This window comes from Caretta caretta, chromosome 6 (assembly GCF_965140235.1).
Source record: "Caretta caretta isolate rCarCar2 chromosome 6, rCarCar1.hap1, whole genome shotgun sequence".
Lineage (NCBI taxonomy): Eukaryota > Metazoa > Chordata > Testudines > Cheloniidae > Caretta > Caretta caretta.
The window spans coordinates 29,947,452-30,019,540 of record NC_134211.1 but is presented as its reverse complement, the minus strand read 5'-3'; positions in this window follow the sequence as shown (position 1 = coordinate 30,019,540).

Sequence of the window (72,089 nt, the reverse complement as noted above, 5' to 3'; positions counted from 1 at the left end):
TGCTTCTTCTCATCTCTACTCTCTCTGGAGAGGGCTGCAGAAGAAAGAAGGCAGAGAACTGTGCTCTGACAATTCCTCTTTACCAGCAGCTGCCAGGGCTACCTGAGCTACTGGCCGGACAGCTTGGAACTAGAACTGGTTAGAAAATATGTAGGTTGGTGGAGGGTTTTGTTTTGTTTTTTGAGGGGTTGGGTGCATGTGTGGAAAATGTTTTCTTTTCGTTGAACAATGAAAAACAATTTTGATGGAAAATGTTGGACCAGCTCTACTTGAAACCTTATACACAGTTTCTCCTGCTGAGTGCACTTCATACTCTCCTGCCTGATGAGTCCTTATTATACCAGCAGTCTCTTTGTTTGTTTGTTTATTAATTTGCAAAAGAGGGGAAGCTGCACTTCCACATGCTTCCCTTTACTTTAGTTTCTGCTCAGCAAACCTAATTTGCTGAGTTGTTGTCTAGTCACAGACCTCTGTAAAATGACTAGCTCAACCCTTCTTCCTTGCTGGGCTGATGTCAAAGTACAAACCTGCTTGAGGTCATTCAGGATTGCTGGGCTGATTAAGATGGAAGTTTCTAAAGTTACTGTCTCAGAATCTTGCTCTGATGTAAAAGTCATAGGGATCTAAGTTCCCTGGCTCAGCATTTTTAGATTGATGTTCTGATATCAAGAGACAGGCTACTCTAAACTTACTGGTTCTAGTTTGCTGTTACCTTCTCTGTCTCACTACGATGATGCCAAGGCACACGCTTTTGTGAACTCATTGGATTAGCAGCCCTAATATTACTGGCTGATGTGAAAGTCTTTGTGAAGTTATTGGCTTAGTCTCTCTCCTTGTGAAATTCACTGTTTACTGCATAAAGCAAGACTAATGGGGCCTTACCTAGAGAAATAAACTGGTATGGTGACAGAATTTGCTCCCTCATCCCATGGACAGTTAGTGGTAATGCAACATAGCCCCGTGGGCGATGTGTATACTACCATCTTCCCAAATATTTCCCATCACAGCACTACAGCTGATTCAGCTCCACTAGAGGTAGGAATGGTAGGAAGAAGAAATGTGACAAGGCTCCTCTGTTTTAATCGACATGTCTTTTTTTTTACAGCCTGCTTTGATGACATTGTGCTTTAACATGGTCACGACTGCCAGCCACCTGTCTACACAAATGAACCTACCATAGTTACCATCAGTGGAGGGTCACCAGTGAATTTTTGAAAAACATTAGTGTGGACAAGGCCTCTGTGGCTACATTTAACCCTACTGACTGGAATAGGAGCAGCTGCTTTTCTGTGTTATCTATGGAGAGATTTCAGAGAAATCATAGATTGTGTGATCCCACCCCCAAAACTCTCTTCTTCGCCAGCCTAACCAGAGTTGTCCTGGAGACCTAACTGTTGCAGTCAGGGAAAGCAGAGGCCTCGCTGCATGTCCCAATGCTGGACTGATATGGTAACTGTCCTGTGTTGATCTCCTCTACCAGAATGAATTTCACCTTTTCTGAGTATCTGATTCCCAGTAGCATCATGACCCTCCCTCTATTGTAATTTACACCATGTGACTTCTGGAATGAAGTTTCACAATAAATCTGCACATTTCAACCTCTTAAAAGAGGTTGGTACCCAGCCAGATATAGCAAATCATACTTCTAAGTTTTATGAAAGGTTCATGGTCTAAAAATGTTTCAGACAGACTAATTTAATCTCCACCCACAGAACTGAAAAATCAGATGAGTTTTCCTTGCATTTCAGATTGTGCAATGAAAGGACAATACAGATCCACCCTAGGATTCAGAGTTAGAAAATGTTAAAACTAAAGCAGATAACATCCTCCTCTCTGGTATGTGTTTATTATAGGCTTTCACTGCCCAAGCTATATTGTATTTTTCAATATCAATAGGGAAGAATTCAAAAGGGAATTTTCCACAACAAATAGGCTTCCCCAAAGAAAAGGATAACGCATTGTGGAGAGTTGAACTTACTCCTGCTGGTGTTTTAATTAATATTGCCACCTGGATCTATCAACAGCAAGTCAGTCTGGTTCACACCAAGAGATAAAAACAATCTGCACCTTGTCAGTCCTGGAGCTCTGGGAGCAGTCACAGGTCTGCAGCCCCTGGTAATTACTCACCTGGGTCTTCACGCTGCCTTCATTTCCATTTTGATTGTTGACATTGCACACCACTGCCTCATTTGCGTAAAAAGGTGGGGGAAAAGTGAACAAAGTGTGTCAGGCCTGGTAATTACACCACTGTCACCTCTCACTCTGTCAGCTATGGGACCCTATCAGCAAAATGATAGTCGTCAGTCTCATGTTAACTGTTTCATTAAAAGACGGTGATTATGTTAAGATGAGTGAATGAGTTGGCACTAAGAATCAACACCTTCTGAGCAGCTGTGAAAACATTGAGAATGCATTTATGTACAAAGTGACTAAGTGGAATGAGAAGAAAAACCACAGGTTGGACACATTTTAAAAAAATAAGAGGAAAAAAATAATGAATTAGTGGGGTGTGTGTGTGTACAAATGCCAGAAAAGAAAATAATTCTGCACTTTCCTAGGGAATACACATACTGCCTAGTCAAATGGGATGAAAATAAGAAATTATTAATTCACTCAAGTGAAAAGAATTCCGTTGTTGCATGTACATGGATTCCCATTTGCAGTATGTTTCACATTTTTAAAAGTATTTGTATTATTATTTGGTAAGCACTGACTGTGTTTGCTATTGGACAAGAGACAGAGAAAGCCATTGTCTGTGCTGCAAGGAATTTCTGTTCTCAGTAAAGCATTGTAAAGCTCAGAAGAATGTTCTATGTTAAAGCATCTGTGTATTCTATTTTACACTTTATATTAAGGGTCTAGTTATTAGTAGTTTATAAGGGATTAATAAGTGATTGATATATGGCATGAGCATATTACTGACAAGCTTAGTAGTGGTACAGAAGGGTAATGCTCATCAGTAGAAGGTGTTATCAATGTATAGTTAAAGCACTGCATTGATCTGTTAGCCTCTGTAACCATCTATAACAATTGAGTCACAATTTATTGAAACTATTAATCATTTATTAACCCTTTACAACATTATTTATGAAAGTACCCTTAATATACGAGGTGCCCTTTATATCTTTAATGTAATGGATCTAAGGCTTTGTCTACACTACCGGGGTAAGTCAACCTAAGAGATGCTGTCCCGTCAACTTACCTTACTCCTCTCGTTCTGGTGGATTACCCAAGTAGACTGGAGAGTGCTCTGTGGTTGATTTAGCAGGTCTTCACTAGACCTGCTAAATCGACCCCCGCTGCATTCATCGCAGCAGCGTGGATCCCCGGTAAGTGTAGACATGGCCTGAGAGAAAGCATTCATGCATCTTGCAGAAGAAGTTGTGGTGAAACAACTTTCAGAGTTTGTGGATGATTCAGACTTTCTTAACACTTGTCAATAATGGTTTTCAGCCGAATGGAAAGAGATTTCAAGGCAGCACCAAAAGAGTTCTCTTGCAATGGAAAAAGTTAAGTTGCGCATGCTAAAGATTATTGCCTGCATTTGATAGAGTTATTCATGAAGTGTTATTAACTTGCCTCTGGACCCCAGTAGGAGTAGAAGTGATTTCAGATCAGTAACTTTGGGGCTATTGCTTTTCTGTCTTTCATTGTGTAGGACTCCATTTTGTCACTTCTCTTATTCAGCATGAATATGGGGTGGTTGGGAGGGGTAGTGAGGAGGCCATGGGTTATGGTGTTTCCAATATACTGTATGGCATTTTCATCTGAACCAAGTGTATAGTTGAGCAACTATCAGTGTTGTTTCAGAGTAGCAGCCGTGTTAGTCTGTATTCGCAAAAAGAAAAGGAGTACTAGTGGCACCATAGAGACTAACCAATGGATGAGGGCAAATGGGTGGAAGGCAGTTCAAGCTAAGTACAACTAAGACAATGAAGGCAGGTGTGAGAAGCAACAAGAAAATATTATCAAGATTGAGGGGATGTGTCTACCAGTGGCCACTGGAACTCACAATCTGGGTGACTTGTTAAACTCCCAATTGCTGTTAGATGATCTAATAGAAGCAGGTTTCAGAGTAACAGCCGTGTTAGTCTGTATTCGAAAAAAGAAAAGGAGTACTTGTGGCACCTTAGAGACTGACCAATTTATTTGAGCATAAGCTTTCATGAGCTACAGCTCACTTCATCGGCTGCATACTGTGGAAAGTGTAGAAGATCTTTTTATACACACAAAGCATGAAAAAATATCTCCTCCCACCCCACTCTCCTGCTGGTAATAGGTTATCTAAAGTGATCACTCTCCTTACAATGTGTATGATAATCAAGTTGGGCCATTTCCAGCACAAATCCAGGGTTTAACAAGAACGTCTGGGGGGGGGGGGTAGGAAAAAACAAGGGGAAATAGGTTACCTTGCATAATGACTTAGCCACTCCCAGTCTCTATTCAAGCCTAAGTTAATTGTATCCAATTTGCAAATGAATTCCAATTCAACAGTTTCTCGCTGGAGTCTGGATTTGAAGTTTTTTTGTTATAATATAGCAACTTTCATGTCTGTAATCGCGTGACCAGAGAGATTGAAGTGTTCTCCGTCTGGTTTATGAATGTTATAATTCTTGACATCTGATTTGTGTCCATTTATTCTTTTACGTAGAGACTGTCCAGTTTGACCAATGTACATGGCAGAGGGGCATTGCTGGCACATGATGGCATATATCACATTGGTGGATGTGCAGGTGAACGAGCTCTGGTAGTGTGGCCGATGTTATTAGGCCCTGTGATGGTGTCCCCTGAATAGATATGTGGGCACAGCTGGCAACGGGCTTTGTTGCAAGGATAGGTTCCTGGGTTAGTGGTTCTGTTGTGTGGTATGTGGTTGCTGGTGAGTATTTGCTTCAGGTTGGGGGGCTGTCTGTAGGCAAGGACTGGCCTGTCTCCCAAGATTTGTGAGAGTGTTGGGTCATCCTTCAGGATAGGTTGTAGATCCTTAATAATGCATTGGAGGGGTTTTAGCTGGGGGCTGAAGGTGACGGCTAGTGGCGTTCTGTTATTTTCTTTGTTAGGCCTGTGCCCCTCTGCCATGTACATTGGTCAAACTGGACAGTCTCTACGTAAAAGAATAAATGGACACAAATCAGATGTCAAGAATTATAACATTTATAAACCAGTCAGAGAACACTTCAATCTCTCTAGTCACGCGATTACAGACATGAAAGTTGCTATATTATGACAAAAAAACTTCAAATCCAGACTCCAGCGAGAAACTGTTGAATTGGAATTCATTTGCAAATTGGATACAATTAACTTAGGCTTGAATAGAGACTGGGAGTGGCTAAGTCATTATGCAAGGTAACCTATTTCCCCTTGTTTTTTCCTACCCCCCCCACCCCCTCAGACATTCTTGTTAAACCCTGGATTTGTGCTGGAAATGGCCCACCTTGATTATCATACACATTGTAAGGAGAGTGGTCACTTTAGATAAGCTATTACCAGCAGGAGAGTGGGTTTGTGTGTGGGGGGTGGGGGGTGGGGGGGCTGGGTGAGAAAACCTGGATTTGTGCTGGAAATGGCCCAAGTTGATTATCATAAACATTGTAAGGAGAAAGAAAAGGAGTACTTGTGGCACCTTAGAGACTAACCAATTTATTTGAGCATAAGCTTTCGTGAGCTACATCCGATGAAGTGAGCTGTAGCTCTAGTCTCTAAGGTTAGTCTCTAAGGTGCCACAAGTACTCTTCTTCTTTTTGTGAATACAGACTAACACGGCTGTTACTCTGACACCTGTCATTGTAAGGAGAGTGATCACTTTAGATAAGCTATTAACAGCAGGAAAGTGGATTGGGAGGACGTATTTTTTCATGCTTTGTGTGTATAAAAAGATCTTCTACACTTTCCACAGTATGCATCCGATGAAGTGAGCTGTAGCTCACGAAAGCTCATGCTCAAATAAATTGGTTAGTCTCTAAGGTGCCACAAGTGCTCCTTTTCTTTTTGCTAATAGAAGCAATGACCAAGGTGACTTTTTCCATTTCTTTCTGGTCAGGAAGTTTTTACTTTTCTGATTTCAGACCTTGCTACTCTCCTCAGTAGTCCTGTCACCTTGAGATTAAGTTACTTCAGTGTGCTTTTATGCCTTAAACCTACCTGGAAACTGAAGTGATGCGCAGTGCGCTTGCTTGCTAAGTGAAGCATGTCTTTGTGAGCATAGTATAGTGCTCTTAGATTTGTTCTTAGCTGCCTGTTGGCTTATGATGAGGCTTCAGGTATTGTTTTTGATTTATAAAGCCAAAACAGCTTTGGACCCCCCTAAAAGAGATACCTCATTTCTCCCTGAGCCATACTTCTGCATTAGAGATCAACAACAGAGGAGCTCAAGTTAGAATTCTCCCAGTTTATAAGAGAGGAAGCTTCTGGCTGAGCATTCTGTGTGAAGGGCCTTCATTTTTGGAACTTTCTCCCAGCTTGCTCTGGATTAGTACAAATTTCCTGACCTTCGGGGCTTGCTGCCAAATCCATGTATTTAAGTGGATATTTGAGAGTGGTACCAGTATATGAGTGGTGATGGACTGAGATCCGATGGAAAGGGGTGGCTGTGTGATTTTGGGGGGTTTTGTGAGGTAAAGGACTTCTGTGGAGCCTCAGATGAGGAAGGTTTTGTTTCTTACATTATTGCTCACTGGCTGTTTGGTGTGGTGGGGAGATGGGCCACTCCTGGTGCTGGTTTTGTTGCTTTTATAGATTGCATTGCATGCTTCAAAATGCCCTGTATGAGGAAGCATCCACGTTTCTTCAAATCTTTTTGCCCATCGTTAATTATTATGATGATAACTGAACCAGGAAATTAATATGAGATTATTGGTTTATCCATGAAATGTTTTCTTTCCACTCGGTGCCAAAGTAAATAGCTGTGTTGTTACCCTGTCCTTACATGCTGTCAGACCAGGAACTCAGAAAAAAACACCATACATGGTATTTAAACAAAACCTTTCAGGAAAACATGGTTAATACCAAAAAAATAAAGAGCAGCTAGAAGGCACTCCGTCCTAAAATCCAATGTGAACCCTCAAAATAGCATTTTTTTTTTAAACTAAATAGTCTACCAACAGATAATGGGTATTTTTACTGTCAGCCAGGGGAAGAGATAGGTAGCAGGTATTTCCTCTCCATACATTGCCTCAACCCAGTTTCTGTTGCAAATGAATAATATGATTCTATATGTATTCATTTTAAAAGCTGTAATGTAAATATAATAACAGACCCAGTACAAAGGGATACTATATTTGCAGTAGCGTGGATGGGATACCGCTTATGCTAGCTCAACTTTCTGTTAACTTTTCTATTTTTAACTTTCATCACCTTCAGCCATAAAGATACAGTTTAGTTTTTACAGCATATGAAACATGTGCTAGGAACTTAGGACTTACTGTTCCCCCTACTCTTTAGTCTCACCTCAAGTTTTTATGTGATCAAAATGAAATGGATTCTGGTTTAATGTTATAATTGTTGTAAAACTGTTCCAGTTATATAGGAATGAAATCACTTCAACACAGTACTGAGGAAATCACTTTAAAAACAGAAAAATGACTTCTTATTTAATTTTGGTTTAACTCCATTTAAAGTTAATGACTATTTTCTCTTGTTTTGCCAGTCCCATTCTTGTTGCATTAGCAACAACATAACTGCTGCTTCAAGGATAGAAACATTTTATGTGAAAACCAGATAATGGCAGTAAAAGAATGACCCAATTTGAACCCACTAAATCATGAATTGTACTGTACCACAAAATGTTGGCTGTCCTTTGAACCAGCTTAAGACTGTGCAGAAACAGATGGAAATACAACTGTCTTCATGATAGATCAAAACTCATTATTAAACAAAAACAAACCTACAAAAACAGGCAGAAGATTGTTCTCATCTGGGGTTTGCTAATTACCATTCTCTGAAGGAAAATGTCCCACCTATCATAGTCCAGGAAATTAAAGACAGATTGTTATTGTTGTTGTTTGATCAATATTATGGTAGAGCCCAGAAACCCCCATTGAGATTACCCATTACTCCAGGTGATGCACAGACACACCATGAGAGGCAGTCCTTGCTACATAGAACTTTTAACTTAAGTAAACAAAACAGATTAAGGGTGGGAGAAAGGAAATACTATTACCCCCATTTTACTGGTGGAAAACTGAGGCACGGAGACCTCAAAACTGTGGAAGAGCCAGGAATTTAACCAATATCTCCTGAGTCTTAACCACCAAATGATCTACCCTTTTGCAGATCTTGTATTCCTTGCACACCCCAAATTTCTGTTCATGTCAGCTGGAAGCTCATCTGTGCTAGGAACATACAGCAGGTTTCTTGATAAAATTCGTTTGGCCAGTTATGGGCATGTTTGTGAAAATTTGAATAGAAACAATTCATCAACACGTGGAACTACCATTCCCCAAGCCATGAGTGCATTTTTAGAGAGAAACAATCATTTGCATTTGAAACAAAAGGTTTGTTGACACAAAACTATTTTCTGGGAATGCTGCATTGAATAATAAACCTACTGTATAGTTTCTTGTTGTCTTAACTTTGTTTTGTCATGAGTAAACTTTGATTGATCAATTTCTTGGGCATTTTGCCATGCCTTCTGCCTGTAATCTATTATTAAACTGCTTATTTGAATTGTAGGGTAAAGACAGACTGTTTTTCTTCTCTTTAGAAAACCTAAATGTACAAAAACATCTTTATACCAGTCAAGTTACCCACCTGAGGAATACACGCACACACACACCCTTGAGGAGATCTAGATAATGTAAAAGAGTCACATTTTGGAAATATAATATATCTTCGAAACATGCTACTGGTCTAGTTTATCCATATCAATGAATACAGTTCTAGAAAATTATAGAAAATTTACCTTTGTGTTTACTTGTACGATTCCGCTACAAACGTTGTTAATACTTCATAATGTAGAGGTCCTTGTTCAAATTTCAGATTATCCTGAAAATCTAGGCAATTTCCCCTCAGATGAAATAAACAACATTCAGTTCCTAAATCTTGCAGGACTAAAAGTCTGCTAATCGATTGAATGAGAATTCCAAAATTATATGTATATAGATATATATACCCTAAAACATCTAAGGAATGTAAAATAATGTATTTACTGTTTTTTTAATTGCTCACCTTGTGTAACAAACAAGAGCACTTTTTAATAAACATATTAAGATATTGCATGACACAGATGAAATTCCAGTTTTTGCTGCAAAGATTAATTGCTTTCAAGACCTGTTGTCTAGCTTATCTTCTGTTTGTTTTGTGCATCTTTTTGCAGAGTGTGTACTGTATGCTTGTGTCAGGAAAGAAATAGCCAGATATATCTATATTTGAATGAACAGATCTTTAAATCTTGTTCAGTCCCATATAGCTTTTACCAGTGAACAAAATTTCTTCAAACATGGCAACAAATCTTGTCTTCATTTACATGCAGGGGTCCAGTACTGTATCCCTTCGAAAGCCAAAGCTCCAGTGATTTCCAGGAAAGCTACATTGAACCGTAAGTCCATGGCAAGTTTGAAGTTTTAAAACCAGCCTGTTCCTGGTCTATTCATCAAGGCAGTGTCATAATCCTTTAAAAAGGAATGTGTATTTTCTTCCTGGTGACATAGCAAAAATAGTTCAACTGATATTGCTGAGAGTTTACTAGAAATTGAGACTAAATATGAGAAATTCAGCCTAAATGGAACTCTTTTGTAGAAAGTTTACAAGGGGATGAACTAAATGCTTAATGAAATGAGATACAATTTGTAGTGAATGTGGTGTAATTCTGACAGACAAAACAAAGATGTCTTCAGATCAGATTTCTCAGACAGTGTTTGGCTCACAATCGTCTTAAAAATACAGAGCCCAATTCTGCAGAATCTCAGCGCATGAACTGCCATGGAAGGAGTCCTATTCCATGGGAATGCTGCACACAGAGCAGCTACACTGGACTCTGGAAATATGGGTTCAATTCCCACCTCTACTACAGACATGGGTGAAACACTTAGGGTCAGATCCAGCTTCCATTGGACTTAATGGAAAAACTTCAGTCAGGGCCAGATCAGGCCGCAAGTCCCTCTGTGTCTCAGTTCTCTGTCTGTAAAATGTGGGATAATAATACTTTCATACCTCACCGGCACACCTGTCAAGCTGTCAAGGCCCAAATGTGGGGCACCATTTGAGTCAGACACAAGATAAGAGAGAGAGAGAAAAAAATCATGCAGGAAATATAAATGTGGTGGGATTCGTTCCTTTACTGTGCATTACTTTCTATAACCTCAGTTTCATGGTGTGTTATTTCTGATGGAAATAATTTTCAGTAATAAAAGTGAGGACACTAAGTTTTTGTGGAATGATGGTTACTTTGGTACTAAAATGACTCAGAACGATACATGTTTGAGAGATATGTTCAAAGGAGTGATGTGAGGCTAAAATACATTAGTACGTGTTAGACACTGAAATACTATGGTGATGGAGCCAAAATAGATTGAAGTGTACTTTTTCATAGCTACGGTATGATGTATATTTGTTTCTTCAGTCTACACTAGAAAAGATTTGCCAGCATTGTGAAATAAGCTTTTCCAGCAAGAACATTTTTATGCTGTTTCTATACTAGGGCTTTTCATGATCTAGAAATATCATTAAAACAAAGCACACTCCTAACTGACATTACTATACCAGCAAAAGTTTCTTGGGTAGACCGGGCCTTCGTTTGGGATCCTACGTACAAGTCTTAATTTTCAGTGAAATCAGTGCTAGTCACATTTAACCACTCTCTACATAAATATATAAACCATGCGGATGTGGTGCTGTGTGGGACAGTGTGGATGGAATGTGCCACTTTTCAAGCACATGCCACATAAATGATTAAAGACCTTTCTAGGTTTGACACCAACCTGCATGCATTCTAGCTCCATAGTGGTGACTGCTGAACAGAGTATACACCATGATAGCCAATGATTAGATAAAGGATCTAATTTTAAATAAGGCCTCTGTTTTTATGCCTGCAATTAAGTGCTGATAGTTGATGTAATAGATGTCTAACAAGCTGATCATATCTGCATATCAAATACTTAGACATCTAAATAGAAAAGGATTACTTGTGGCACCTTAGAGACTAACCAATTTATTTGAGCATAAGCTTTCGTGGGGGGGGGGGGAGAAAATCTGGATTTGTGCTGGAAATGGCCCACCTTGATTATCATACACATTGCAAGGAGAGTGATCACTTTAGATAAGCATCTGATGAAGTGAGCTGTAGCTCACGAAAGCTTATGCTCAAATAAATTGGTTAGTCCCTAAGGAGCCACAAGTACTCCTTTTCTTTTTGCAAATACAGACTAACACGGCTGTTACTCTGAAACCAGACATCTAACTGACATGTATTGTCCCCACACATAATGGCAGGCATTAAGATCAGCTTCTTAACAATAGGTTTCAGAGTAACAGCCGTGTTAGTCTGTATTCGCAAAAAGAAAAGGAGTACTTGTGGCACCTTAGAGACTAACCAATTTATTTGAGCATAAGCTTTCGTGGGGGGGGGGGGGAGAGAACCTGGATTTGTGCTAGAAATGGCCCACCTTGATTATCATACACATTGTAAGGAGAGTGATCACTTTACATAAGCTATTACCAGCAGGAGAGTGGGGTGGGGGGAGAGAAAACCTTTTGTAGTGATTAACACCCATTTTTTCATGATTTGTTTGTATAAAAACATCTTCTCTGTTTTCCACAGTATGCACCCGATGAAGTGAGCTGTAGCTCACGAAAGCTTATGCTCAAATAAATTGGTTAGTCTCTAAGGTGCCACAAGTACTCCTTTTCTTCTTAACAATTTGATCAAAATATGGGTACAGTCTGTACAGTAAAATTTTGGACATTGAAAAATCTTTTATCACTACAGATGTTGGATACATAAGCAAAGCCAGTCAACTTGACAAGTCTGGATTTTTTTTCCCTTTTTTTTATCTACAATGAAAATGAAATATTTTTGTAAACTGTTATATGTATGTTAATGCTAATGACTCTGTACTTCAGACAAATGTAATATAAGGTACTGTGTAATTTTTCTGTATCTTGTTCACCACCAGATTTGGAATCAGCTGCAACATGTATGGCTGGTACCATGGTACCAAGAAAATATATAGAGAGTTAACAGATTTTGGTATCTTTCATCTCACTGATGTATGTGGGATTTGTATATATTTATTCCCAGTAGCTTTAATGGGAATCAAACATAAATGTCCCGCAAAACAATGTGGAAAGAAGAGTCCTTTTATTTTTAGATCAGAGAAATCAGATAGAAATTAATTTGTAAATAAAAACATTATATAGATAGTACATACCATAAACTGTGTGTGTGTGTGTGTGTGTGTGTGTTGCTATATGTAGAGACTATATGTGTATGAATCTCTTCTCTATTCCCAAATCTCTCCTTTTGCTTGAGGTCTTGAGTCCAGCTCTATAAAGTCCATTTGAGCATTGTATGGAAAGGAAGAATCTCCCTTGTGTTAGCAGAATTCCTTTCATCATGGTGCCTGTGAAGGATTGAGGTGCAGTGAAACAATGGCTTCACACTGTCACAATCCCATTGATCTGAAAACCAGAATTGCAGCTGATGATCTACAAGGATATTGTTCTTTCACTTACTAATAGTGATTTGCATAACCTTTGTTTCATTTTTCTAAAATCCAAACCTAATAAAAACTGAAGCTGACAAGTGAACTAATGTGCTGAAATTGTGTTAGAAAATACAGTTGCCTTGTAGTACGCTATAGACATACATTCTGTTTTTATCCCCCTCCAGTCTTCTTAAATCACATTGTTATCTTTAGTCTTTGAAGTGTAAAAATGCTGGGACATCAAAGAAATGTTGTGATGGTCAAAGAAATTTAGAAAGAGATTATATAATGAATGCTTAACACAGGAGGTTTACTTCACGCTTCAGGAAGGTACCCGTTGTAGCAACTTATAGCTGGAAAACAAGGCATGAAATTGTTTGTAGAAGATTCAGTACATTGAATATTAAATATTTGTGTGTGTTTGTTGCAAAATTATTCCTGTAATTTAAATTATTATGCAGGTAACTTCACATTTGTTCTTTAGTATTTTTAACAAAAAACAAAACAAACACAGACAAGAAAACTTTACAACAGTTGGAACAGAATAAGTCTAAGTCTGAGCAAAGAATTTAGGGCCAGATCCTCAGGAGATATAGGGCAGCATAGCCCCCTTAGCCTGAGTGGAGTTTTACACCAGCTGAGGATCTGATCCTTATTGTTAATTACCCTTTTTATCTAACAGTCAGTGACTTACCAGTTCATGTTTTTATTGTGCAGTAGAGATTGATACGTATAGCACTGAATGAATCCAGTCCATCTGGCTACCTGAAGGTGTCATAAAGATACTTGTGGGTGTGACTCTAGGAGCCGCTCGTTGCCAACAGGCAAAAGGTTCACTGTTCTGTAACAGCTACACCTAACACTTTGCTGTCATAGTATTTATCTATAAAGAATGTTGTGTGGAATCTTAAATGAAAGTCAGGACCATGCTGGTCATTAATATCATTATGAAACATATGTACTGATTCTATTTTAAAAGTGATGTCTATATACTGAAAATATGCCCTTATAGTTTGTATTAATATGTTACTCCCCAGAGGAGATGAAACAATTGTTTTGCCAGATGAAGGGAGGTATTTTTCCATTGTCTGTCTATGTTCATATATAGATTAAGCATTCTAAAGCCATTGTGTAAAACACAACAGAAGCCCTATTTACCTGGAGAAGTCAACTGGAAAAACAGGTCAACAGTGGAATGTGAAAGAAACAGAAGAATGGGACGACACCTTAGAGCCAGCACCACAGGAAGGGGACCTACCTGGAGGGAGAAAACAATGGGTTTGGAGGACTATAAGGAGAAGCAAAAAGACATTTTATTATCCTTCACCGAGGAAGCAAAAAGGACAGTGGTTCTTGCATCCGTGAAAGTTGGATCCTGGACATGTGGGTTAGTGACTCTGGAAGGTTGCTTTAGGAGAGAAATTGCTTTAGATAAGGATTTTAGCCTATTAGAGCTAAGTTTAGACTCTAAGGCATGGTCTACACTCAAAAGGTAAGTGGACCCGGTGAAAAATCCATGTCACTGAGCGGTATAGTTGAGCTGACCTAACCTTGGTGTAGACACTGCTTAGCTACCGCCTCTCAGGGAGGTGGATTAACTATGCCAATGGGATAACCACTTCTGTCACTGTAGTGAGTGTCTACACAGAAGCTCTAAGGTGGCTGTATCTGTGCTGCTGCAGCATTTCACATGTAGACAAGCCCTAAGAAGTGTGACATGCGTTTGTTTCACATGTAACCTGTTGTTTCTATCCTTGCTTACTATCTCTTAACTCTCAGTCTTTCTAAATAAACTTGTATTTGTTTTCACTGTAGATTCCAGTGTTGTATGGTTATAAAGGACCTGATCCTGAGTTGTACCAGTCAAGCTGTGTGTGCACTATCTCTCTGGGGACAGCTTACCTGGTAACTACAGTGAGTGGACAGGGGCTGGATACTACAGTGGGGGATGCGTCTGAGGAGTTCGGGGACTGGGATACACTAAGTGTTAACCTGCAAGGCAAAGTAGGAGCTGGCAGAGCTCGGAGGAAAGTGCTTGAGTGGCTGATGGGCTGAAGGGTCCCAAGAAAGACTCTCTCTCCTAGAAGCAGGAGGGTAACTCAGTCCTGGACACTCCGAGAAAGTGTTACAGTGAGTGACTGGAAATATTTGTTGATTGTTCACAGTAGCTGAACATACAAATTGGGCTTTTTCTTGTTGCCATTGTGGACCAGCACAATAAATATGCTAGAAAAGTATACAGCAAGGTGCTGGGAAGATGAAAGGATATTCCTTAAAGTCAAGTAGACTTTCTATTGCTTCCCAATGGATCTGCACCCTAAACCATCCCTAAATCAAGCAGCTGCCATGTGACATGTTCTAGTGATGGATGAGAAGTAGCAAACATCCAGTATAGCTGACTGTAAAGTGCATTGTATAGGCTATATATTTCAGAGGCATAAAGCAGCACTAAGGTCATCTTAACAGGGCATGAGTATTTATGTCAATAGGGAAAAGTTTGGGTGGCACAGAGCTGCTGAAGCAATCCCTTGCTATGCCACTCCCCCTCTCCCAGCCACTGGTGTGGAGGGCATGGCTCAGGTGTTCCTATGCCCTGACAATGATCAACTGTTGGAATGGTGCCTTACAACCATGGGTAGCTGGCATAGATTAGAGCAGTCCTGAGGGGGCTTTATTTTATGCAAGGAACTGCCTCAATGACACATTTATGCCAAACAGCCCCTGTATCATGGTGTAGTAAAGGTAGCTTTGCACACACACTTTCCCCCTCCTACGCTTCATCAAATGCATCTCATCCACAGTTCAGGGTGTTGGCCTTAGGTCTTTAACCTGAAGAAACTGGTTAATTACCAGGGGAATGTCACCTGGGAACTGACTAATTTCCAGTTGTGGGGTTGCCACTTGGGGGTGGAGGTGACTACTGTGATATGGAGGAAGAGAAGGTATTTTGATTTCTGGTAGTGTCTGTTCGGAATACTAGGTGGGAGTAATTCCCTCCTGACCTAACCCAACTTTCCCATACTAGGAACATACACTTCTCCAACCTGTATTGCCAAAGTAATTCAGTTTTCTCCATCAGGCCAGAAACAAGAAGGGGGAAGCATGTCCCTCTCAGAGCTCAGGCCAGTGGGCAGGAACCAGCATGGCTCCTGGAACATGAGCTCTCTAAAGATATGCTGAACTGAAAACCGGCTTGCTGAACATTCTTGTTTACCAGTTGTTAAGGGAAGTCACATCTCACTCTCACAAATCTAATAGAGTTTTGCATGTGGTGGAAAATATCTCTCTGCTATTTGCTATTTTCTTCTTTCTCTTCAGCATACCCAATCATAAAAAGAGCCTCTGGTGTAGCAGACTTCTTTCTTGCTCCTGCTTCCTTTTCTTCTAGATCATAGAAACTGCATGGAAACTTTTTAAAGATACCATAATAGAGGCTCAATTTAAATGTATATACCAAATTAAAAAACATAGTAATGGACCAAAAAGTGCCACCATGGCTGAACAACAAAATAAAAGAAGCAGTAAGAGGCAAAAAGTTATCTTTTAAAAGGTAGAAGTTAAATCCTATTGAGGAAAATAGAAAGAAGCATAAATTCTGGCAAGTGAAGTGTAAAAATATAATTAGAAAGGTCAAAAAAGAATTTGAGGAACAAAGACTCAGAAAGTAACAGCAAAAGAATTTTTAAATACCTCAGAAGCAGGAAGCCTGCTGGATGATTGAGATGCTAAAGGAGCACTCAAGGACGAGAAGGCCATTGCAGAGGAAACTAAATGAATTATTTGCATCATTCTTCATGGCTCAGGATGTGAGGGAGATTCCCAAACCTGAACCATTCTTTTTAGGTGATAAATCTGAGGAACTGTCCCAGATTGAGGTGTCATTAGAGGCGGTTTTGGAACAAATTGATAAATTAAACAGTAATAAGTCACCAGGACCAGATGGTATTCACCCAAGAGTTCAGAAGGAACTCAAATGTGAAATTGCAGAGCTACTATCTGTGGTATGTGAGCTATCATTTAAATCAGCTTCTGTACCAGATGACTGGAGGATAGCTAATGCGACACCAATTTTTAAAAAAGGCTGCAGAGCAGACATGCCAAACCCAGGAAAAAAACCATAGAAATTGGGCTTGTTTTTGGCTTAATTGGCTTGTGAGTTGCTTTTTGGCTTGTTGCTTGTTTGGCTTGTGGCTTGTTGCTTTTTTTTTTTGACTGGCTCCCAGCAAGCAGGTGGGGGGTGGGGGAGGGCAAGCAGGGGCAAGAGGTAGGGGGAAAATCAGGGGTGCACAGCAGGCCCACCATAGTCCCAGACTGCACGCTGCGGGGATCTAGTCACATAGAGTGTTGGAATTCTGAGGGATTGGCTTGTTTTGAAATGGGATTAGCTTGATTTTTTGGCTTACTGTGAAAGTTGGGGTGCTTATTTACCACATGAAAGTTGGCAACTGTGCTCCAGAGGTGATCCCAGCAATTACAGGCCCATAAGCCTAACTTCAGTACCAGGCAAATTGGTTGAAAATATAGTAAAGAACAGAATTATCAGACACATAGATGAACATGATTTGTTGGGGAAGAGTCAACATGGTTTTTGTAAAGGGAAATCATGCCTTACCAATCTACTAGAATTCTTTGAGGGAGTTGACAAGCATGCGGACAAGGGTGAGCCAGTGGATATAGTGTACTTATTTTCAGAAAATCTTTGACAAGGACCCTCACCAAAGGCTCTTAAGAAAAGTAAGCTGTCCTGGGATAAGAGGGAAAGTCCACTCATAGATCAATAACTGGTTAAAAGATAGGAAACCAACGGTAGGTATAAATGGTCAGTTTTCAGAATGGGGAGAGGTAAATAGTGGTGTCCCCCAGAGGTCATTACTGGGGTCAGAACTGTTCACAATATTCATAAATGATCTGGAAAGTGAGGTGACAAAATTTGCAGATGATACAAAACTACTCAAAGTAGTTAAGTCCAAAGCAGACTGTGAAGAGTTACAAAGGGATCTCACAAAACTGGGTGACTGGACAACAAAATGGCAGATGAAATTCAGTGTTGATAAATGAGAATAATGCACATTGGAAATGCACAATGGGGTGTAAATTAGCTATATCACTCAAGAAAGAGATTTTGGAGACAATGTGGATAGTTCTCTGACAACATCCACTCAATGTGCAGCAGCAATCAAAAAAGCTAATAGAATGTTGGGAATCATTAGGAAAGGGACAGATAATAAGACAGAAAATATCATATTGTCTCTATATAAATCCATGGTACGCCCACATCTTAAATACTGTGTATAGATCTGGTCGCCCCATCTCAAAAAGGTTATATTGAAATTGGAAATGGTATAGAAAAGAGCAACAAAAATTATTAGGGGTATGGCACAGCTTCCTATGAGGAGAGATTAATAAGACTGGGACTTTTAGCTTGAAAAAAAGATTACTAAGGGGGTGATATTATAGAGATCTATAAATTCATGACTGGTGTGAGAAGGTAAATAAGGAAGTGTTATTTACTCCTTCTCATCACAAAATAACTAGGGGGTCACCAAATGAAATTAATAGACAGCAGGTTTAAAACAAACAAAAGGAAGTATTTCTTCACACAATGCACAGTCAACCTATGGAATTCTTTGCCAGAGGATGTTGTGAAGGCCAAGACTATAACAGGGTTCAAAAAAGAACAAGTTAGTTAGGTTCATGGAGAATAGGTTCATCAATGGCTAGTAACCGGATGGGCTGAGATGCAAAACCATACTCTGAAGTGTCCCTAGCCTCTGTTTGTCAGAAGCTGGGAATGGGCATCAGGGGATGGGTCACTTGATGGTTACCTGTTCTGTTCATTCCCTCTGAAGCACCTGGTATTGGATACTGTGAGAATACAGGATACTGGGCTAGATGGACCATTGTTCTGACCCACTATAGCCGTTCTTATGTTCTTATCTCTCTCCAAATGCTAATCGAGAAGTGATAGGACTTCCAGATAACCCAGGGTGGGGGTGGGGGGTGTGCACTAGCAACTATAACTATTCTCACAGGGGAGAACAATAAGGGAAATACCTCTCTTCTTCTTCCTTGCTCGTATTGTGATGATTTCAAAGTGGAGGGGAAAACAAGTTTCTGACTGCTTGTATTGAAAAATTAAAGAGACCCTGTTTCTCTTTTTTCCCTTCATCATCATAATCCTAGGAGCAAACTTATCGCTGCTGTAGTATTTTTGACTTCAGTGGATTATACCAGGGCTCAATTTGGATATTAGTGCCTATTTGTCCACATAAAACTACCAGATGGTATAGTTGGAAGTCAGTACCAGATTGGGATCAAATTTGTCAGGAGAAAGGTATATGGGTGAAGTGTGCCTGGCAGCTGCCTGCACTATGTTATATTCTGACAGTTTCTTCTTGCTTTCATGAATTCCTTACATTGGGCTGGATTCTGATCACTAACATTTTGATCACTACTATTTTGTTCTGAATATATCTATCACAACACCGAGAAACATAATTATGAGGTGTACTGATCATGTCTGCACTACATGAGTGTTCACATAGTACCAACTAAACTCCCAAAGTCCCATTCCAGTTCATTGGATCTTACACTGCTGTGTAAATCCTGGGAAGATTCTTAGCAGACTTCTTCTTCGTTTATTTCAAATAGATTTCAAAGAGATTCTGTCCAGGACTTTACAACTGCTCTTTTTTTTTCCTTTCAAAGAAGAGGCACGATGTCAAATCACTAACTGAGATCACTGCAAACTATAACCAAGACAAAGGAAGTGTTTGCAAGTTCAAGGCAAGCAGATTTGGCCTTGTTACTTAGAGCTCAGGTTGAATTTTCTCAAATAGTTACTGTTAGCTACTTGCAGCTTTGAGTTACATCAGTTCACTTCAAATCAAATGCATAAAGCCATTCATACATTTTAAATCCTGGGACCTGATTCTCAGATCTGTTACACTGGTTTCATGCTGGCAGCATTGATTTCATACAGAGCAGTGATTCCATTGTAGTTACATTGGGTAAAACTGGTGTAATGAAGTGGACAGCCAGTCCTCAGTTCTCATAATTTTAACTGAGAGTTTTGGTTGGAAGTGGAATACTGGCCTGAAATCTGGTCCAAGTTAGCCTTTGTTTTCCACTCATGATTTCATCATTTATTTTCCATTCAGATGTTCTGCATTAACTTCCACCTCCGTTAGAAAGCAGCTAAGAATTTGCTAAGGAAGCAGCTAAGAGACAGATGGGTTGAACATTTTGTGGTCCTCATGCTTTTAAGTTGTGTGTTTAAACTCTATACTATATGAACAGATATTTGAATCAGATACTGTACTTATAAACTATAATTTCTAAGACATTCTATAAAGCTCACTCTTTTCTTCCTGGCATCTGAACATCCCACATCCGTATACAAATTGTTTTAAGTGTCTCTCATTCTGATGACTGCTAAAGTCTGGTTAAATTATGTTCTGCAAGTTGGCAATACTGCCTTTCTTGTTTATGCTTCCAAATGTATATTTGCTTAGATGAGAAGTGTTTTTTCACCAGGGCAGTTAATCCTTTATTAGGTACTTCATAAAGTCACAGACTTTTACAAAGATTCTTGCGATTGCAGTCTGGCTTTTAGAATTCTTTTTGACTAGTTATTGTCTTGCACCATTTTTGTTTTTCTTTCCTTGACATTTTTAGATGATTTTTGACATCTGAGAAAATATATACATTCAAAAGATTAGAATGTCACTACCTGGTCTCTCCTCTAGGCAACCACAAGACAGCTAAAAGTGCATTAGAGGAAAAGGAAATTAAAGGTAATGATATAGGATCTCTTTTCTATGCTATTTATTGAACGATCAGGTGAATGTCAATGAGAAAATGCTTTTGCCTTTCTTGTTTGATTTTTGATCAAGTGATTTCCAAGCTGACATTCGCATCTCCATATTTAAATCTCTTTGCAAATTCAAAAATTGACTGTTTCCCATATGTCAATCCAGGTCAATGAGGGCAATTTACCATTATCTTTCAGTTTTCATTCTTGTGCTAGAAAGGATATTGTCTGTGGTTGTATGAGGTTAGAAAACTTGCGTCAGAATTACTTCTCCAAAGTGCTCCATTTTTGTCTTTTGTTAGACAGCATCAGTATCATAAATAGATGTCTAGAGCAATAACAACAGAAGCAATAACCACTGCTATACTTACTGAAGTCATGGCAGATATCTGTAATCAGGAGAGGAAAAAAGGACAGTGAACTGAACTTCTTGAGGATCAGTCAGTACCAAGATTCTGATATGCCCAAGCCTTGAAGCTTTTTAAAAAGCTGTGTTGTTTCAGGCCAGAAGGGACCATTAGATCATTTAGTTTGACCTCCTGGGTGTCACAGACCCTTCAGTTTCACCCACTTACCCTGTACTGAGCTCAGAGGTATACACTTATTCACCTTTAAATGGCACACACATTTCTTCAACCTCTTTTTAATGGACAATCTATCCCTAGGGAAACTAATAAATATACAAATTCTTAATGTGTTTCTATGGAATTCCTGGAGCAAAATGGGCTCCCTCCAGGGAACAAAAGAACACACACCCATTCCCAGAGATAACTAAGATAATCAAAGACTATTTAGCCCAGTGGAGACAATGTTTGACATGTACATAATATTTAAATATATACATATTGAGTTCAAATCTTTTGGGTCATAGTTGTATTCAAAATTCTTGTTTTCCCTCAATGTCAAATAAACAGCTCTATTTTCACTTGCCTGTTTGTAAGGAGAACAGGAACTGACAGAGATGCGCACACTTTTAAGACAACTCCAGTGCCTTTCCTAAATATCACATAATTACTTATGAACCAAGCCCTTGCTAATTTTTCTCCAACTTTTGTACACAGGAGCTTCTTGATTAATTAGCTTTAGCTTTCAGGTTATTGGTAAAATCCACTTTAATATGTCATAAATATGCAATGTCAACCAGTGATTTCTAACTGACAATTTATACATGTCCTGTAATAATTACAGTATTTCCCACTGCCATGTGGCTGCTGCTTACTGTCATGATGGTGAGTGTAGTAGAATCATAGAATATCAGGGTTGGTAGGGACCTCAGGAGGTCATCTAGTCCAATCCCCTGCTCAAAGCAGGGCCAATCCCCAAATGGCCCCTTCAAGGATTGAACTCACAACCCTGTGTTTAGCAGACCAATGCTCAAACTACTGAGCTATCCCTCCCCCCAAAGACCAGACATACTCATCCTTTTACCATCCCTTGTTTTTCTCTCCACTCTGCTGTTGTCTTTTTTCCCACATCCGTTTTGCTGTTGTCCAACTCACACAACAGCCTCAATGTTGGATCATATTAAAGAAGTTCTGTATTAAAATCACAAATGAGTTTGATTCCCCATAGTTTAAATTCCAGGGTATTACTAATTAAGAGCTCTCTTGTTTTTTGGCACTGTTTCTCTCCCTCTATGTGTGAAACTTGCAAGCTGCTAATTGTGTTAGTACATTCTAAGACAGATTCTGTTCTCAAAGCAATTCTTTATAACAACAACTACTCACACAGAGAGAGACTCAAAGCAATACTCTGTAACAACAGAAACAGCACCCAGAGACTCCCCGCCCTTTTGTTGTATTCATCGCGCTTTGTTAACAATTGTGATTAAAATAGAGATAGAGGATGTATGTGGATGGATGCTTGGTGTGGATAATAACTGAATGATCAGGGAGGTGCCAGCCTAAGAATGCAGTGTCCATCGGCTGAAGAAGGTGTCAACTCTAAGGCTGGTAACTATGATAACAACCTTGCAGAACCTGTCTGTGTGTGTTTGTATGAATGAATGTGTGAATAAATATGAAATTGAATGGAATGTTATAGCTATAACTAACTGCTTACTATGATTCTTTCTGTATTCACAATAAATGTGGCATTTTGCCTTTTTCCCTTTAATAAGATCCTGCTGGTTTTTATTTTATTGGTATAACATCAGCACTTACCATTGATCTCTGGCCTCTCCCTCTCAGATGTGACATCAGGAAAGATGATAAAATAGAAATAGCTAGATCATTTCATTTTCTTAAAAGTCAAAAATAAGAAGAAGCAGAGAAAAGGGGTAGATGCTGATTTTTGCACTGAATTTATCTATCGTGCCTTCACTCAACTTTCAAACCAGAAGAAACATTTTTTCATTGGTTTGAAAGAGATTCCCTTTTACTGGGGAACCAGTAAAATCTCTGATATTAGGAGAAACTTACAAAGAGAGACCACTATATGCATCCAGAGGAGTTCCATCTCTAAGATCTCTCTCGCTTAGGAGTGTGAACAGTGCTAATTTGGAGATTAAATTAAAGGCACAGAGTAGATAATGTACACCGTTTTCTCCCTTCATGCTCCTTCCCACCCCTGGATGTGTGCACATATCCTGGGTCAGATTCTCTCTCCTTTCCATTAAGGTGAAGGAGGTGCAATGGGACGAGTCTGGCTGTATCTGGCCTGTTGAGAATTCCTTTGGCTGGAAAGAACTCTTTCATTGGCGTACAGTTGGCACAACCAGTTACTATTCTATGTCACTCTGTTGGCCGCAACATAAAGAGCAGGCTAAGAACGAGGTTGGGGTTTGACCAGAGTATACTATGCTCCAGAAATCCCCTAGCTACAGTCCCTTGTAGACTGTTACCAACTGGAAGAGTATAAAACAGCCTTGAGCTGCTGTAAATACCATCAGGGCTGATGCAGAACTGGCCAGAGAATGGAGGAGTTGTTATTAGCAATCTGACAGGGCTCCTCCCCCATGCTGCATGGAGCAGCTTGTGGGATTAGGTGTGTTCTTCCTGGCTTTTTATATGTGGAAGTTACCACAAAGATTTACTTGCACTAAGAGATTTCAAGTTAGGAGCCTTTTGTGCCTTAATGAAAAATAAAATTAGGAGGCTAACACATCACAACTAAGAGAAGTGCTTGAGAATATTGGCAAAAAAATGTAAATTTACAGCCCTGTTAATTAGCAGGTGTTGGTTCAATTGTGATGCAATATGAACTATCAGTACAGCGAGAAATTTACCCCCTGCATGTTGTTGTGATGCAGTAATAGGTTGTGATAGACAGGAATAGGCTGCTAGCTAATTTTTTTTTCTTTCACAGTTTTTTCATCTAGCATTGTTTAGGCATGCTCTGTGAAGAGAATCAAAATGAAGGGTTTCAAGGAAAGAGTGCTGGTATGTGCCAAGGTAATATGTAATGATAACAGTTTTTGTCTTCTGTATGAAACACATACATTTGTGTTTCCAGATGGAAGTTCTCCTGATATCTGCAAAATGCACCAGATGAGAGAGTCAGATGGAGTAGAAGAGGCCTAACATACCCGCCGCTGTATATAGAATACTCCAAATCCAGATATAGGATTTATAAGAACTTCAGTAATGCAGTCAATATAATATTAAATGTGTGGTTATATATGTATAGTCTATACTTTTATCTGTCCAGACACGAAGCATATAGTTCTGAGGCTTAGTGCAGTGGTAAACTCAATTACCATTACTATACTTGAGAAGATACGTAATTAAAATCTATTATCCCCCCACTCCTTCCTTTGGGAAAGTGTGGGAGTGGGGGGAAAATTAGCTCCCTGTGCCAAATTATATCTCCCATCCTCCGGGGCTCGGTGAAGATTTGCATCTCCAGTCTATTTTATATCCCGTTTCACACATTCTGACTTTTCTTCATTCACTGAGAAGACATCAACGCATACTGGGTGGGGAAAGAGGGAAAATTGCTTCTGATCAATTCCTCTTTCATTTGCATTCACATCCATATATTATAATGCTTGTTAATTTTATCCTCAGTTTCACTCATTTCAGCATATGGCTCAGTGGCTAAGATACTAAAATGTAATTACTTCCCCTGTTCCCAAGGAGCAATGGAGAAAAGATACATTTTTGGCCTACATGAACACATGAGAACATTTACATCTTCGGACTATTTTTTAAAGGATGCTAATAGTTTGAGAAATGTCACTGCTTGTGGAACCAGAGAGGAGCCATTTAGTATATAGTGAATTGAAAAACTTAAGGGCTGATTCTGTGCAGTCTCCATAACTCCATTGCAATCTGTAGCCCGGATTCTCTACTTCTTTGTATCTTGTATAATCATTGACACCTGTGCAAAAGGAGTACAAAATGTACGTAAAATTCTGATCTGGTACCATTTCTTGACCACTTTGCACAGATATAAATGACTACAAAAGCTGCAAGGCAATGGAGGGAGAATCAGGCCCAATGTTGGTATTAGCACAAGTGAGAGAAGTAGGCCCTTTAGGTTTTAAATAGGATAAGCAGCAACACTGTGCTAACAATGCCAGCACTAGGATTTAGGAAAGTGATTGGGTCCCGTGGCTTGGTACAATATATGTAGTCTCCATATATTTAAAGCTCTGTCTACATTGGTCACAGGGAGTGACATGAGGTGTCATGAGGCAAGGTGTCTATTTATGACAGATGAACAACGTAAGATTTGTGTTGCTTTTGTTGTTTTGTTGTATGCAGCATTCCTAGAAGCATGCAATACTTTTTAGGAATGGTGCCATTTTGCTTTTCTCTTAATAATGATTTCTGTCCACTAGTGCCTCCTTCTGGACAGCAAGGCCGTGCTAACTGATCAGGAGAGAGTTTGCTGAAAATGGATTAATTGGGCCAAATCTCAGTTACACCAAGGTCCCTTTCACTCCACTCTGGAACTAAAAAGGGGCCATAAAGATGGTGGAAACAGCCCATGGAGAATTTTAGAGTACTTCCTCTACAGGCGGCCTCTGGTGTAGAACTGAGGTAAAAGGTCCAACACCTGGCATATTGGAGTGGGGCTGGAATGCACAAGACTGTGGTTATGCCTTGTCTCCCAGGGCCCCGAGGCCACTCTAAATATGCACTAGGGGCCTAGCAGGGCCCTGTACTGCCCCAGAATATGGGAAGCACAGAGGTGGTTTAAAGCTACATATGCACCCTGACCCTTCATTCCATCCCCAAGTGCAAGGACAGAGTAACTGAGGACTGGGCTCTTTGATGCAAACAGACTAGAAATGTGCAGGAATATCACTTGTCTTTCTGATCTATTTTGAATCAAACTGTTGGATGGTATGGTTGTGTTTTTCTCTAGATTAAGTAGTCAATTTCAGGTCTAAAAGTCTGGATCAGAAACACTTCAAAGTGCAATTTCCCTTTCTATAAATTATGATTTTACTTCTCAACTAGATGCCAGTGACTATTCACGTGTATTTCCTTTTTCCAGGGTAGATTAAAACTAAAAGGTCAAAAGCATTTTGTACTCCAGAAGAAAATATGCAAGGCTATGAACTTAAAGGCAATAAAAGGAAATTAACAAATGTTAGCAATACTAAATGACAACAATATTCAATGAATGCTAGATCTCTCTTGGTATGTTAAAACAGTAAATATCTGCTGGTGCATTTTCAGATATTTTTGCTCACTATATTAACAATACTAACGTTCTTCTGAGCAATCAGGTTTTAGTCACGGATAGAGCGTAAAGTAGATTTCGGCTCATACTTCTGGCAATAAAATATCTAGCAGTGCCTGGAATACTTTATTGAAAACTATTGACATTGCTTTGCAGTTTTCCTTATTCATGACAGCTATTGCGATACACTTCATTACCTCATTTAAGCAGAGTTCAACACAATTAATGAGTGATAACAGAAATTCCAGTGTGACATTAGCAAGCTTCACATAGAAGTGCTCTGTATCTATGAGTTCTTGTAGCTCATGAAGAGAATAACATTGAATAACTCTGTTGTGTGGCTCTTAGCAATACACTGTCTCTAGGCCCTACCGTCCCTTGTGCACCCATGTACAGAAGAGAGCCCTCACTTTTTGATTGCTAGGCTTCACTTTTTTTTCCTGCTCCACTAATTGTAAATATTATTATTATTTGTATTACAGTTATACCTAGGGCATGTCTACACTGCAAAGATAAACCAGCAGTGGGCCAGTACCAGCCAACCCTTCCATCCCACAGTCCTAGAGTCCAGGTTCCAGCCTGAGCCCGGAAGTCTCCACAGCAATGAAACAACCTCACAGCCTGAGCCACGCAAGCCTGAGTTGGCTGGCATGAGCCAGCCGCAGGTGTCTAGTTGCTTATAGACACACCCTTAGAAGCCCCAGTCATGATCAGATCCCCCAAGTGCTCGGCACTTTACAAACACATAGTAAGCGACAGTACCTGCACCAAAGAGCAGAAAATATAGAAGAAGAGTGGGAGGGCAAACAGGCTCAAAGAGGTGAAGTAACTTATCCAAGGTCCCACAGCAGGTCAATGTCAGAGCTGGGAATCTTCCAGTCTCCTGAATCTCAGTTTGACACCCTCTTATTGGACCACACTGCCTCTTCATGCTTTCTCTGTGACCCCCTCACACACTCACTTGTCACATATTTCTAAATGGAGATTCTACATGGTCCCAATTCTATAGATTCTGAAAAGGTAGACAGGAAGTAGTTACTGGGCTATTTCATATTCTCCCTCCAAAAAGCCATGGAGGACGGTAGGGGAATGTAATGCTCGCTACCTGATGCTGTTTAAACATATGCTGCTTACATGACTTTGCAATGTAGGATTCCCCTGTGTAGCCATTCTGGGTTCAACCGTTATGAAGGAGAAAGATGCATAGAATTATGCTTCCATGAGTCAAGGGGGACCCGGAAGGTTATTGCTACATGTGGAGAATGGGGTCCTATATAAAGCAAAAACAAAACCTGGAGGCAAAACACCCACAACGCGTTTGGTGGAATTACATATTCATAATGTTGTTTTTGATTTTAAGTAGAACACTTTATTCCGTAGCCAATCCTGCATTGTGTTTAATGTGAAATGGTGCTGCATGTTTGCACAATTCTTTTGCAGTGCATATCTGTTTTTTTAAAGATATGAAGGAAACATTTTTAGACTGAGTAAGGAACATGTAATACACAACCAAGACATTATGTTACTTCCTTGGAGCACTAACGATAAGAACGTTTGTCCTTTGTGTCTGAGCAACTTGAATCAAATAAAACCTATTATCCAGCCTTCTTCCTCCACCACACACTTGGTAACCTTTACATACAAAGCAACAGCCTCACAGTGCCTGTACACCTCCCTTTTACAGTGCCGAGATACGACGATGGCACGAAATAAAAAAATATGTGCAAGCTTCTGTTTATTTCTGGTGCTGGCTTAGGGTACTTAATCTACTGGTGTAGCTTTACATTCTTGCTCTGCTCACTCCTGGTAGGGTATTGGAATAAGGTGTCTTAGTTAGTATGGGCAGCTCGGTATCTGATGCTTCTTTGGACTAAATTCTGCCTTTGGGTGCATGCTGAAGGTTTTCATTGACTTCAAAAGAAATAATGTTTTCATTTTAATGGCTGGGATTTGCCCCTCTTCCCTAAACTGTAAACTACCTTAGTATTTCTATCATACATTTCTGATGTGACATTGGCCTCTTTGATTTGGGAGCGTACACAATGGGCCAGGTTGTAAGACTCTTCCTCAAGATGTGTGGTACACTACTCCACAAGTTGTCCCATGGAGATTACTTAGCCTGGTCTCAGAATCTGGCTCTGTGTAATTTTACTTTCTGTGTCTACTATTTTAGAGCTAGACTGTGAACCTCTGACATGCACTGGTGGGCAGGTACTCACATGAGCAATCACATCGACCTTCCTGGAACTGTACATGTGAGTAGCTGCTCAGCAATGTAAGTAAGGGGTTCAGAATCAAGTCCTGAAGTGGTGTTATTCTTGTTTTCTGTACTTTGTCCCTGGCAATGTATGTAGGTATGGAGAAGAATGGCTTTGGTCATGGAGGTCAGGGGAATTCATGTAGGGATTGATAAAGGTTTTTACACCAAATATTTTAACATTTTTTAACCATTTTGCTGTCTATCAATTCTCCACCTTCAATCTTCTTTAAAAAACTACCTTAAAAACAGAAGTTTCTCAGCAAATCTGAAATCTGAAAATTCAAATCCCAAACCACCAAAATAAGATTGATTGGGATGATTCAATGCTCTCAATGCTCGTAGCTCCAATATAAATAAGGTTTGTTTATGCTTCTCCTCTTGCGGGGTGGTTCTCAGCTGAGTTGTAGATACTGACTGGCTGTTATCCATTACTCCATACGGAAATGGAGAAAAACTAAATCTTATAATGATCACACTGTGTTTAGGTGTAAAGTGCTGAATTATGGAAAAGGGCAGCCCTCCTCTATTTATCTCCACTAAAACTAAAGCAATTCATATTAATCTTTTATTGAAACACACATATAATATTCTCTCTGTGTTACTTATGACAGATACTTTTAATAAAAAAAGGTTTGTGAATATTTTTTAACCATTTCAATGGTTTTTAACCATATTCCTTCTAGGCTCCTAAAAGATTTGCGTTACATTTTTATGAAGCCTATAACTAATATCACCAATTTCTCCCTGGTTCCTGGAATCTTTCCATCTGTCTTTTAAGTGGGCTTTTGTTATTCCTGTATATATATATATATATATAAAGTCAGCTGGATCCTCAGCTACTTAGTAACAATTGCCCAATTTTCATCCTCACTTCCTTTTATTGCAAATTGCTTGAGCAGGTGGTTGCCATACAGCTCTCTTCCTTTTACAGAAGTACAGTATAATACATTTGATTGTTTTCAATCTGGTTTTAGATCAATCCATTGTGCAGGGATTGCTCGAGCTAAGGTCTCCAATGTTTTATTCCTTGCCAACCCCTTCCCCCTGCTAGACTGCTCTCAGTGTCAGGTCTAATTGGTCTGCCTGTCCGCTTTTAACACAGGTGACCACGCTGTTCTTCTCCATGGCTTTCTTGTGTTCAACTACTTTATTTTCAAAAGGTATGAAGAAATGAAATTGTAGGTTCTTGCTTCCAGTTTTGGACAGCATTTTTTCCATGCTATTTCTCCTTTAATGTGTCCCAGCCAGACACCCCACCACCACCTTTCTGTTTGCTCTCCCTCACTTCCCAGGTTCTCTCAGTTGTGAGCCTGAAAACTGCTGATCAAAAGGTTTGACGTTTCAGAACATGTCACATCTGGACAAATTCTTATTCCGACTGTCCTAGCCCTGTCCGCGCTAAGCAGAAGTGTGGATATTTGCCGGTAGAAATGTAGACATTTTGCTTCTAAGATAACCAAGTGCAATTGCTTCAGTGCCAAGTAATAGGATTTTTGTATGTGAATTTCTGCTTGTGTAAGGTATTGAATTTATTGGCCAGGAAACTGAAATCTTTCATTTATCCAGAGGGTAGGTCTACAGTGCAGGAAGCATCAGTATAAACTTCCCCACATTGCTCTACCAATGTATTTCAGTCATGACTGGAGGAAACCACCTCTGGGGTTCTCCATGCCCATTCGGTACTTGCCTTCTTTACTGATGCTGCTACGGAAAGAGCCAGTTAATGCTAAATATGTCTGTGGCTTTTGTGCTATGACCACAATCCAATTTCCGTAAGATAGAGACCACTGACCCCATTGTACATAGTCCACTAAACAGATGGCAACTGTTTTGATCACTATCCACCTGGGCTGGATTCAAAATGGTAACCAAGCGAATATCCCATCACATTCCTTGAGTCATCTAGTCCTTTACAGACACCTCTCAACCCTCCACCCCTATTTCTATGGTTGTGAGTAAATATATTTTGCATGTTGGCAATACAGCTTATATAATGCAATGCATTTCCGGCCCCATATATTTATTTTGAATGTGAATTTTTCTTTGTTTTAAATCTTATTCAGGAATTGATCAAAAGTGGTGATCATAGCAGTGTTGTGACCTGTCTTCCCCTTGGCACTTCTAATGGGGAATATTGAAAATCAAACTACACTAGTGTGTGTGCCGGGGGGAATTGGACGGCCAATCCCCCCAGAAATAATTTTGGCTAAAATTCCCCCCAATCCCTTGAATTTTTTAGATGCTGAGCCAGGGCTGACTTTCTTCCCCGATGTGTTTAATTCTCACTTTATTGTAAGTACTCCACAGCCAAAACCTCTTAGCATTCACCTTCACGCTCTTCAGAAGGAAGGTGTGCAGCACTTTGTAAAAATGAGGCCTTTTAAGGTGACTCAAAAAGGTCAGTTTTAAAAATCTTGCCCTCAGTCTCCATGGCTATCAGTCTGCATTTTTTGTGAGCAGTAAAATCACAAAAAGAAGAACACCTTTCCCTTTCAACTTTCTCCATGTCGGTTTGGCAAACATGATTTTTTACTCGGTGTTTTGTATGGAAGTGAATTTATAAAATGTCTGCTTTAGTTTAATAATAATAGCTTCAGCTAACCTACTGTCTTGGATGACCCAATGAACATATGAATACAGACACCCATGTCTGTGAAAGGAATAGCACCACTGTTTGGGCCAGGAGATTGACACAATAAGCAGTTCTGGCATATTCCAGCCAGTAGAGGGCATTGACAGTCAAATACAAAAGCCTAAAAGCTCTGGGAATAGTGTTGTTATCTGTGGATGCAGATCCAGCATGGCAGTGAATAGCATGTTTTGTAGAGTTGGGAAGAAAATGCCATTTGTGTTATTCATAATTTTGTTTTCATTTTTAACTTGTGCATCTCTGTAGACCCCTGAGAAAAGTTCTGTATGAATGAACTAGTTACATTCAGTAAGAAGCTTCTTTACTACAATAAAATGTACTGTTATGCAGTGTCCTTCACATTATCATAAAGCAATTTACAACAACGGTCAGTGGTAAACCAAAGAGAAATTTTTAAGATGAGATGGGACCAGAGAAAATGACTCAGAGGCTAGGAAGGAGGGGAATAATAAAGGCCCAGATACCATACACAGGAGAAGTGAAACTATGACACCAGCTATGGAGAACTGTGTATGGGAGGTAAGAGAGGAAGCCACAAATGGGATGAGTGTGCAGGGACTATAGGGCTCTAAGGTTCAGTAAAGGAGAAGCAATATGTAACCTGTTATTCAATAGGTGAAAACAACTCATGGTACTTCAATGTACCTTCCCACCTCAATGCGCTGTTCACGAGGTTCATGGGACTTTAATGCAAATGGAAAAAATTCTGAGAAAACATATTTCAGTGGACGATGGCTGGGTCCCTAACTGAAAAACTATGGTCACAACCCGAGTTAGTGGCAGAGTTAGAATCTTGGCTCCCAGTCTAACCACTAGACACCACTGTTTTCTATAGGTACATCTCTCCAAAATGCCATGTCCCACAATACCATCATAAGAGACGGCTTTGCTGAACTGCTGCTTCCAATAATAACGTAAAACTATGGTGACGTCCACTAGTATCAAGTGCGTGTATCTACAGTGGACGGTTGGTGGGGTGGGGGCAGTGGGTGCTAGGTGCCAACAATTCAATCCATCTTAATCAAATCATCCTTTCTCTGAAACAAAACATACCCTGCTATAGATTCAAATGACATTAATGATCAATATACATTTTTTGTGACTAAAAGAGATCTGAGGAGATTTTGCCATAAGAGACTCTTTAGTTGCATAGCCTTTGTTTCCCTGTGCAAGCAAGTGACTGTATCATCTAGTAACCTGAGTTGAATAGCCAGTCCTTTTGGTCTTTCAAAGGCTGTGAATACAGTAAGAGTGCTCAACTCTTCTGAAGATATGCAAATGCATGCATTTAAAAGATTTACATTCATCCTTCACAGGCCTCAGAAATATAAATATGAAATATCCAGAACCTTGTCACTTCAGTAATAATTAAGCTGATGGCTTATTATGTTCGATTGCAAATCAATATAGTATCTTTTGGTGCCACTTGAGTTCTTGAGGGTTGGCTTGAGGCCAGCACTAGTTATACAATTGAAGAGCTGCAGCTGCATCTAAAACTTCTCTGCCATTTCCATTCAAAAAGAATAGACTGGTAACAATGGTGGCCAGCCTCTTCATAGTAATTGTGTGCAAGTACACATTTTGAAATAGTGTTTTTGTTCAGCAGGTGCTGTTATTTTAGTTTAATTTGAATTTTGAAATGTGGAGGAGAGAAGGGGCCTAATCTTAACAGCATCTAACCTACAGCTGTTCAGAACAGGACACCAAACAGCATATGTTGCTTAGATGAAAATCATAATTGCTCATTCTTCCTGGCATATTAGCAGACCAGTGCTGAGCCTCTGAAATTATCTAGCATTTTCAGGCTTTTTACTTTACAAAGTAATCTACAATGCTTTGGAAGAACAATTCTAGAACATCTGACTGTAAGTTTTCCCACAAGAAACTACTTTGGATTTTCATCACAAATTACAGTATGGGTAGTTCACACAAGGCAGCGTCAAGCAGCACTGGCCTTTAGATCTAGCATTGTAACACCAATGCAAAGTCTAGTTTATCTTAATCCAGGTTACTTCTGATATAAGTGTGATGGTTCATTGCTGAAGATGAGAAAATAATTTGTAAATAACGATTTCTTTGACAAATTTTGCCTTTTTTCCTGTCTGCAGAAAGTCCACAATGAGATCGTGATTTTCTGGAGTGGGTGTGTTGTTCAAAATAGTATGCTGACGTTTTTCACCAGTTTTATTTGTTCTGTGGCTTGCTCTTTGGAATTTGAAAACTGAGATGTGGTGCTTATATATCTTTTAAATTATATCTGTGTATCTTTGAGCATGAGAGGTTAACGTTAGGTTTCCATCTGCATACGCTAGTAAAAGCTTTCTATGCTTTCTAACAGAGAAGAGGTGTGGTCAGTGTCTAAGGGTACCATTTTCAAACCTGTGTGCCCAAAGCCAGGCTCCTAAATTCATATTTAGGCATCTACATAAAAAGATCTGATTTTCAAAGGCGCTGATTAAGGCCCCAGCCCTGAAAAGAACATACTGTGGTACTGAGAATTGGACCTTAAAGTGTGCTATCTCCCCAGATTGCAGTCTGGAGGAGGGGGCTGTAGAAACCTATATTCTGTTATTCAGGGACAGTTGGAACTGTGTTATTGAATACAAATGATGTCTTTCAAGCAACTCAGACCCAGAGTGTTTTCTAAAGACCATACTGCAAAGCTGGGTGAAATTTTTCAGCCAAAACTTTTTTTCACAGAAAAATGCAGGTTCAGGCTGACGAAAACATTTCATGAATTCAGATCAAATTTGCCAAATTGCTTTTGGTTGATTTAAAAAAACAAAACAGGAAAAAATCTAAATGTTTCATTTTGACATTTTCTAAACACAATGGTTCAATGTTTTTTTATTCCAAATGACTTTTTGTTTGGAAATTAATTTCTTTTTCTTTAATTAAAAACAAAGTAAACTAAGCATTTTATTTTCTTCAACCTGAAACAAAATTGTTTTCAAATTTCAGTTCACTGAAACGTTTGAAAAATGTTCATTTTGAGTCAATCTGAAGCAATTAGTTCCCCCATTTTTTGGTACAGCCAGTGAATTGAAAAATCAGTTATTTACACAATTCTAATCCCCCAAGGAGTGAATGATTTGGGACTATCCACAGGATGTAAAGTTACATACAAATATAAGTCATTGCAGGATCAGGGCCTGTCAAGGCTGATTCCTCACTCTGGCACTTCTAGTGCAGAAGGTGGGGGCCCGCAAGGATTCTAAAAATGAATACTTGCCACTCCAGGCTTGTATTAAACTCCCAAGGTTACAGCTTCTCTCTGACCTTAGATGGGTAGATGCTTCCACCACCCAAGTGCAAAAAACCCCTTGGGACTCAGGAAGGCGCACTGGGGAATTCCTCCCTGTGAGGTACCCTAAAGCCCTTTCACCCCACCTTCGGGGAAGAGCTGAGAAAGAAAACAAAGCAAATCAGCTGTTGCCACCAGCTAATTAAACAACGTGCACAAACCTCTGAGGACACAAAAAACCCAATTCTGTTCTTAAAAAAGGTAAATTTTATTAAAAACAAAGAGAAAGAAAATACATCTGGAACTTAAGCTATTGCTAGATTTAAAAAGAGCAAATATAATAATTAAGCATCAAGAATGGTTATCTTGAGGTCCAACTTAATGGTTACCAGCAAAACAAAAGCATTTGGAGGTTAGCACAGAGGAGTCCACAAGTCAATAAGAAATAAAAGAAATAATCCTAATCGCATCTTCCTAGACATTCCCTAATTTACTTACATATCGGGGGTTTCAGATAAGCAATTCCTAGGTATGATTTGATGATTTTTCATACCAGGTTTAGCTTCTTACAGCACTGCTGCTCTGTGTCTCCTCTCTCCAGAGAGCAACAACACACAGACAAAGGGAAAGACTTTTTTCCCAATTTTAAAAAGTTCTAGCCCTCCCATTGGCTGTTTTGGTCGGGTGCCCACTCCCTCTCTTTTACCCATGGAATTTTTTAACCCTTTACAGGTAAAGCAAGTAGATAAGAGCTACTAGCAGGGATTTTGTAACTGGCTGGCTGGGAGGCCATGAAAGGGAGCTACCCCGCCCCCCACAGTCCCTGCCCCTGCCTTCATTTATCACAGGGCCTATGTGAAATCACTGGAAGCTGTATGTGCTCAATGTAGTTATGAAATTCAGACCACTTTTATTTATGTGCCTAATGTCCTGATCCTGAGCTCAACCTGGGTGGTCCTGTGTGCCTGCCTCTATATCATTTCAGAATTAGGATCTGAACATGGATTTAGGAGCTTAGCTTTGGTCACCTAAGTTTGAAAAAAATTGGCCTAAGTGAATTCATTCAAAAAGGTGAAGGAATATTCATGAAGTATAGACATATTTTGTATTATTTGCCCATTTATAGTCAGGGGTTTATGGGAAAATAGAGCAGTTTTTAGAGTTCTGTCAAATCCATCAAATGATTTTTACCCATGATTTCGTTGAGATCAAATCCTGAAAAGGTGAGAGGCATGCGTAAATTCTACTGCTGCACGAGTCAGCCCCACTGAGGATGTTGGTTTAGAGCTAACCTCTTGGGGGAAACAAAAAATAATACACTTGCAATTCAACACTCAGACAAAACCAGAAAATAAAGTTTATTCATGATCTATTTCCCTGGAAACCCAGGGTCTGCATTGTTAGAAATGTAAAAGGGAAAGCATAGAATACATGTGACAGGCACCATCTGCCTTTGAGGAAATAAATTCTGTAAAAAAAAAAATCAAGATGCCTTTTTCTTGAAACTCTGCAAGAAACACACAAAGTTAAAATATCGAATTACTAACAGTGGGAGATAGTTTACACAGTCTGCATGTGTCTGTGTTCACTGGACCTTAAAAACTGAAGTATTGACTATTCTGCTTGGACATCAGGGGCCAAACTATGGCATTTAGATACTGATCAAAAGAGCCTAATGCAGAGGGGAATCTTCACTATACTTTATGATGACTCAGCTGATGGGGTTGGCCCATTCTTGGGACTGATGTGAGGGGCCACGTGGCTGGAAGGGTTCTTGCCTCCCCCCTTTGGGGTGCCAGGTGCCTCTGTGGATATACTGGGGAGCTCTCCCTTAAGCACATGTTCTGCAGCTTGAGCAGGCCTTTGTATGTGTTATACAAGTGTGGAAGGCTCTTTGTTTCCTCTGCCTCCCCGACACGATCACGAAAGGGCCTTTCACAATGTGGCCTTAAAGAACTGTAACATGTTTTCATAAAAGAGGGGGTTTGCCCCAGCCTCCTTGGGCAAAAATTTTCCCTATCTACACTGTCATGTGCAGTGTGCTGTACACTGGCATGTGAACACGCTGCACCTCAGAGGTAGCTGTGCTTCAGAGGGTGCTGCATCTATATAGCTATAAAGCACCGTGTGATCCTTCAGGCTGAAAGCTGTGAATTATCTAATTGAGAATGATCCAGGAGTTTGAGATGGCAAAAGATGCAATTAATACATGCCACCTGTTGAAGTCCAATTCCAACTCTCGTGCTTAGCCTCTGAAATTGATTAGCTATACATTTGCCACAATATGGCATGATAGCAGAGCAGGTATTTCAAGCCCTCCCCACCCCTACCCCTCCACCCCCATTACGTTTTTATACAAAATATTTCAGCTTATAGGATCTTCTATTTTTCCTTGTCTTCTAAAAGGCATATGGTCTGTAGTCTTGAAGAAGTCAGTGGGAGTTTTGTGTTCATGAAGGGCCTTTAGGTTCTGATCTTGCACCTATTGAAGTCATTGGGAAATGAAATGAAGCAAAACAAAAAGCCCATCTTTGTAAATAGAGGTTTATAGAGGTATACGTGAGTGGCAACCTCACCCCAAACAACACAGTTCACTCACGTAGTCAAAATAAAGTTGCTACTCCTGGTTTATTAACAAAAAGATAATTTCAAAATATTCCTTTTCCACCAGGATGAGCAATTTCACAGAAGGCAGGGTGGTTCAGGCAAACACGGCCACCCTGTTACTAAAGGTACAGGATATGTACTCCCTGGTGCAATTTCAGTTTCAGGGGAACAACATCATTTTGTTCTTCATGAGACTATTTCTAACTCACTGTGTCTGCTATGTTAGTGACTATATTGTGCATCTACCTTAGAAAATTATGGGTGCACTTTAACTGAGGTTTGCAAGGGGAACAGCAGACTCGTCAGTCTGTTGGAGGGTGCAGGATACAGGAGCATCAAATATTTAGGTGACCTGAACCACCATAAAGCTGATGGATGCTGCCATTTGAAATGGAGCACTGCCTATAGTATGCTGTGTTTCTGGGATCAACTCTATCTTAGCATAATTATATCACTACTGGGTATGCTACTTGTAAATGGTATGTTGGCTACATTGTGCTGATGCATAGAGATTTGGGGCTTTGTGTTACAGTTGATACATGTATGACAGGAGGGGGGAGGGATAGCTCAGGGGGGGAGGGATAGCTCAGTGGTTTGAGCATTGGCCTGCTAAACCCAGGGTTGTGAGTTCAATCCTTGAGGGGGCCATTTAGGGATCTGGGGCAAAAATTGGGGATTGGTCCTGCTTTGAGCAGGGGGTTGGACTAGATGACCTCCTGAGGTCCCTTCCAACCCTGATATTCTATGATTCTATGACAGTTTTCCCTGTCTTTTTTCCAAGGAAAGCCTGTCAAATCCTAACTAGATACACTGATTTTGGCAATTCGAAATAATGATGGGAGCCAAAGGTTTTAGATATTTATACTGAAGACATATTAACCCCAGTATGTCCTACGTAATTCCAGTAAACATCTTAAACTTTCAAAGTATAATCCAAGATCAACTTGTGTTTTCATTGTCTTCACCTTACCGTTGTACTATCGATGTCAAAACAGGTGTGTGTTTGCGCACACTTTATAGTCAAGGCTGGTAGTGCCACCTATTATTAGACCCCATTTTCAGTTGTTTATAACTTTGGCAGACTTTAACGATTTTCCCTGACATCGTACGTGCTACGTGTTGGCCTCAGGTTGAATGTTTTGGGAAAATGTCAGTAAAAATAGTTGATCAATTTCTGTGAATGAGACTATAGAAAGTATGTTGGTTTTCCCCATGTTAAAAATTGTTAGCAACCTTTTTGTTTGAACAGCTCTAATGCCCTCATGCTTTGAAGAAAGGACTTGACATTTGGCTGGGAGGCAGCATTGATGACAGGAATGTGCCTTTTGCCATCCCCATAAAAAATCCACCCAAATTTGTCCAAGTTGTAAACTTTTGAAAAATTGCAGTTCACACATGCTCACTTGAGACTTCTGCAGTTTTAGCAGCTAACATCTAAGATGACTCCATTCTCATGGGGCATTCTTGAGCTTCTCACAGCACATGGTCTCTGCTAGGCTCCCTGGGCTTGGCTCCTCAGTTGCAGAAAATAACTAAGTGATGGTCTATCCAAAACCCCTCCAACTCATGCCACCAAAATGAGAAACTCACAGTAAATTGTGCAGATCTGTGATCTTCCTTCTCCAGTATTACATGAGGAATGAAGCAATAGTGATGTTTAAATTATCATTACCAGGCATCTGTATTAACTCCTCACTAAGATAAATGTGACAGGTCCTCACTAGCTATTGTTCCAGACTCTCTGAAGACCCATCTCGGCATTAGTTATACTCTGTTCACATTCCTGAGGTTTCTTCTGCAGCCTTAACAGCTAGAGACTTACTTATTTTTTATGAATCTGAGATTCAGGAGAACAGGACAGGAGGTTGGGAAAAGTGCCAGCGTACTGTACCATCACGTCCCAGCTCAATCTGAGCCTTGTTTGTCTTGAAATATATATGGCATTAAAGTTTGCACCTTTGTATTTTTAAAATGACCTTTGAATTGACATATATAGTACCTGGTTACATATGACAGTTGTTGAAACAAACCCAATAAATATCTACTTTTTTCTAATGCAGCTCTGAGGAACAGGAGTTTATAATGGAGTGAGAAATGGATGTTAAATTACATTTTAAATATGACCGAAGAGAAAAGGAACTAAATAAAATGCAGCAAATTGATATTATTTGAATAAAAGTAACATAGTCAATACTGAGTCTACTAAATATGAGGAGTGAGAGCCGAGCCCCAACTCTGGTTCTTTACACTGGATAAAAGGGTTAGGGGGGCATAAAGGGACCTAAAAAGCCACAGGTCCAGTCAGGGGAAGATTTGCCCAAAGCAGCCACAGTGGAGACAGCCATAAAGCTGCCCTCCACAGACCCCCTCACAAGCCCTGGCATACGCAGTGTGCCACCTGTGGGGCTGGATGTGTGAGGGATGTGGACAAAGTGCAGAGCACTGCTGAGACTCCATGCAGTGCTGCTGCCCGTTGGGGAGGCTTCCATAACTCAGACAGCCCCCAGGACTAAGTAATGCAAGGGGTTTCCCCGACCCCTGTAGTAGGCCAGGATTTGAAGGGGCCTCCAAGCCCCTGTAGCAGTGCAGGGCCTCTCAGGGTACATCTACACTACAAAAAAAAAAACCCAAAAGAAAAGAAAAAAATCCAACCCACAGCAGTAAGTCACAGAGCCTGGGTCAAATGACGCAGACTCTCAGGGCTTGTGCTAAGGGGCCAAAAATAGAAGTGTACATGTTCAGGCTCTGGCTGGAGCCCAGGCTCCAAGCCTCCACCCCACCATTAGGCTTCAGAGCCCGGCTCCAGCCTAAGATCAAACAGCTACACTGCTATGTTTAGCCCCATAGTGTAAGCCCAAGTCAGCTGACCTGGGCTTTGAGACTCGCTGCCTGAGTCTCTTCTTGCAGCGTATGCTCTTAGAGGCATAGTGCCGACTCTCACACAAGCTGATTGCTTTTCACATTAAGATAACAAATTGTGATTGTGATATTATAATTACTCTGACATGCTGTGTTCATCATTTCATCCTTGATTCCTTTCTGTTCTCTGAATGTGTTATTTTTTTTAAAATATAGTGATAGGTCCAAATCCCAGATCCAAACTCTCCGAAGATGTTGGTGATTTTAGAACCCAAACCTGGATCTGGATCTACATTTCACAGCTCATGTAAATGATTGCACTGAAACTGTTTCCCAATGCTCCCAAACTTTGGGGAATCAAATTTTGTGACCCAGTACTAATAATGTGACTAAAAGAGATGTCAGGCAAAACCTCTAAGGACAGTAGGATATGAGGGGATGAAAGCTGTAATTCCTCGTAGCTAGAGAATATAGTGGATAGAACAGGATGCTTTTCAAAGAAAAGCCATATTTTAGCTCTAAATATAATGACAGTTAGTCCCGCTAGTAAAGGAGAGTGGATGAATAACTTTCAGCCAACATTCTAGAAACAGAAGACTAAAGACAGCCCTATTGCAGCCCCAGCTTTGCCACCATTGTGTGTGAATTTCAGTAGTTCTGTACAACAGAGCCAGTCTGTATGCTACAGCTTCCCTTTTCTCGCTCAGTCATTCTCCCTCTCTCCTTCTCTAGCAGAAGTCTCCAGCTGGCCTGGGAGGCTTATCACCTCTATCTGGTTATTAACAGTCCATTTGCTTAAGTACCTATCATAATTACCTTCTATGGTTCCTCTGAGATACATTCAATTTAAGGAATTTTAGCAAAAGTTCTGGTCTGACTGATGACCAGACAGTCACATATGTGCCACCTGCTAGCAGTTCTTGAGCCAAAAAGAGTTTGGGGAAGATCTATCCCATACTATTCTGCTGTTCAAAAGCTGTGTTTCCTATCTATCTCTTCTCTTTCCCCATTTTAAATAAATATCCTTTCAGTCCATTTCTTCTTTCCCTGTTAGCACTAGTGCTGGAGTCCAACACAAGCCATTGTGCCTTGTACAACGTACTTAAATCACTGAGTTAAATGCATGGATTATAAACAAAGGCACAATTTGGCCGGTTGTCTTAATTTGACCCAGAATAGTCTAGCGAGCACTGTCAGTAAATGTTCCTCAAAGATCTCTATTTAAATAAAATCATTATATTATTATTTTACTATGGAGCATAAATTTTAAGGATGATGTAAGATATGACCCTGTTTGGTGCCGTGTGATTTTACACCAGATCACGGAAACTGTTTTCTCACAGGAAACGTTATCATCCCACCTTATTTTAGGGTGATGTAACATCATTCTGCACTTTCACCTCCGACATTAGAAGCCTTTATTCTGCAGAGTGGCACAAAGGATTTACTCCTTTAACATAATACGCTATGATCTGAAGATCCTTAGTATGTCACATGACATTTGAATAAATTGGTTTTGCTTCACAGAGGTTTGTAAGAATCCTCCTTTCTGTTTCAGTCTCTGAGAGGTCACATCCCCCATTTTATGATGAGTTTCAACCTGAAATCTCCAAGTGAAACTCAGCTGAAATGGTGAATTTCTCCTGGTTTTACATCAAAGCTGTACAACCATGAGTTTCACATAGTTTTTACTAAACCATAAATCAGCCCATGTTTGATCAAAACGGCCACCAAGTTAGCAAAAAATGATTCCTTGAAATTGTAACTTTTTCACAAACCTGCTCTGAGTTTTTGGATTTGTAACAAAACTAGAAATTATAGATGCACCAGAATTCCAAAGTTTGCATCCAAAGATTGTTTCCCAAAGTTCTGGAATGTTAAGCTCCAGGGTAGTTTGTTTGTTTGTTTGCCTGGCTCATCTGATTATAGACAGGGACCAGATGTGAAATTAGGATTTACAAATCCAGAAGTGATCTGACTTAGGGTTTTAGTTTGGCCCTTTCTCTACCAAAAATTGGAAAAGTTTCCCATAGTTTTGAGTTGCTTGAAAACATTTTGCACTACTCTAAGTTAATCAAGTGCCCAATTTCTGGAAATGCCTGGCCACGTTCTCTTTAACAACATAGATTTCTATGTTAAAGAACAAATTGTGTGTATCTCTGCACGTGTATATGTGTACATACTGTACATTCACTAAAATAAAATCCTATTGACCCCGTTCTCTTATCCAAATCTGTTATATCTCTTGTGAGGCCACAGTAAAGGCCTGATCCAAAGCCCACTAAAATCAATAGAAAGACACCTGTTTACTTCAGTGGACTTTAACTCAGGCCCTAACTCCGCTGATTACCTCAAATCCTATTTATGCAATTTTATTTTCTGCCCCAGGAAACAATATTATTGTGCTGTGTCAGTCTGAATGGACTCTCTTTAAAAAGTCCTGCACGCTCTTCAAGTGATATTTTCAATATGTTACTAGATATTTACCTTCCAGATGGGACTCTGACACCAAGAAAACTGTCATTATGCTTAAGTTTTTCATTTTGAAAAATATGCCAAATACCATCATTCAAAGTCACCTTAAAAGTATTGTGCCAAAATGCAACTGCACTAGATCTCAGCCTCTAACCAAGAAAGCCTTATCTCATCACTCATATCTTCAATGTAGCAGTAAAATAAAAACAGTACATGGAAAGCAGGTTTTGGACCAAGGGAGAAGGCAATAATACAGCTGTCAGGGCAACTGATGGGTGCCATAAAAATTGCCTTTGACAGGGCATTACATAATTTGCACTTCCTTTGTAAACCTTATCTTGATATTTCCAAAAATAGGAGTTTAAACTGGAAACTGACACAAGTTAAGATGGAGAGGTGTGAACAGCACTGCTATGGCAACATTAAATGTTGGGTATGTAAAGAGGTAGGTAAGACCTCTGTGGATCGTCAAATGCCAAATTAGATATTATAATGAATGGTAATTGGTTAAATTATTAATCATTCTATTGCTTAGCCCACAGTAACTAAATGGCCTTGCAGTTGCTATATAATTACCAGGTGACTGATGATCTGTTTTCTTTCTTTATAGGCTTATAGCAAAGGTGTAAAGTCTAATCTTGTCATAACACAGAAAGAATTGTAGAGTATCTTTGCAAATCAAAGGTCCTCTGAAGTGCTGATTTCCTTGACTCCCATTGATTTAAAGGGGACTTGAAGCTGCTCAATACCTCACAAGACTGGGCTCCAAGTCACCAGAAAAAAAAAGCAGTGGTGAATTATAATACTGTGCAATAGAAAGTTTGATCTTGTATTTCAGGCATTGGACTAAGACCTAGCGTACGTCTACACACTCAGGAAAGTTAAGGCAAACCAACTAAAGGTGTGAAGTCAATGGGTTGTTCACTGTAACTTAATCCTCCTTGGGAGTTACAGCAAACTAATGGTACTTTACTCCTAAATGAGAGCATCCACGTGGGGTTTAACACACTTTAACTTATGTGCATTGACATTACACCATTAGGTGATTCACCTTAACATTCCAGAGTATCCCCATGTAGACATGCCCTTCAGAGATCTAGATTCACTTCTTGATTCTGCTGCATATTTCCTATGTGAACTTGATCTCTCTGTGCCTCAGTTCCCCATCTGTAAAGTATACATAATAATACTTCCTTTTCCCTACCCTTTGTCCAACTTGTCTATTTAAACTGGAAGGCGTAGGGATTATCTCTTTCTATGTATTTGTACAGCAAATACACTTTACTTGTATAATGAGGCCCCTATCTGAGTTGAGGTCTGCTAGGTGGTTCTGCAATAAAAATAATAAGAACATAACATAAAATGGCCATACTGGGTCAGACCAATGGTCCATCTAGCCCAGTGTCCTGTCTTCTGACAGTAGCCAATGCCAGGTGCTTCAGAGGGCATGAACAGAACAAGCAATCATCAAGTGATCCACACCATCATCTACTCCCAGCTTCTGGCAGTCAGAGCCGAAGGACATCCAGAGTTTGGGGTTGCATCCCTGAGCGTCTTGGCTAATAGCCATTGATGGACCTATCCTCCATGAACTTCCCTAATTCTGTTTTGAACCTGTTATAGTTTTGGCTTTCACAATATTCCCTGGCAACAAGTTCCACAGACTGATTGTGTGATCTGTGAAGAAGTACTTTCTTTTGTTTGTTTTAAACCCAATGCCTATTAATGTAATTGGGTGACACCTGGTTCTTGTCTTATGTGAAGGAGTAAATAACAACGTCTTATTCCCTTTCTCCCACCATTCATGACTTTATAGACCTCCATCACATCCCCCTTAGTCACCTCTTTTCCAAGCTGAACAATCCCAATCTTTTTAATCTCTTCTCATATGGAAGTTGTTCCATATCCCTAATAATTTTTGTTACCCTTCTCTGTATCTCTTGCAATTCTAATGTATCTTTTTTTTTTTGAGATGGTGTCACCAGAACTGCACTCAATATTCAAGGCGTGGGAGTATCCTGGATTTATATATTGTGGCATTATTATATTTTCTGTCCCTTTCCTAATGGTTCCTGCAATTCCGTTAGCTTTTTGGACTGCTGCTGCTGCACATTGAGCAGATGTTTCCAGAGAACTATCCACAATGACTCCAACATCTATTTATTGAGTGGTAACAGCTAAATCCCATCATTTTGTATGTATAGTTGGGATTATGTTTTCCAGTGTGCATTATTTTTCATTTATCAATATTGATAGTACTAATGCTAAGTGCCTTATTCTACATTTGGTCCTCTAACACTCGTTGATGGTAACATAGTACACCACGTTTAATACTGGACATGGGATGAAAGGCTTGTATGAAATGAGAACTGACCCAAAACTTGACAATTAAGTGACTTGGGCATGGTCCTGAATCAGTGGTGACGTGATGCAATCAAGTGCCAGATCTGTGTAGGCCTTTGAGTTTTAGGGTAACCAGACAGCAAGTGTGAAAAATTGGGACAGGGAGTTGGGGGTAATAAGAGCCTATATAAGAAACAGACCCAAAAATTGGGACTGTCCCTATAAAATCGGGATATCTGGTCACCCTATTGAGTTTACTTGTAAAACAGTATCAAATTTGTGCTTTTTCTAAAAAGGAAAAATTACATGAAAAGAAAAAAAAAATAGACTCTTGAAAAAAATTCCTGAATATGGAGAAGTAAAAATATCCATGGTTAGCTTTAAATGGAGAAACTTCAAAAATCTTTTTTTGTGCTAAACCTGTTTTTGCCTCCAGGGTATCTCACAAATATGCATAAAATAAAAATAGATAAACCAAGACTGTTGACACATACACTTAAGAGTTATTGACGAAGAACCCCAGTTTCAAGATTTCTAGCTTTTAATACTGCTAAGGTAATGTCTGGCATTAAAAAGTAAGTCAAACCTACTACGCAAAGGTGGTGACTTCTAATAACTGCTTGGTATACCCATACTTTAAAATGGTAACATAGTTCCCTTACTCCTAGTCTCAAAAGGAAACATTCGGAGACTGATAACATGCCCATTCGATGTGAGAAGAAATAGTTTGTTTTTTACATTGCCTAGGAGAATTGAAGCATCAGTTTAATTAAGCAATAAACAATTGCATGAAGTGTTTATTTAAAACAGGGTCTCAAATGCTTCCTTTACAAGCAAAGATATACCCTCTTTTGCCCAAGTTCAGCAAAGTATTGAAACACACAGGGCATGTTTACAGTTCCCGGGGATTGACACCGCGATGATCGATGCATGGGGAGTCGATTTAGTGGGTTTAGTGAAGACCCACTAAATTGACCGCAGATCACTTTCCCGTTGACTCCAGTACTCCACTGGAATGAGGGCACGTAGCTGGAATTGCGTAACTTAGGTCGATTTACCCCCGTATCGTAGACAAGGTCATAGTTAAGTCCATCACTATTCAGCAAAGCACCTATGCCTATATTAACAAACAGAAACTCAGAGCTATAGTACAATATGTAAATTCTTGATCTTCATTTCTGTTGGAAACAATTTTAAAAAGACACAGCAAGAAGTACTGAACATATGTACTTCATGCTGGTACTTAACTGGTTATGTATATTTGTTTGACAGGATGAGGAACAAGGAGTTCCTTATCCACCCTGCTAATTAAATGTAGTTATAATCAAAATACTTCTAATGCCACAGGCACTTCTGTCATTATATCATCTGATGCAGTGGTGCAGGAAAATATCAAATGACTGAAGTAATCATATTTCAATATGAGAAAGCAGGATATGGTCCACTCAAGATGTGTGATGGCTTAAAGAAAGACACAACCATTTGAATTAAGTTGTTAGGTGTTCATTGTAGCCAAGTTTTGGAAAGAGCTTACTCCGAATCAACAGTAAGCAACCCCAATCCCAATCTGAATCCTATATGTTATCTGTTGTTAGAGACAATAGGATATCCAGGAGTTAAACCTGACAATAATAAGATAAAATAATATAACAGAAACCTCTTGTCTTCAGCACAAAAATACTACACAAAGACTAAATCAGGCTGATGCCTGATATTAACAAACATGAATATATCTGTTTGATAAGTTAATGGGACTGAAGATCCATCACATTTCAAATTAAAATAATACTTTGCCATACATTTTCAGTTAGCTGGCAGGATTTGCATTTTGCAAATTTCTATTAAGATATAGGACCCTGAAAAGTTCACTTTTGTTTGTTTATCTTTAAAAACCCCAAATGCATTTTTTCCAAGATGGTATCCAACTAGGAAATAAAAAAAAGATATGTAGGTTATATTTTATAACAGACAAACAAAGCATTTTTTAAAAAATACCTTTCTTTCTTGGCCATTAAAGGGTATTTTTGCTATGCAGACCATGAGGCCTTCTTTTACTTTTTACATTTTTTAAAAAATGCAAACTTGTCTTGATTGTTAATATTGTGCATTGCAGACTTTGGAAATCAAAAGATCTGCTTTTCCAGAATGATTCTATTGACTTTTCCCCCCATCTCTAGACTTTCAGAAAGTTGAGAGTATTGATTAAACATCTGGTATTTTGGTAGGTTTCCCATCTCTTTAAAAGAACAGCTCTCAAAGGAGTTGGAGACTCCAATGGCACAAAAGAGGAGCTTGCTGTTTCTCATTTTACTTTATAACTGAACAGATTTTTGAAAAAAAAAATTCTTACAGCCAAGTTGTATTTTATATGTATTAAATAACTTCTCCCAATGGTATCTCTTTTCATATGAGATTGTCATGACATTAATCATCTGAATGAGACTAAAAGTGGAAGATTCTTGTTGAAAACATGACAACACTCTAATTTAAATGAAGATGTTAATGGTAACAGTTATTACTGTATTATATAACATAGCAACTCCCAGTTTTGTATAATTTTTAATATTTTTAAAATAAATATAAATGAGGGTATAGAGAGGAGAGAGAGGGAGAACCTCTCTTATCCTTCTTCATCAGCTGTTCCATTGCATGAGATGACAGCTCTTTTCCAAGAGGCAGTGTTGGATTGCTTAGCCCTTCAAACCCTCCAAATGGCTGACTATTGCTGGATGATTTACAAAAGGTGTAACCAACCAAAGCCATTTAGAAGTCTCTTGTATGGGTGGAGTGGGCTGTGTTACGTACCGGGGTGAAATCTTTTCCCTATTGAAGACTTCCATTGACATCAATAGGACCAGAATTTCACTCCAGGCATATAAAGACATTTCAGTTTCTATCATTAGACTGTATCGATACTTTTAGGAGACTCAAAGGAGCTTTCAGTGCTGATGCTGATCCAGCCATTAGAGTGCTTTACAAACCCCTCTGTTGCTGCACTCATCTAGTTATGGCCTAGATTCACTGATTGTGTCATATGATTTGGCTTTTAGGCAATGTTCTGAGTTAGATAACGTAATCTAAGCAAAGAAAATAAGGGCAGGTAGAATCATCTAGTTGATCACCTCACCCCCACAGAATTGTTCTTTATAGGACAGATGTAAGGCTCCACAGGGCTAGAACCTAGGCCAGCAGAGCAATCAGGTAGCTGGCAGCTTCAAGCTGCCACCCAGTGGTACCTGTAACTAGCTTGTTCTCCACTTCTGATGACCCACTGTGGACATAGACCATGGGAAGTCCTGCCTCAAGAGTTTGACAGACAGCAGCCTCATGCTTCCTGATTGGCTACCTACCCTATATAAACCCAAGAGGTGGGTCAGGAAGTGTCCAGACAATATTGTGGTTTTCCTGTAGCTGCTGTTAGTTTCTGCTCCTGAGTTCCTGGCTTTGACCTCAGCTTGATTTGGACTTTGCCTCCTGACTTGAACCCGGAAACCTGACTCAGACTCTGACACTTGGTATTGACCCTGCCCTGGAACTCCATGTCTATGAACTCCCCTGTGGCTCTTAGCCTCAGGTTTGTCCCTGCTCTGACCCTTGGACCTGACTGCCTATGTTGGGATCCTGACAACAGGGAACATTATGTTTTAGATCATATTCCATCTCCCTAGGTTTCTATTCCATGCTCATCACTCTAGTATCATAGTATCTAGTATCATGCTCATCACTCTAGTATCATCACTCTAGTATCATATTCTTAAAAGGGGATGTGGACAGTCCTCCACTAGACAAAAATATGTATGTTTTATCTATGCAGCCAATTAACACATTTTCAGGGTCACAGTTCCCTCATTTTAAAGGTGAACAAGTGTCTACATCACCACAACTTTCACTAGCTGGTACCCTTACTTGCAGTCTCAGTAAGCAAGCCCAGGACTGAATGGATCCCACTCAGTCTTAGCAGTTCCTCTAGTTCAACTTGGTGCACATTAGTAGGGCAATGTGAGGAAGTGTGCACTGCTGCTGCCTTACAGTGCTGTTTCTGCAGTTGTCTAGAGAACTGTAGTTTCCAGGGGTGTCAGACTGGGACCTCCCACTGTGCTTTAGTTATTTTCACTTGCCCTGAATGTGCTTTATCTCTGGAGCACTGAAGAGCACAGAAATAGCAGGAGGGAAATAAAATGCAGAGGGCAAGTCTTGCTCTGTTACATGTGTAACAATGTAGTTAATTGGTATTTACACTACAGTAACTAAGAGCAGAGATTGGCACACAGTTCAGGAACAAACATTCTATTTTTAAGACAATAGAGCTAATAATTCCCCCAAATCTCTCCAAAAAGTATCATCATGAATGGTCTGGATTTTCTGGTACCTCCCCCACTCTTAGAGCCTTGCTTCACAGCTGCTGCTTCCTCTATCTTCCTCTATCCAGCATAATGAGATCCTTCCCACACCACCACACTCATTAAGTACCTTTCCACATAGTTTAATTCTCCTTCCATCTGGCCTCCCATTAATCTCTGGCCATACCTTCTAGCTGAATGTTACATTTGTCTTCCAGTCCAGTTCTTCTCTTCACCCCAGGCTCAGTTCCCAGCAAAACCCACCTCCTCCTACTTGACTTCCAGCATTCAGGCTGGAACTTGTAAAAAGAAAGGTGGGTCACAGCAGGTTCAAAAATGCCAAGGGTAGCTTGTCTTTAAGAGTGAGATTTACAGCCGCAAAGAGTGCTGGATTAGGTCATTGCTAAAGACAGGGACTCTCATCTTTGGTGTTTGGTGGCATCCAGTAGTCTAAGACTTCATATCCAACCAGCACTTAATAGTTTGTTTTAAAATGTACACTGCTTAATATTGCATGTGAAACACTTAAATGTCCTAATTCATGCTAAAGTCTAGGGCATGTGAGAATTCTATCTGCAGTTCGAACCAGTGGATTTTAATAAAAACAACTATTTGCCAGTTGGGACAAAAACCTGGATGGTTGGAGATCCCTGAGGACATGAATTTGTCCAGTGTGGTTTAAGTTGTGATCAAGTCCTGCACATTTTTTTGGGTGAACTTATATTATTTTGACCGTCAACTATTCACACACACAAAAACACGCTTGTGTAGCCTCCTATCTCCTCTCGGGCACATATAAAACACAGGCCTGTAGTTTCTCTGGTTACCACAGTACACAAGCTTGGAAAGCAGCTTTCCAAGTTCTAAGCCCCGTGCCTGAAGCCCCAGATGTATTGCTGTCTGTTTCAGTGCCTGGATAAAAATATTTTAATCTTAATTTATTAACTCAAAATGAGTCAGATAAGCTTAGTAATGTGTATGGCGGTGAGACAGAATGCTAATCAGTGAGTCTCACAGCTAGTGAGTGAGACTTGACATGTCTGCAGGTATTCCTCTCAGGGGCATTGCTTAATCTCCCTCTGTTCCAGGGCAGTGCTAGCAACGTAAGCTGTCCTGGTGTGTGCTCTAGTGCCTGGGGTCATGAGACTAAATTCATGCTGCCAAGCAGTTTAACTCACTGTCTTTTACTTTTTGCCTTTTTTTCAGTCTGACACTATGTTGTGTCGTGATGAAGTAGCCTGGATAAGCATGTGTGATGACAACAAGGGTAAGTGCTTTATTACAAATGATACTGAAGAGCCAGCACTACTCCCAGGAGCTGCGGAACCAACTGTATTAACTAGAGCTGGTCAAAAAAAAATTAACAAAAAGAGTTTTCTGTCACAAAACGCAGTTTCCTCAAAATAAAAAATGTGTCACAGAAAGATGTTCATTTGCACAATATTTTCAATGTGAAAAAGGCTAAATGAATTGTTTTGACTTTTTCATTTCAATAATGCTGACATATTTCATTCTAATGAGGTACAAATGTTGTGGTGACTTTATCTCTTTGATTTTGTTTTAAACTTAATATTATATTAAATATTAATTTTCATATTTTATGATAATGTTCTGACATTACTGTAATGTTTCTGAAACAATTATTTTCAGAATTTCCATTTCAGGAGAAATTTTGAAGTTTTGACTTTTTTTCTGATTTAGAACAAAAACAAATTTTGAAATGTTGGAATTTCCCATGGAATGGAAATTCTGTCATCCAACCAGCTCTAGTATTAACTCATTAAATGCTTTCCAGTAAAAGATGTTCTTGGATTTGGAACTTGCTTCCCCTCTGTGTCTGCTGGGTTCTAGTTTTGGAGAGCTCTGATGTTGGAAAACAGCCATATTTTGCCAGGATTATCTGGGAGTATGATGGTTTTGCAGGATAGGGGAGGTTGGAATGGAAGATCTCAGCTGAAAGATTTTGGTGGGAGATTTGTTTCTTTGTAAGAACTATGGGTTTAGTCCTCATTTATTAAATGTTTATATATTTTATTTATTTTGCTGAGAGCATTAGAGTCACTTAAATTATTAAATACACTTAAATTATTACATATAAATGCTTTATACTTTGATTTAGCTGTGCATATTTCAGGAGTGTTGCCTGAATACGAATTTAAACTATTCTGAAACAAAAATTGGTCTGATGTTAGTTATTTGGGCAAGGGGAAAAGGTGTACTGCAGAAAAGGGTTAAGATAGGAACATTGACATCTGCTTCATTACTCAAGCAGCAATTTAGGCACCCAACTCTCTTAGTCTCCTTTGAAAATTCCAACCCTAGATTCCCCATCCCTCATGGCTACTAAAGAAGAGACACTGTAAAAGGGAACCTGTTTGAAATTTATTTACTAACCTTTAAAATCCTTGTTTTGATTTGACACTCTGGGCAATGATGCTCTAGCTATTTAGAAATATTTCTTATCAATTTTAAATGAAATTGCACTGAGTGCCCGCCCTCTCTGAAATATTACAGCCATTCAAATGTGGCCATTTCTTGTAGCATTAGAAATCTTAAGAATGGGATCTGTATAGTCTAGGCTGGAGATTATTTTCCCAAAACTCCAGGTTTATGTTTATGTATGATTTATGTGCTGTATCTGAAACAAAAGTAAAAGCTGTGGCAAGTGTGGAACCCATATTAGCAAATAGATCACCAAGCAACACTCACAAACAGTGTATCTATTATAATAATGGGATGGGTGAAAAGAGAAGAGGTTCAGCAGTAATACAATAATGCTAAGGATGGGCACTCATTTCCTGTTTCTTTAGGGCTGATACAAAGCCCAATGAAGTCTTTCCATTGTCTTCAGTGGGTTTTGGATTAGGCCTTTCTGGAACAAATTGCTGAAAAGCCAAGAGCAAATGTTCCAGCAGATCAAATAATTTTATTCAGTTGACACCCCCTGTGCTTGATGTATTCCAACTCAAATAATCTTCTTTTCAGGCTCCTGAGTTCTGGAAAAGGTAAGACGAAAACTATAGTGACTAGACTAGCAGCGAAAGTGAGAGTAGTGAGTCTGATTTAGGCATTTAGAGGAGTGTGGAGGCTTATTACTACCAGTGGATGTTTCTCTTGTTCTCTGAATCTCTCTCACTCCAAAAACTAAATGGAACCTTCAGAAATCTGGCTAGCTACCAAGTACACAATCACACATCTGTGAACCAGATGTCTATAGCATTCCATCCAGCTGTGCTACTGCTGAAACATCTGCAGAATCCAACACATGTTCCTTTGGTCAGGGCATCTCAGGAACACAATCTGTAAGAATGAAAGCCCACAGTACAAGAAGGAACAACATGCATTTTACTAGCTGATTTATTTTGTTTTTGTTGCCACTTTACAATTCTTAACTGACTTTCCAGTAAGCTTGAACCCGGCATTCAGGTCAGGAATTGGTACAAAGAAAGGCACTAGTGTTAGACTTTCCTCCATGGAGACTAGGGTTCAGATTCTGATTAGGTCGCAAAAGAAAATGAGTTTGGTCTCCTCCTGATCCTTAGACCTTGTCTGTGTCACAAAATCACCACATGACTATACAGTTTAAACACTTGTTATACTGAGTGGAGCCCCAAGTGGGAATTCTGGGACTTCTACTGCAGCAGATTACAACTCCCAAGTAAACCAAAAGTTAGGACACCACTGAGACCCCTACCAGCCCATCAGGATTTAAGAGCTTCCTAAGTAGGAGCCAAAGGTGATTACAAAATTACTCCAGGGAAATAACCTCAGGCTTTCCTGCTCCTTGTGCATAGGCCTTCAAGGCCTTGAGATCTAGGCTAGTGGTGCCTATGGGAGCTAAGCTTTGAAAAGTGTTCATGCTGGTTAAGAAAGCAGTATTTTGCCTGTGGAAAATATGTCGTTATGCTGTTGTGAAAATACTGAGGGGGGAAAGAAAGCTCTTTTTCTTCTGGATTTGGTGGAATCCTAACCATTTTTGCCAATGGTGCACAGAACTTTGAGGAAAATATCACTTTTTAGAAATCGCCCCTGTAAACTTACAAAAGACCCATTTGCCTCCAGTTACTCAGTAGATGGGTAGCCTGCAAGCAACATCAGTTAATAATTAAGGGCCATATTCATTAATGTGTCCCTAATGATTCCTTTTGAGAAGGAAAGAAAGACACTTTGAGAATTACTGTTTGAGTTGCCAAAACACCAAGAGACTGAGCAAGCTAAAGAGCGTTGTACCTGTGTGATATTAGCATAGGCTTCCTTGGCTAATACTCAGAAGCAAATTCAGGACTGGGTTGTCTTGTTACATAAAAAATATGCAAGCTGTGTCCTTGCTTGCAAGATCCTGTTTTACTTCAAGCTGTCCATTTCTTTGCTGGATTCTACTACAATTGCCCCAGGTGCATGAAGACATGAACAGTGTTTGTAGCTCTTTAATCTCTTCTGCCATATGCAGACCTGAACTGTGATTTTATCAGGTGTCTCTCTGTCTTGAGAGATACAGCACGAGCCCGTTAGCAAAAAGGAAAGTAAGACTAACAGTTTTTGTCAAGGAGCAGCAATAGAAGAGGTGGTTAGATGCAGATGAATAAAAGTGACTATTTCTTTTTTACACAGGCAGTGCTCTTTGAGTGTTTTATGTCATGCTTTTTCAATTACAGTCATAATTCTACAACACAAAAGAGAGTGCTAATTTCATACAACCAGATGCACAAGTACTTTTCTTTAGTGACAGGTTTCAGAGTAACAGCCGTGTTAGTCTGTATTCGCAAAAAGAAAAGGAGTACTTGTAGCACCTTAGAGACTAACCAATTTATTTGAGCATGAGCTGACCATGAGGTGGGCCATTTCCAGCACAAATCCAGGTTTTCTCACCCTCCACCCCCCCACACAAATTCACTCTCCTGCTGGTGCTAGCCCATCCAAAGTGACAACTCTTTACATTACCTGCATGCCTCCAGCTTTCACCCTGACCACACCACACGATCCATCGTCTACAGCCAAGCTCTGCGATACAACCGCATTTGCTCCAACCCCTCAGACAGAGACAAACACCTACAAGATCTCTGTCAAGCTTTCTTACAACTACAATACCCACCTGCAGAAGTAAAGAAACAGATTGATAGAGCCAGAAGAGTTCCCAGAAGTTACCTACTACAGGACAGGCCTAACAAAGAAAATAACAGAACGCCACTAGCCGTCACCTTCAGCCCCCAACTAAAACCCCTCCAACGCATTATTAAGGATCTACAACCTATCCTAAAGGATGAGCCAACACTCTCACAAGTCTTGGGAGACAGGCCAGTCCTTGCCTACAGACAGCCCCGCAACCTGAAGCAAATACTCACCAACAACCACATACCACACAACAGAACCACTAACCCAGGAACTTATCCTTGCAACAAAGCCCGTTGCCAATTGTGCCCACATATCTATTCAGGGGACACCATCACAGGGCCTAATAACATCAGCCACACTATCAGAGGCTCGTTCACCTGCACATCCACCAATGTGATATATGCCATCATGTGCCAGCAATGCCCCTCTGCCATGTACATTGGTCAAACTGGACAGTCTCTACGTAAAAGAATAAATGGACGCAAATCAGATGTCAAGAATTATAACATTCATAAACCAGTCGGAGAACACTTCAATCTCTCTGGTCACGCAATCACAGACATGAAGGTCGCTATCTTAAAACAAAAAAACTTCAAATCCAGACTCCAGCGAGAAACTGCTGAATTGGAATTCATTTGCAAATTGGATACTATTAATTTAGGCTTAAATAGAGACTGGGAGTGGCTAAGTCATTATGCAAGGTAGCCTGTTTCCTCTTGTTTTTTCCTACCCCCCCCCCCCCCCCAGATGTTCTGGTTTAACTTGGATTTAAACTTGGAGAGTGGTCAGTTTAGATGAGCTATTACCAGCAGGAGAGTGAGTTTGTGTGTGTATGGGGGTGGGGGGGATGTGAGAAAACCTGGATTTATGCAGGAAATAGCCCGACTTGATTATGTAAAGAGTTGTCACTTTGGATGGGCTAGCACCAGCAGGAGAGTGAATTTGTGTGGGGGGGTGGAGGGTGAGAAAACCTGGATTTGTGCTGGAAATGGCCCACCTGATGATCACTTTAGATAAGCTATTACCAGCAGGACAGTGGGGTGGGAGGAGGTATTGTTTCATATTCTCTGTGTATATATAAAGTCTGCTGCAGTTTCCACAGTATACATCTGATGAAGTGAGCTGTAGCTCACGAAAGCTCATGCTCAAATAAATTGGTTAGTCTCTAAGGTGCTACAAGTACTCCTTTTCTTTTTTCTTTAGTGGTAACTGTGCATCTGTCCAAATTTAGCTGGCACATTTTTAATTTAAAAACCGCCTCTCATTTTTCCAAAGTACAGTTACCCTAATAATTCCCAAGCAAATGTTTGCATTTTTATTCATAGGGAAAAAAACACAGTTATAAAATAAAATCTTTCTCCTTGTCTGATGATACACGTATGAAGTTTGCGGACGATACCAAGCTGGGAGGGGTTGCAAGTGCTTTGGAGGATAGGATTAAAATTCAAAATGATCTGGACAAACTGGAGAAATAGTCTGAAGTAAATAAGATGAAATTCAATAATGACAAATGCACTTCCACTTAGGAAAGAACAATCAGTTGCACACGTACAAAATGGGAAATGGGAAATGACTACCTAGGAAGGAGTACTGCGGAAAGGGATCTGGGGGTCATGGTGGATCACAAGCTAAATATGAGTCAGCAGTGTAACGCTGTTGCAAAAATAAGCAAACATCGTTCTGGGCTGTATTAGCAGGAGTGTTATAAGCAAGACACGAGAAGTAATTCTTCCACTCTACTCCGTGCTGATTAGGCCTCAACTGGAGTATTGTGTCCAGTTCTGGGCGCTACATTTCAGGAAGGATGTGGACAAATTGGAGAGAGTCCAGAGAAGAGCAACAAAAATGATTAAAGGTCAGAAAATATGACCTATGAGGGAAGATTGAAAAAATTGGGTTTGTTTAGTCTGGAGAAGAGAAGACTGAGAGGGGACATGATAACAGTTTTCAAGTACATAAAATGTTGTTACAAGGTGGAGGGAGAAATGGTTTTAAATTGCAGTGGTTTAGGTTGGACATTAGGAAAACCTTCCTAACTGTCAGAGTGGTTAAGCACTGGAATAAATTGCCTAGGGAGGTTGTAGAATCTTCATCATGGGGATTTTTAAGAGCAGGTTGGACAAACACCTGTCAGGGATGGTCTAGATAATACTTAGTCCTGCCTTGAGTGCAGGGGACCGGACGAGATGACCTCTCGAGGTCCCTTCCAGTTCTATGATTCTATGATGTCCGTTTTCCACTGTAGGAATCGCTACCTTGCAAAAATTAAGAACATTTGAAAGTGTTTCTGTTCACAGAAATGAGTTCAAGCCTTTGATTTTACTAGAGCAAATGATACTGACATACATAGAATCACATTTTGTTATATCTGTTACTGTTACAAAATGATTATATGGATCATGTTATTCAAACACTGTTTTTATACATACAGAAAAAATGTATTCAAGCTATTTTAATCAAACTCTTCTAAAATAATGTTATACTGTGAAAAAAATGCTACTGAGATTAATCATAGATACAGCATAAGGAAAAGTCAGCATAAAATCCAAGACATTTTACTTCAACTTTTAGTGTCTGCTGATATCAGACCATTTATACAGCAGCACAAACTAATTATTGATTAAAACTCACATGAAATTCTCTGCAGCTTTGATTCATTGTTCTTTCAGTTTATTTCTAATCCTCCCACACCACCCCTCTTAGCAGCATTAGCTGGGTTTCAGACATGTCTTGCATATTTGCCTTTTCTGACATTGCCAAGAACAGAAGATCCTTGTGGTAATAGCAGACATAAACAAGATAAAGCAAGTTTATTTTCTCTAACTTAAATCACAGGCTCTGTTATCTGGACTTCTGAACACAGTTTGCATCCAGATAATAAAGGGAAGCAAGATGAAGCATTTTTGTTTCCATTCCAGGTCTTTTAGTAGCAAATATTTCTCTATAGCAAAAATGTGGTCAAGTTTTTTAACTTACTAGTCACTTCACCTCCAAAAATTCTGGTTGAGTTCTCCTAATAAGTAGCTCAAAGTGTAACAGGTAGCAGCTGTTCTGAGGGAAAAGCTTGTGGTGTCATTCAGAGTGGCTGCTCTTTTCCTTATCTTGACTCTTTCAAAGAAGAAAGTAGTTCTGAGCATAGTTGTGCTCATCTTAGGTGGCCCAACCATCCATTTTAGTTGATAGGACACCGAATGGCTGATTAGGTTGTGTGATTGCTTCCATCTAAGAAACTCAGAGCTGGAATTATTTCCACAGTTCTGCTGTCAATAATAAAATGATGTTTTTAGGGGAAATTCATTGTTAAAATGGCTCTGCATCAATCCTTCCTCATTCATTGGTCAGACCTGTGGTAAAAGAAGGGTATATGCATCTGTCTGAGAACAAAGCCAGTGAGTAAATACCTTGTTTTGAGGCAAGCTTCTATAGTTATAAGTTGCACTTACATGGTGCCTTTCATCTAAGAATTTCAAAGTGTACGTCAAACATAAGTCTCATAAAATCCTATGAGGTAACTACTGTCCCTTTAACGGAGTTGCTTAAGATGAGCCAACCATAGAATGTCAAAGCCAGGAATAGAATCCTCAACAAACAACTAGACAATACTTCCTTCTATGATTACACTAAAATTACCTGAGTGAAATAGCATCCATAAATATCTGTACTGCTTGACCTCAGTTGGGTTTAGCTCAGGTCTGTAATGCTATTCTACAGTTTGAGATACTTATACCTGCACAATTTTTAGTCAATAACATTGTTTGATCTGATGATATTTTAGAAAACTGAAAATGTAAGTGAGATTGTTCAAAGAAGAGTATCTGTTGTTGTGTCCTTTTATTGGGGCATATTTTTTCCATATCTTCAGTATTTTTAAAAAATTGCAGTTAGATTTCTTTTAGCAATTTTAATTTTGATCAAAGTTTTAGACTGATTGCAAAAAGACAGTCTTCCATTGTATACTTACACCAAGAAATGTCATTAAAGCATATTGGGTGAAACTGATCGCTGTGAAGAGAGACCACACATGGTTTATGAACCACTAAGGTCCAATTTAAATTATCCTAATAGAGCTTCAGTGGGACTTAAATGGTTCTTATGCTCTGTGTAGGCCCACTGTACAAGGCTAAATTTCACTCATTGACTTTTTCATAAGAAATGTACCAACTCCAGGTTATGTATGAGTTCTATGGATATGCCTTGGTATTCAGCCAATCTACTCTGCTAACTGTCCAGAAAGTTTCAGATCAGGTGTGTGCTCTCTCACAAAATGTCCAGTAGATGACATCTAACATGGTGTAGAATGTTATCCTGAATCATGTTGGCTTAGTGATGGCCATTACCACCATATGGCAAGTGGAAGCCTGATTTTAAAAAAAATCAGAAATTGTGAGCAAGGAAGGTGGATTTTTATATCTAAGTATAAAGGAAGCGTAAATAGTAATCTGACTTTACAAAGACATGGAATTTGTACTGCAGCAGAATTTCGGTGATGTTTTAGAGACAGTTCACTGTGGGGAGCCACAAACCATGACACAGACTGTTGAGGACTGCAAAATTATTCAGTTTCATGGAGGTCTTCATGCCTTGAACATAGCTGATAAGAACACTGTGGCTTGGCTTGACTGGATTGTATACACCAAATAAATAAATAAATAAATAAATAAAACAAAATACCACAGGGGTTGCCCCCTTATTCCCCAGTATGGGCTACCAGCATCCCAGATTACACAGGTGAGCAGCCTTGGTGGAAATTCTATTCTTTGCCCTGTGCAGATGGACAGAAGTGGGGAATAAGTCGAGGCTTGGCTTGGCCTCCTCCCTTCTCCAGCACAACTGAGCTGGCACAGAGGGGAAAATGATCTTCTACTGGTTATTACTGTTGCTCCTGGAACACGGAGGGAATTGTGACTCATAGCATAGGACTGCAGATGTCAGTAAAGTTCTGAATATGTTTAAGTTTTTGCAGGATCAAACCCATTAATAGGAGCTAGAGTCAAGTGAAACCTTTGTGCCCTGTGCTTGGTTACAACAATGTAAAATTTGGAAATGCAGCTTTTATTTATTTATTTTTAATTAAAATTCTCATTGTCATTACCAGGCATAGTATTTTGGCATTTTTCTATTCCACTGTAGTGCAAATATTTCACTTTGATGTTTGATTTTTTTAAATGGCACTTGATTTGAAAAACTAAAAATACCTCACTGAAGAAATATACTTCTCTTCTTACACACAAGATGTTTGAGCCCAAGTTGTTTAGAAGTTGAATATGTTATTCCAATGGGTGGGGGGAGAAAGGCTTATTCTAAGATTACAGTGTTCCTACTAAGGTTCCAAATTACCTATTCAGTTCCAGAATCTTTCCATATTGCTTTCAAGTTTTATCACTATATTTTTCATATCAGTCATATCAGTCACAGTTGCCTTGTTGTTCCCTCCGCCCCACCCCCCGTGCCTTTGACATCTTTTTCAAGGAAAAGCTAGTGGAATTGTGTGAAAGTTTTTCTTTATTGCTGACAACTGCTATTCCTTTGATATGACAGGTGTCTAGGACCTGTACACTACTATGCTTTAATTCAGAACATATATTTGAAAATATGGAATTAATGTCCAGCACTGTCAGAAAAAGCAATAGTGCAGATGTGGATGTTACCAATGAAAGAATAGAATATGTGGCTGTGAAGAAATTAGAGAAAACAAGGATGAGATTGAAGGTTAAAAGAAATAGAAGGAAAGTCATGATGTTCTGAAGAGAAAACGAATATGTCCCCAGAAAACCTATGGCACCTGAAGAGCATGGAAAAAAATAAACTGCCATACCCAAAGTGAATATTGTGGTTCATAAAGAGCATACACAATTTTAGATATAGCTAGAGAGAGGTGGAAAACAAAGGGGAATAAAAAGGCACTTTCATAGAGCATTAGCAAGAGAAAACAAAGTCTCAAACACTTAAACATTTAGTGGCAGTTACCGTTGCAGTATTATTACTCTCTATTTTATTTTAAGAGTTAGTCTGACCTAATATCTTGGGACCTTTTACCCCCCTGCTTATTCCGAGCTTTAATTTTCAATTCGTATTTTAAATGAGTTAAGTGACTTAAAAAAATTGCTTTCATACACCAGAGGTATATTGGAAATAAACTTTTAAACACCTGTAAATAGTTCAGATCAGTTCATGTTCAAATAGTCAGAGTTAATGCAACTCCAAGGTCTGGAGTTTCCTTTGCTAGTACAGAAAGGGAACTGGGTTTCTTGTTTTGTCTATTCTTGGGCCAAATTCTGGCCTGAGTGTGAGCCTCACTGACTTCACTTATTTCCCTGGGTTTGCCTATGTACAAATGAGGGGACAAATCCACTGATGCTATGCTGTAACGTTACAACCTGCCCTGAATAAGGGGTGGTGAGCAGCTGCATGATCACAGGAGCAGACTACAGAACAAACTGTAAACCAAAGATGCAACTCCTTCCCTGCCATCCATTTGCTCTGGGAGGGAGGAGAGTATGGGTGGAGACAGGGCTGCTCTTAATCCCCACTATGCTCTGCCTCCTCCCTGCCCACTGGTTGCAGAAGATTAGATTCTATTGGCCAAACAGCCCATGCCCTGTCCTCTCCCCACACAATTAGAGTAAAAAAATCTCAACTGCCCTTACTCAGCCAATCAAAGCACTAAAATATTCCTTCTTTAGGGCTCATCTACTCTTTGAAATGGACTGAGATGCTACTCCAGTATAATTATTGTGGAATTCATAGAAGTTAAGACCAGAAGGAGCCATTAGACCATCTAGTCTGATCTTCTGTATATCACAGGCCATTACATTTCACCCCGCTACCCCTGTATTGCACCCAATAACTCGTGTGGGGATCAGACTCAGAGCAGAACTTAGCCTAACAGGTGAAATCCCTAGACCATGTTAAGGTAGTTTTTGCAAAACACCACAAATCCTTGTATGAACAGGATGGGATCAGTACATCATTGCCCAGCACCTTGTGTAGTCACTGACAACTGTGCATGGTGTTGCCAACCTTGAGATTTTATATGGAGTATCATGATATTTGTTGTCAAAGCCATAGTTGCTGGAGTCATGCCATTATGTTTTTGAAACAGGACTACGTTAACACGAACTTTTGGTTTGCACCAGCAGGGTAGTTAAAGTGCAACACTTAAGAATGCTCTGTGGTTCACACCCTTGTAGTCTGGACTGTGCCACCATGTAGGCAAGCCATAATTCTTTAGTGTATCTCTTTCCAGAAACTCATCTTATTATTTGAATTATCATAGCACCTCAGAGCCCCAGTCAAGGATCAGCACCCCATATTTGGACAGCTCTATCTCATATGGAGAATGGAGGCAGTATCCACACTTCCAGCACTTATCTGTATCTTTATCTGATGACTCTGGACATTCAGGTTGGAGGACATGCAAAAAAAAAAAAACCTGTTAGTTTTACGGTTAACTAGACCAAACTCTTCTGACAGCATCAATTACCTGTGTTCTTTCCTGTGTGTATCTGTATGTGGAGCCTAAGCTGGGGAGAGGCTGAACACTGTATTTATTACTATCAAATAGTTTTGGGATTTGTGGTATTAGCAGGGAACTGTGGGCAGAGCTGCATAACTCGCCTTCTTTTTCCTGTAACAGAGCATCAAATCTGAACCCCTTGAAACTCTGGAGAAGGGGAAGATGCTTTGAACGTACACCCAAACCAGGATTCGTATCTCAAAATGAGGCCAAGATCATCTCAGCACCTTGCCTGCTTTACTCAGATTGGCATTGGAGATTTCCATCAGATGTTGGAGAAAAGAAAACCTGCTCCTGTTCCCCTCTCCTGGCCACCTGAGAGCAGGGTTTAAAATAGTGGCTGTTCTACTTTCTAGTCTCTGTTTCTTAGTGCTCCTATTTCATAAGGAACTGAGTGGATTAGGATTTATTTGTCTACCATCTTTATTTGTCTACACATCTTTAGGGGAAGAGGCTGTTGTATGTATCTTTTAGTAAAATACATCTTATAGACTCATAGTCTATCATGATGATTCCTTAAGGTCTGACCTCTTGTACATCACAGGCCCCTGAACCTCACCTGCCCACTCCTGCAATATGTCTATAACTTCTGGCTGAGTCACTGAAGTCCTCAAATCTTGAAGATTTCAAGTTACAGAGAATCCAACGACAGGTTTCAGAATAACAGCCGTGTTAGTCTGTATTCGCAAAAAGAAAAGGAGTACTTGTGGCACCGTAGAGACTAACCAATTTATTTGAGCATGAGCTTTCGTGAGCTACAGCTCAAAGCTCATGCTCAAATAAATTGGTTAGTCTCTAAGGTGCCACAAGTACTCCTATTCTTTTTAGAGAATCCAACATTTACTCTAGCTCAAACCACCAAGTGACCTATGCCCCACCCTGAAAAGGAAGGCGAAAACACCCATATCTCTGCCTATCTGACCGGGGGGAAAGGGGAAATTCCTTCCCAACCCCCAAATATGGGGATCAGTTAGACCCTGAGCATGCAGGCAAGACCCACCAGCCAGACACCTGGGAAAGAATTCTCGGTAGTAACTCAGAGTCCTCCCCATCTAGTCTCCCATCTTTGGCAGTTGGAGCTATTTGCCAATAGCAGGCATAGATTGTAGTCAATCTCATCATACTGTCCCCTCCATGAATGTATTAAGATCAGATTTAAAGCAAGTGTTTTTTTCCCTACTACTCCCCCTGGAAGGCTGTTCCAGAACTTTATTCCCCTAATGTTTAGAAACCTTTGTCTGATTTCAAACCTAAAATTATTGATGGCCAGAGTATATCCATTTGTTTTGCACCAACATTGGCCCTTAACTTAAATAACTCCTCTTCCTCCCTGGTTTTTATCCTTCTGATGTACAGTATTTATAGAGAGCAATTGTATCTCCACTCATCCTTTGTTTTGTTAGGCTAAACAAATCAAACTCCTTAAGTCTCCTCCTCTTCTCTGCTCACCCTAGTAGCTCTTCTCTGCACCTGTTCCAGTTTGGATTTATCTTTCTTAAACATGGGAGACCAGAACTGCACACTGCATTCCAGATGAAGTCTCACCAGTCCCTTACACTTCCATATCTCTACTGGAAATACCTCACCTGATGCATCCTAAGATTGCCCTACTCTTTGTCACAGCCACATCCCATTGGCAGCTCATAGTCATCCTGTGATTGACCAATACACTCAGGTCTTTCTCTTTTTTCTCTAGCTTCCTACTACTATGTTCCCAGATTACAGCAAAAAATTTTGTAGTTAGTCCCTAAGTGCATGACTTTGCACTCTTATATTTCATCCTATTTCTGTTAGTCCAGTTTTCAAGGTCATCCAAATTTTCTTGTATGATATTCTGGCCCTCCTCTGTATTGGCAATACCTCCCAACTTTGTGTCATCTGCAGATTTTATTAGCACATTCCTAGGTTTTGTGACAAGGTCATTAATGAAAATGTTAAATAAGACTGGTCTCAAGACCAGTTCCTGAGGAACTCCACAAGTAACCTTTCTCCAGCCTGACAGTTCACCTTTCAACATGGCCCATTGTTGTCTCCCCTTTAATCAGTTCCTTACCTACCTTACAATTTTCTTATTTATACTCATCATTTCCAATTTAACTAATACTTTCCTTTGTGGAACCATACCAAATGGTTTACTGAAATCCAGCTAGATTAAATCTATTGCATTTCCTTTCTCTCTTTAAAATAAAACATAAATGAAAGGAATCCACTAATATATTTCTCATTATTACAATTTCCTAGGTGTAGAAAAAATTATTCAGACAGCCAAATTATGCATAATGTTTCTCCCCCTTTATTTCTTTTTGCATCCTGTTTATAACATCATGAATATATTTAATTTAATTTTTTCCTCCAGTGTTCTGGTTAGCTGATACCAGCTATCCTAACAAATAGAGGTATATTGCACTGTAACACACAGTAGTGTCAGATGGCAGCATGGGCAATATACTGTATCATTATTGTGGCCTGATTCAGCTACAGAACATTTAATTGAATGTAGTGGGACTACTGACATGCTTTTTATTAGATATGTGCTTATGCAGCTTTCTGATCTGGGTTCTAAATGCAATCATTCTGAACTTCTCCCATGGATGTGAGAGAGATTTTTAGTGGCCACCTTAAGAGAATTACTTTCATAGCCAGCTCTGTGTAGTGCTGTGCATAATAACTGTTAGAGTTCACTGACTGGAAGTTCTTCATGTCTAATACATTAGTGTGATCCTGCTGTAATCTTATGAGTTTTATTTTAAATTGTGATACATGTTCCTCCTTGTCTTTGCGTCTTTTATTTTTGGCTAAGCTGTAGCACTGTGTGATCTGTTAAGATTAACATCATGCCCTTGTAATTCAACATTCTCACTATATGTATGTCATTTTCCTTTAACACATTTGGTAGAAGGGCAAGTTCTACTTTGTAGGGAGCATCACTTATTCTGAACTGGAGAAATTAATTTATTTGGTCAAAAGTTCTTGGATTTTCGGTCAAGGGCAGAAATTTGTAATTGGTAGATGAAGAAAAAATTTGCTCTCCCAGTGATGCATTTTACTATAATGTCTTCACATCATAGAATTTTTAATTCTATCTAATTCTATTTATTCTAAAAAAAGGACCACGTGGAGAAAAATACAAAATAAATGTCTTAGAAATAAACACAGAGATCTGTCTTTAGTGTAGTCTTTTAAAATATTTGCAAATCATTAATTCATAGATTAGCAGAGTGGTGGTTCAGTGGCTTCTATGAAATGTGTTGAGGGTCTCAGTCTAGTTCTTCGTGGATGTAAGAAGAAAAAGACACACCACAATGAGAATCTTTTGTTAGTAGTCTCAACCGCAAAGCCTCAATGGTCTGAAGGGATCTAGAAACTGAACTAAACACCTTCATCCTAAAGAAATGGTTTTTAATGCCATCAGTCAACCTGAGGCCCCAATACTGCACTGAGATCCAAGCAGAACTCCAATCTCTTCTGTTCAGTTTCTTCTATGACCTTCATCACTGTAGTCCTAGACACCTTCCAGAATTGCATCAAAAGACATGATAGAATTTTTCATGTGGTTCTCTTTTTCTCTTTTCCACTCCCAAATGAAACATTGTTTGTTTGTTTGAAATATAGTTTGATACAGTGTATGTACAACTGTGTTATGCGTTTTATATTAGCAAAAGCAAAGGCTGTAGAAGTGCTCTTTGCACTTGGAGCAGAACATGGTGAGATGTAGGATGGTTGAAATCAGCATCCCCCACAGAGAGCTCTGTGGAGTATTGGGATCTTAGTTAAGAGTTGATAAGACTAATGCACCTTCTCTTGAACACAATTTTTCTATTTTTTTTCCATTTCCTTCTTACTTCACCTAACAGAGATTTAACTTGGACTTCTGAAGACTTAGGGCTGAGAGATCACCTAAGGCCCCAGTCTTGGAAAGATTTAAACACATGCTTAACTTTAAGCACATGAGTAGTCCTGCTGAAGTGAGTGGGACTACTTGTGCTGAAAGTTAAGTCTTTGCAGAGTTCAAGCCTTCAGTTTGTGTAGTGTTTACCACAGTATCATCAGTCTTGGGGTATGTCTACACACAAAATTAGGTCGATCTTATAGAAGTCGATTTTTAGAAATCAATTTTATACAGTTGATTGCGTATGTCCACACTAAGTGCATTAAGTCGGCGGAGTGCGTCCTCACTACCATGGCTAGCGTCGACTTTCGGAGCGTTGCACTGTGGGAAGCTATCCCACAGTTCCCGCAGTCTCCGCTGCTCTTTGGAATTCTGGGTTGAGCTCCCATTGCCTGATGGGGCAAAAACATTGTCACGGGTGGTTTTGGGTACATGTCGTCAGTCGCCCATCCCTCCGTGAAAGCAACTGCGGACAATCGTTTCATGCCTTTTTTCCATGCAGACACCATACTGCTGTTAGCATACTGTGCAGTAGGACTGCTAACCATCATCGTCATCCACCGCTTCCGTTGCAACTCTGCTCTCCTGGTGCCATGAATCCACTTCGCAGGTCCTCTCGTCATTCTGTATAAATATCTGTTCTTGTGGCATCCGTCGTCACCCACCGCTTCCGCTGCAACTCTGCTCTCCTGCAGACACCATACCACAGCAAGCATGGAGCCCGCTCAGCTCACCGCTGCTGTTGTGAGCATTGCAAACACCTCATGCATTATCCTGCAATATGTGCAGATCCTGCAAAAGCAGGCAAGGAGGTGACGACAGTGCGATCATGACAGTGATAAGGACATGGACACAGACTTCTCTTAAAGTACAGGCCCTGGCAATTTGGACATCATGGTGGTAATGGGGCAGGTTCAAGCCGTGGAACGCTGATTCTGGGCCCAGGAAACAAGCACAGACTAGTGGGACCGCAGAGTGTTGCAGGTCTGGGATGATTCCCAGTAGCTGCAAAACTTTCGCATGCGTAAGGGCACTTTCATGGAACTTGTGACTTGCTTTCCCCTGCCCTGAAGTGCAAGAATACCAAGATGAGAGCAGCCCTCACAGTTGAGAAGTGAGTGGCAATAGACCTCTGGAAGCTTGCAACGCCAGACAGCTACCGGTCAGTCGGGAATCAATTTGGAGTGGGCAAACTGTGGGAGCTGCTGTGACCCAAGCAGCCAACGCAATCACTGAGCTGCTGCTATCAAGGGTAGTGACTCTGGGAAATGTGCAGGTCATAGTGGATGGCTTTGCTGCAATGGGGTTCCCTAACTGTGGTGGGGCAATAGACGGAACGCATATCCCTATCTTGGGACCGGAGCACCTTGGCAGCCAGTACATAAACCACAAGAAGTACTTTTCAATGGTGCTGCAAGCACTGGTGGATCACAAGGGACATTTCACCAACATCAACATGGGATGGCCAGGAAAGGTGCATGACGCTCTCATCTTCAGGAACTCTGCTCTGTTTGAACAGCTGCAGGAAGGAACTTACTTCCCAGACCAAAAAATTACCCTTGGGGATGTTGAAATGCCTATAATTATCCTTGGGGACCCAGCCTTCCTCTTAATGAAGTGGCTCATGAAGCCATACACAGGCACCCTGGACAGTAGTAAGGAGCATAAAATATCAGGGTTGGAAGGGACCTTAGGAGGTCATCTAGTCCAACCCCCTGCTCAAAGCAAGACCAATCCCCAGTTTTTGCCCCAGATCCCTAAATGGCCCCCTCAAAGATTGAACTCACAACCCTGGGTTTAGCAAGCCAATGCTCAAACCATTGAGCATCCCACCTCAGGAGGGTTGAGAGGGTATTGGCTCCAGGGTGATGAACAGTTCCTGGCTGCTGGGTATAAGGGATTCTCTGCTTGCCTGCTGTGCACTGTCCTCAACCTCCTCCTCCCCATCATCTTCCTCATCCACAAAATCCGCATCCCTGTTGTGTGAGACTCCCCCATTGCAGGTGTCCACGGACAGTGGTGGGGTAGTGGTAGGGGCTCCCCCTAGAACTGCATGCAGCTCATCATAGAAGCGGCATGTATGGGGCTCTGACCCGAAGCAACCATTTGCATCCTTTGTTTTTTGGTAGGCTTGCCTCAGCTCCTTAACTTTCACACGGCACTGCTGTGTGTCCCTGTTGTAGCCTCTGTCCATCATGCCCTTGGAGATTTTGGCAAATATATTGGCATTTTGTCTTTTGGAATGGAGTTCTGATAGCACGGATTCTTCTCCCCATACAGCAATCAGATCCAGTACTTCCCATTCGGTCCATGCTGGAGCTCTTTTGCGATTGTGGGACTCCATGGTCACCTATGCTGATCAGTTCGCCATGCTGGCCACACAGGAAATGAAATTCAAAAGTTCCCAGGGCTTTTCCTGTCTACCTGGCCAGTGCATCTGAGTTGAGAGTGCTGTCCAGAGTGGTCACAATGGAGCACTCTGGGATAGTTCCCAGAGGCCAATACAGTCGAATTGTGTCCACACTACCCCAAATTCAAACCAGCGAGGTCAATTTTAGTGCTACTCCCCTCACTGGGGAGGAGTACAGAAATTGATTTTAAGAGCCCTTTAAGTCGACAAAACAGGCTTGGTTGTGTGGACGGGTGCAGGGTTAAATCAACCTAACACTGCTAAATTCGACCTAAACTCATAGTGTAGACCAGGGCTTGGTTGCATCTGATTTCCTTTGTCAGGAAAAGTGAGGTAGATTGATAAAGGATACATGATAGCATTTTTGTATTTGGGCAGCTGCACTTAAATTTATTCCAGCCCCCCACCCTCCAAGTTACTTTAAATAGGTGGAGAAATAAACATGACAACAAATCTGGATCTGAGATTAATGAAAGTATTGGTCAGAAGGAGCATCTTTTAAATGGATTCAGTTACATTTGAAAAGGGAGAGAAATAATCTCCAAAATCTGAATTAAACTAAGGAAATGTTAACTTTAAATCAGCTTGTGATGCCCCACATTCATGAGGCAGGCAAGAAGCTAAGTAGGAGTTAATTAAATCAGGTTTATAAAAAAGGAGCTGGTGGCGAGAAGAGGCACAGATGGGAAAAATAGAGTTGACGGCATCTAGTCCTGCCACCAGCTCTGGTAGGAGAAACTGAAGGATTATACTCTGTTTAACAGATACTGTTTAAGTTGTGTCTTTTTTAATTGGCTGAAGCAAGCAGTAGCTACTTGTTGTGTGCAGGGCTTGTCTGGAACCTATACTAAAACTCTAGTTCTGAAATTAAGCTGAGGTGGAGAAATGCTAGGCACAATAGTGTGTCCATGCGTTACAGGTGATGTATTGAAAGTGTGTTTCAACAGAGCCCGGGTAACAACTTTACAAAATTACTTTGTTTATATATATATAAAAAGATACACCTTCTTAAAGAAAGCTCACAGGCCCCACCCAACCTCAAGTCTGCCCCTTCAAATTTGCAAAGGTCAATATAACAAATGACTAGGAGGTAATTAAATCCACTTTCCTATTCAAAGGATCCACTTGAAACAATCTCCTAATAATTTATGTCAACTTTTGTGTGTATTTTGGCAAAATTTAGAGGACATGTAAAGTAGGTAGTGTATATTTTTGTTTTTGTCTGTTTAAAGATTTAAATTGGTTAAAAATGTACAACTCATATGTCACTATGTTTCTACTGGACTATTTTGGTCAGGGCTTGGAGGTATAACTTAGTAACACAGTGTCCAAAAGAACATGGTGCTCAGACAATAATAAAATATAATAATTTTCATACTAATTTGTTCATTTCAGAAGTTACATACACAGGAGCAGCAAAGTGAGCCTTTGAACAGTAGCCTGTGATTAATAAAGTCAGTTGTAGTCTCAAAAGTGGTAATATTTTGCAAGTAAGAAGACTTGGGTATCTTTGTGAACACTACAATGACAACTTGAGCTAGTTGGGAACTGGAAGTACCATTCTGCAGGATATTCCGACATTTCAAAAAAATCTTTGTTCCAGATTGGAGTGAAAAGTTAAATTTCCTATGAAACAAAAATGCCCAAAATATTGATTTGGCACCATTAAAATGTTTTGCTTCAATAGTTTTGTTTTGACTTTATCATTTTGATTCATTTCATTTAGACTTTTATAGTATAGTAAAATAGTAAATCTAATAAAATTAATAGTTCAATATAATAAAAAAGTCAAAACAAAATGAATCCAATTTTAGATTTTTCCTTTGAAAAATGTTTTAATTTTGATAAAACTGCATTTTTCAACAGAAAACTGTTCAGCTGAAAATTTGATCAGCTCTAATAAAATCTTCTGCTTAATGTACATCAACAGCCCATAAAAAACAAGCAAAATGTTAGGATGCATAAAGAATAGAATAGAGAATTCAGAAAATGATTTATATAATTGTATATATTAAATTAAATCCTCAAATACTGGTCTCAGTTCTGGTCGCTCCATATCAGAAAAGGGAATAGCTGAAATAGAGGCATTCAGAAAAGTTTGTAAACACAGAAAATCATTTGTATGAAGAGAGATTAAAATGATTGTGAATGTTCTCTTTAGAGAAGGGATACATAACAAAGGACAGGACAGAAGCATAGAAAATAATGAATCTTCTATAGAAGAAAGATGGTGTCATTCTATTTACCCTCTTATAATACAAGAACTAGGGAATGTTAATGCAATTGAAAGGCAGTAAATTTAAAACTGATAAATGGAAATACTGTTTTCACACAACACACAGCTAGCCTGTGGAACTCATTGCCACAATGTAGCATTGACTATGGAAATTTAGCAGGATTCAAAAAAGGATTGGTCATTTTATCTGGATAACAAGACTATGTAGAGTTATAATAGCAAGAATTAAAACCTCCCAAAGACTTGGAGCTGGTATGCCAGTGGATGTGTGTCATTGCAGAGGTGCCAGCCATGCTATCTCCACCACCTCCCCAGCTCCTAGCAACACAGCAGATGGGAGGGGGTGTTCACTATGGCACACAGGGCACGCTGCCTCCATTGGTTTCTACTGCCTATTTGGCCTGTTACCTTTGCAGATGGGTGGAGGAAAATATTCCCCTGTGGAAAGACCAAAAGGATTAGACACTGATGTCTACATGGTGGGCAAACTTTTTGGCCCGAGGGCCACATCTGGGTGGGGAAATTGCTTGCAGGGCCGGGGCAGGGAGTTGGGGTGCGAGGGCGGAGTGCGGGGTGTGGGAGGAGGTGCGGTGTGCAGGAAGGGGCTCAGGGTAAGGGATTGGGGCAGAGGAGGGGTGCGGTGTGTATGAGGGGGCTCAGGGAAGGGGGTTAGGGTGAGGGAGGGATGTGGAGTGCAGGAGGCGGCTCAGGTCAGGGGGTTGAGGTGCAGGGTGCAGGAGGGGGCTCAGGGCAGGGGGTTGGGGTGCAGGAGGGTGCGGGATGTGGCAGGGGGTTCAGGGCAGGAAGTTGAGGTGTAGGAGGGGTGCAGCAGGGGGCTCAGGGTGGGGAGTTGGGGTGCGGGGTGCAGGAGGGGTTCAGGCTCCAGCCCGGCGCCGCTTACCTGGAGCGGCTCTGGAGTGGCAGCAGTGCGTACCAGGACCAGGGCAGGCTCCCTGCCTGCCCCAGCCCTGAGTCACACTACTCCGGGAAGCGGCCGGCACCATGTCCCTGCGGCCCCTGGGAGTGGGGGTGGGGGGGCACAGAGGGCTCCACATGTTTCCCTTGCCTGTGGGTACCTCTCCCAAAGCTCCCATTGGCCACCCTGTTCCTGGCCAATGGGAGCTTCGGGGGAGGTATCCAAAGGCAAGAGCAGCATGCGGAGCTCTCTGTCCCCCCTACCCCCACCCCCAGGGGCTGCAGGGACTTGGAGTGGCCACTTCCCAGAGCGGCGCAGAGCCCGGGGCGGTGGCAGTCCCGCGGGCCGGATCCAAAGCCCTGAGGGGCCGGATCTGGCCCGCAGGCCATAGTTTGCCCACCCCTGGTCTACATCCTCAATTAATTTGTAGAGCAGTCCCATCCCATTGAATTGGGAGACTAAGGCTGATGCACAATCAGAAACAATTGCTAAATAGCTACAACTTCCCAGAAAAGTCAGACTCAATGAGAGAATAGATGTTAAAGTCACAGCACTTCCTAAGCAAGTGGCTGGAAGAGCCGGTGACACAACAGAGTCATGTAAACCTACCTCAGCAACAGGTATCTTCAATAAAATGTTAGTTTATCACTAATGCTGGGAGCCAAAGATAAGCTGGGTTCACTTACAATATTTAGACATTGTATAGCACTGTGTGGGTCAGATTCCCAGCTAGTGTGAATCGGCATCACTCCATTGACTTATGTTCAAAGCACTTATGAACATTAACCAATCATCACATCACCCCTGCCAAGTAGGTGGATCAGTATTCTTATCCCATTTACACATGGGAAAACTGAAATAATTTACCAAAGTGTTGGTGAGTCAGTAGAGCCAAGATTAGAACTAAGCATCTTTTGTGTCTCATATTGCAGTCATTCCTCTCAACCATACTACCTTTATAAAAGTCTTAGAAAATTCTCTCTTATCAGAACTAAGTCTTCCATGTGAAGTAGTGCAGGACAGATGTAAACAACTGCAGCCTTTACTTCTATCAGACAAATATCTGTGTCAAAACCCTATGGCTTTATTTCCTGTTAAAGAGCAGCTAGGTGAGCTAGCCTGGGATATTTATCCTACATTTCCT